The sequence below is a fragment of the Schistocerca piceifrons genome, chromosome 8 (genome assembly GCF_021461385.2).
Source record: "Schistocerca piceifrons isolate TAMUIC-IGC-003096 chromosome 8, iqSchPice1.1, whole genome shotgun sequence".
In the NCBI taxonomy this organism is placed as follows: Eukaryota; Metazoa; Arthropoda; class Insecta; order Orthoptera; family Acrididae; genus Schistocerca; species Schistocerca piceifrons.
In genome coordinates, this window is record NC_060145.1 from 403,656,201 (window position 1) to 403,725,820 (window position 69,620).

The following is a 69,620-nucleotide window of genomic DNA, read 5'->3' on the forward strand; positions in this document are numbered from 1 at the left end:
ACAAATACTGCATGAAGAGTTTGACAGAGCACTGAAAGACCTGAGTTGAAACAAAGCCCCGGGAGTAGACAACATTCCATTAGAACTACTGATGGCCTTGGGAGAGCCAGTCCTGACAAAACTCTACCATCTGGTGAGCAAGATGTATGAGACAGGCGAAATACCCTCAGACTTCAAGAAGAATATAATAATTCCAATCCCAAAGAGAGCAGGTGTTGACAGATGTGAAAATTACCGAACTATCAGTTTAATAAGTCACAGCTGCGGAATACTAACGCATATTCTTTACAGACGAATGGAAAAACTGGTAGAAGCCGACCCTGAGGAAGATCAGTTTGCACTTCGTAGAAATATTGGAACATGTGAGGCAATACTGACCTTACGACTTATCTTAGAAGAAAGATTAAGGAAAGGCAAACCTATGTTTCTAGCATTTGTAGACTTAGAGAAAGCTTTTGACAAAGTTGACTGGAATACTCTCTTTCAAATTCTGAAGGTGGCAGGGGTAAAATACAGGGAGCGAAAGGCTATTTACAATTTGTACAGAAACCAGATGGCAGTTATAAGAGTCCAGGGACACGAAAGGGAAGCAGTGGTAGGGAAGGGAGTGAGACAGGGTTGTAGCCTCTCCCTGATGTTATTCAATCTGTATATTGAGCAAGCAAAAGAGGAAACAAAAGAAAAATTCGGAGTTGGTATTAAAATCCATGGAGAAGAATTAAAAACTTTGAGGTTCGCCGATGACATTGTAATTCTGTCAGAGACAACAAAGGACTTGGAAGAGCAGTTGAACGGAATGGACAGTGTCTTGAAAGGAGGATATAAAATGAACATCAACAAAAGCAAAACGAGGATAACGGAATGTAGTCGATTTAAGTCGGGTGATACTGAGGAAATTAGATTAGGAAATGAGACACTTAAAGAAGTAAAGGAGTTTTGCTATGTGAGGAGCAAAATAACTGACGATGGTCAAAGTAGAGAGGATATAAAATGTAGACTGGCAATGGCAAGGAAAGCGTTTCTGAAGAAGAGAAATTTGTTAATATCGAGTATAGATTTAAGTGTCAGGAAGTCGTTTCTGAAAGTATTTGTATGGAGTGTGACCTTGTATGGAAGTGAAACATGGACGATAAATAGTTTGGACAGGAAGAGAATAGAAGCTTTCGAAATGTGGTGCTACAGAAGAATGCTGAAGATTAGATGGGTAGATCACATAACTAACGAGGAGGCATTGCATATAATTGGAGAGAGGAGGAGTTTATGGCACAACTTGACAAGAAGAAGGGACCGATTGGTAGGACATGTTCTGAGGCATCAAGGGATCACAAATTTAGCATTGGAGGGCAGCGTGGAGGGTAAAATCGTAGAGGGAGACCAAGAGATGAATACACTAAGCAGATTCAGAGGGATATAGGTTGCAGTAAGTACTGAGAGATGAAGAAGCTTGCACAGGATAGAGTAGCATGGAGAGCTGCATCAAACCAGTCTCAGGACTGAAGACCACAACAACAACAACGTTATGTTCATTCTGTGTCTCCATTGTTTTCTCTTGTACTGCCTGTGGCTGAAGAGCGGCGTACTGTTTTGCTGCCAGCCCACCTTGTATAAGGTGTAAAATTTCAATAAAGAAAAAAAAAAAAAAAGTAAGCTCAGCCTGCCAGTCTAACAATGCATACGTCTCAGGATATATCGCCTCGCATTAGACAGCGTATTTACTTTCGTGTTTTCTATACGAGTGGACGTGGTTGTCTTTTTGGTTTTCTTGACTCTGTTGTCCATTCTTGTTGTTGTCGTGAGGTCCTTCATTGGTCGTGTCTGTTCTCTCCCGTTGTGTTGTTATTCGCGGGCTGCTCCGCGGGTCCCACTGTGTTTCCGTCACTTCAACCCTGTGACTGTTCCAGTTGCCGTTACAACAAAGTCACTGAAAAAAGTTCTTAGTTCTGCCCAAGAGTCGATACCATGACGTCTGCACCTGTAGTGTGCTATTTAGCTACTGAAACTACAAATATAACAGTCCTGCATATTACTTTTGAACATATGTGGGATGCTACACTAATATGAAAGAAAAGTGTACAACACTTAAGCATGATAGCTGTAAACACACCGCTACTACAGGAAGAAATATTGGTGTTTAATGTCCCTTTGATGAGAGATGAAGAACCAGTTCCAGCTGAGGAAAGCTGAGGTTGGAAACTAGCAGAGGTCTTACTAGAGCAACAACACCAGAAAGTGTCTTAAAAGTTTAAATGTGGTTATGTGACGGGAAATTTAGCCACCTCCCCCCCCCCCCCCCCAATTGCAATAATAGTTTGCTACCACTTCACCAGTAGTGGAACAAGGGCGGCGTCACCCCCCTCTGCATTGTTGCCAAATTTATTCAAAATGGCGGCGATAGATATGGCAACATTGTAATGACATCATGGTGGGAAGTTCAAATTTTTGTGGGAAAAGTACGTCAATTGAGCTACCTCCGTTAACCTAACCTTTTTCCCCTTCTCCCCCATAAAATGCTGTACCTAAGAAAATTGCTGGAAAAGTTTGGCAGGAAAATAGGCCACTTGGGCTACCTCCACTAACCTAAGTCATTGGACCACCACGTCTTCCTTGGAATTGCTGGGAAAAGGACTCATCCTGCACTGGGCTGCTGGAGAGGAAAGACTGTACTTTATTTATTTTCGGTGGGAAGTTGGAACAATTTATTTAGGGATGGATTTCACGGAGTTTATTTATTACACTGATGTGTTTGGGGTCACAATACACAGCATACAGAGCTGCAAAATACATATAAATCATGGAAATAATGCAGTATATTGATGTACAGACACACAACTCATAGATTGTCAAAGTAATGCATGTAAAACGCTCTGCAGACATGCTCACTAATTATGAACAGTTGAAATAATGCATTGCCCAGCCTACAGACCTGTTCACAAAATAGTACAACAGACACATTCACTACACATAAAATTGTCAATGCGTATATAGAACTCAGCCCACATGCTCACAACACTTAAACAGCTGAAAATAATGCAGTGTGCAACCACTCACTGTATGTGAAATCACTTTCAAACTATTGTTAAGAAATTCGACTGCAGTATATCAGTGAATTGTTCCCTACAGAGGTCCAATGCACTTGTGCACCAGTATGGCCTGACCTGCAAAGTGACGATGTAACTATCAGCTGATGGGCCAATTGGTGTCCATTCGGGTCCTGCAAGCATTAGGTTCTGGCATCCCTTTCATAAATGACACTTGCAAAATTCCTGTCAAAACACATATTTACCTGGCCACTGTGGCTGATGCATAGCTGCAGGTCCAGTGCCGAGCAAGAGATGTTTGCATAGCAGTTCACGTTCGCAGGTGCAGCTAGAAGATTGTCAGGGTTACACTGACAGTCTATGTAAATAACAGCCAAATCTCCCTCTGGATGCACTATAGAAATCTGTTGCAGTGCTTTCAGTAACTGTTTATGAAAATATCCCACAATAGCACAGGGTGCATTCTTCCTAGTGATCCTAACGGGACATCTGTCCCACATACAAGACACCTCCGGCTACATACGTGTTTACCCAGCCACCGTGACTGAGGCATCACTGTGAGATGTTTCTCTAGCAGTTCACCCGTGCAGGTGCAGCTAAAAGATTGTCTGTGACATACTGACATCTAATGTCTATGTAAATAACAACCAACTCTCCCTCTTGACGTGCTATAGAAACCTTTTGAAGTGCTTCCCAGAATAACACAGGATACATTCTTCCTAGCAATTCTAACAGGGCAGCTGATCCGTTACATATCAGTCCCTGCACATAAATCGTAAAGTGTCACAGAAACAGTTAACAGTCGCTATTGTTGTAAGAGCTTTCGTGATGTCTGAGCTTGCCTGCATGGAAATTCTTGTTCTAACAGGACCTGGTTACAAAAATAGCTCGGAATAATACCAACTGCATTCTCACTGATGGTCCTAATGGCACATCACGTGTTCCCTTCCTGGAAATCGTGACGTCCTGATTTCAACATGTCTCAGAGACAGTAAACATTCTCACTGTTAAAAGCATTCATCATGCCCGTGCATGCTTTTGAAAACACTGTTAATCATAAAAGCATTCTTGTTATTTGGAAAGAGAGACAATGGTCGCATCAATCCCTTCCAGGAAATAGTGATGTTCCATAAAAGCTTCTCATTATCTACCCATCCAAATGAGGCTCTCTCACTGGTCACCTCAGTCTATATATAAATCCACAACCAACCACACACCTCTGTGTGTGCGTGTGTTTTATTCTCCAAGATGAAGAGTGTAGCGGCAAGAGGCATAGAGTTCTAGAGACAGGATTACCAACTGAATAAATAAGTGGTATTTTGAGTGTAAATTTTTGTGTGTATGTTAAATTTGCTTTATTAATTCCGTCTCCTTGTTATAGTACAGCTTCAGGAATTTATCTTGGAGTGTGAGGAGAGACAGGAGGGGGCTGGACCTTGGCAGACTCTCAACGTCCAGCCATCCATGGTGGGTTCACAGCTAGCATTGCCATATGAGTATAATTTTCCTTGTAATTTGTTCTTGTATAGTAGTGATTCAAAATCTTCTTATTTCATACTTTTTTTTCAATTTATGCATCTTGCTTTTTGTTGTTGTGAGCAAGACAAACCAATTGCCTGATGCCGATTCTGACAAGGACAGTGATATGCCTGAATGGGACAGACAAAGGGTCATTGAACCAGAGGAGGATGTAATCTGGCCCTGCTAAATGATGATGATGATGACTTCTTTGAGGGTGTGGTGGAGATTTCTGATGAGGTGTTAATGCCTTGCAGCCAGAGCGAAAAATGTAATCACTCACTCTGCTTATAACCTTGAGATCGTCAGTATTCTTTCTTTCACTGTGTCAGCAGCGGTAAGCAATGTACTTAACTATTATTTTTTTATTTCTTCTTTTACAGCAGTCCCGTCTTCGCAGCCACAACACAGTGTGGCGCACATACCAATGGTGGCTAAATCTTCTTCATCCCCAAAGCGGCGCCCCGTAAGGCACGCATCACCTATAAGGATGCCGCTAGTTGCTGCGAGGGAACTGCAGCCACCGCTGCCCAAAACACCACCGCTCTGGCGTCCATGAGCCAAGCAACGAGCCACCACCTCTCAAGTTATTGGGTCAGTTCTGCAGCAGCAGCAGTAACAACAGCATTGAGAACCATCACCGCAGCCTGGCTGTTCCCATCAGTCTGACCTGGTAACACTGCAGCATCCTCCTGCATCATCATCATCATCATCATCATCATCATCATATGAGCCTTGTCAGAATCGGCGCAAAAGCCAATGGATTGGTGAATACCGACTGGCCCCTCCCTAACACCATCATCAACAGGGTGGACTCAGAATGAAAATGCGGGGCATGTCAATTGCCGGGTGGTTTCGTAAATCCACCTTGAGTGCTATACTGGCCCGGTTTTCCGAGATGGAGGTCGGAGGGTCAGCTAAAGCACTCAGCTGAATACTACACCTGGACATCCATATAGATGTCTATGATCTGGTAAATGGAGAATCAAGCTATATCAAGCTCCCTAAAGATATAGCTAACAAGAGAGCATGCAATAATGTTGAAAATAAAATCAAGCAGGTTTGTTTCGCATGATCAGTCCTGGCTTGTGAGAGAAATTACAATTACATAGATCATCCTCAGTATCCCAGTACACACCATGTAGGTGACAATATTCGTGGGTGTTATAACTTTGATGGTATCGATTTCCCCATCAAGATGCAGGACATACATAAATTTGAGGCACAAAATACTGGAATATTGGTTCATGTTTATGGCCTGGAGAAGAAATGCAAGTCAGATGAGCGAGACAAGCACATTGTTGCCAGGCTCTTCCATTTCTCAAAATTTGCAGGTGAGCTTGAGCTGCATGTGAACATGCTGATCTTCTCTGAAGGTGATAATTATCACTACGTTTGGATCAAAGACATGTCTCAACCCCTTTACAGCCAGTTGTCGAAAAAGTAACATAAAAAGCGTATTTTCTTAAGGTGTCTGAATTATTTCTCCTCAGACAAGTTATTAGTGGCGTACCTAGCAGACTGCATTTCCAATGGACCGGTAGGTGCTATCACACCTACTGAGGAAAACAAATTCAAAAAGTTTAAGAATGCTCACCGCCAGGAGTAATGCCTTTTTGTAGTGTATGTCAACTTTGAATGCCTCCTCGCTCCTGTGACGCACTGTGGAGGTAACCCTACAGCCTCACACGTCACATTTACAGAAAAACACGTACCATATTTGGCAGTGTATCAAACTGTATCGTCATATGATTCCAGTCTTAACTGCTACAAATGTTATGTCAGGGATAATCCTGAAGTTTGGCTGCTCACTGAGCTCAAAAAACTTTCAAGGGAAGTTGATAACCTTTACAGCGACAACATACCCATGACCAAATCGAAGGAGAATGAAAATTTGTATAATAATGAGGAGGGAAATGTCTACTTTGAAAAAAGAAAAAGAAGAAAAGGGAACTGCTTCTTCCATACATTAATTAGCTAGTGTTTTAATTTAACTCTTCAAACAGAGTGTTTCAGCAACTTTATACAGACCACAACCAGCTGCCTACATACTTGCAAACATAAACACAATATTTATTCTTGAGTACCCTTGAGTACACTGCACATAGAATGGCTACTACAATCTTTTATTTCAACTTTAAATATGTGGATATTTTCAGTTTCTTGTCATAAGCCAATATATAACCAATTATAACGTTTTGCACCAGAATAAATAAGCTCCATTCTGAAAACTAGAGATTTATATTTAATCTATATCAAAATTATATTTAATTCTAATATTGTGTTAGTGAATTTATGAATTCACCCTAAATTCACTTTTATCATCAACCAGAAATACCAGAATGGAGCATATGACTGACATGTAAGTATATGAAATCTTAGCTCCCTGAAGAGGCTTCTTCAAGATATTTACTTGTCAACTTGACAAAATGTTCTTATTTCAACTTCTGTAGCAATCATATTTTTTTTTTTCATTTAAACTTCAACAAGTTGCAGATTATACCATAGGACAGAACTGAGTCAGACAAGTGTGTGCAATGTAGTTGTAGTTGCAAATATGGAAAAACATTAGCTGTATAATGGAGTGACAACAAAATTTTTTTTGTGCTGGACTTAGAATTGTGACAGATTTCTGACTTATTGATAGCTGTCAGTTTACCATTAGCTACCTGTGTATTCTCCATGTATGTCGCCAACCTGCACTTGTACATCTGTTATGTATATTCCCATACAGGAGAGATATTTTAATTGAAAGTCACTAGCCCAGTATTGGTGGATAAATAAAATACTGCAGTGGCTTTGTTGTTCTGAAGTACAATGCAATGTTCCTTTAGATGTGCATCCATGTGGAAAGGAACAGGCACACATTGGACAACCGTCAACTGTATAACTGAATGACAATAATGAAAATTTGTGCTGGACCAGGACTCAAATGCGGATTTCCCACTTATCGCGAGTGGTCACCTTACCATTAGGCTATCTGAGCCAGACCCAAATTTCCATATGTTGTCAATCATGTGTCTGTAACCAGCATTCATATGTTAATTATGTATATTGCCATACAAGAGTGACATTTTTAATTGAAAGACACTTGCTAATTGTTGGTGGATAGTTATAGTATTGCAGTGCCTGTGTTGTTCATAATTATGATGCAATGTTCCTGAAATTGGAATGATCACATAGATAATATTTTGAGGGAGGCAAACCAAAGACTTCATTTTACTGGCAGAGAACTTAGAAGATGCAACAGGTCTACTAAGGAGATTGCCTACATTATAATTGTCCATCCTGTGCTAGGGTATGACTGTGCAGTATGGTACCCTTACCAGATGGGATTGACAGAGGACATTGAAAAAGCTGAGAGAGGGGCAGCTCATTTGGTATTATCAAAAAATAGGGGAGAGAGAGATGGACATGTTACGTGACTAATGATGCCAGCCATTAAAACAATACTGTTTTCCAGAGCAGTGATATCTTTTAAGCAAAGTCTGTTTTTCCCATTCACTGTTACAGAGTGAAACGGTAGAGGAATAGTAAAAGTGTTTTGATGAACCCTCTGCCAGGCACTTAAAGGTGACTTACAGAGTATTCGTGCAGGTGTAGCTCAAGGTGACACTACCTCAGAGGTGCAATGAGATTTATTGTTACTTCAACTGATGTTGCTAAATAAAATGATGTACTATCGTGTAGGAGATGTGATGAGATGAACAAAAATTTTGTCATACTCCTGTGTCATCTCTCACTACAGGACCGATACGTAGAGCTATCATCACTATCTGACTGCGTATGGGCTATTCTGATGTTGTGGTAGATAATTGCAGGTGGCCTTGTGATTGCGATTGACTATGGAAACATAATAGCAGTGTAGAGTCTTACTGTGAATGGTGTTTTGCACTATCGTCAATATCTTGGCTATTTGTGTGTCAAGTCATGGCAATACAACTGTTGTGCAAATCTTATGGACAAAAAGTTCATAATTTTCACAAGATGTGTCTCTGCCAAGTAACATGGTTCAATGAAATGTGGGCCATTCATAGAAAGAATTGCTACAGTGTATTAGAGAAGGTTACTGAAAGAAGTGCGCAATGAGAACAGAAATAACTTCATTCAAAGTCGAATTACACTAAAGTGTCCGCATTTCATGATGGTCCCCTGGTATTACAAATGGCGGGACATGGGTCTTAACGGAATGTGTGATCACCACTGATGACAGTGCATGCTCTATTGCGTCCTCCTATGCTGACCATACGTTTGGTAAAAAGTTCTTGTGGCAGTGCGTTTGATTCATCTACCAGCAGGACTGACAACTGTTGGATGGTCATTGGTGAATGTGGATATGCTGAAACACGTTTTCCTACTGGATCTCACACGTGCTCAATGAAATTTACGTCACGGGACAGGCCAGCCCATTTGCCAAATATCCTCCTACTCCAAGAGCACCTCCAACAGAGCTGTTCAATGCGGCTAGACATTATTACTCATCAGGAGCCCTGTACGAAACTTAAGTGCTTTCATAGTTTTAAATAACGACAGTATTTGGGATAAGAATGTAGTTGGGATACAGATGGTTTGTGAACTGATAAAAATTCTTTAAAAATAAACCAAAAAAGTGAAATAATAATCATAAATTTATGACGCACACTTTTCTATATATTTCCACACAGAAAATTTGAACGAAATTGTTTCCAGAGCTTTAGTATATCTAATTGTAAATGATATATTGCATACGAATTTGAGCTTCATGAACTTTTTATTTTTCATTTTCCTTAAGGGATAAGAAAATGTTGGTTGATTTATTTTGTCCTGAAATGGCTACATGCGACTGCCTGTAAGTAAAGAATGGATATGGTAAATACGATTTGAAACTTTGTCCCCATAACTTGCTTATAGTGACAGCAAATGCAATTTTAATTCGCTTCTTACCTGGTATTCACTAAGACCTCAAATAAATTCTAACTGTATTTCAGGATTCTGATTGCATTTCGTACTTCATGTAAGCACGTTAGGTCATAGCAGCAATACGTAAATCATAATTTATGTTGGCAGTGACTAATATTTTTGTCATTTCGAAAGGCATATTCGTATAGGAATGCCAACCTGTACAACGGGCAGAGATAATGGACTACTGCAGTGGTCACCGTTATAGTCTATGACACTGATGTATACAAATTATCCAGTTAATAAGACGTAAGTTGTAATAAGATAGGGCATGGGTGTGTGTGATGTCCTTAGATTAGTTAGGTTTAAGTAGTTCTAAGTTCTAGGGGACTTATGACCTAAGATGTTGAGTCCCATAGTGCTCAGTGCCATTTGAACCATTTTTTTTTTTTTTTTTGTAATAAGATAAAATGAAAAGTGAGTCTCTTGTTCGTGAGTAAGAGGTTAGCTTCACAAACTACAGGTATGATGCCGGACATCTATGATGCCCTTTTGCCTACGATAGTTCAAAATTTTCGACAAATAGTAAGTCTCAGCACAAAACCGGTATGCAGTATGAGAAACGATTAAAAATTTTCTAATGATGCCTCATTCATCTCTGTACGATTAGCATGTCTTGAAGAAAAGGGATGTTGACTTGAGAAGTAATATATATGAATAAAACTGAAGCCAGTGCCGAATGCACCTCTGGAAAGACAAACGTGGGGAACAAGTATAATGTCGCAATAACATTATGCCTTTGCCCACCATTAACACCTGCATCATGAAAACAGTCATGTTAGACAATGTTCTAGGATGCATTAGCTATTACCACCTCTCACCACTTGGGGGAAGATTCAACTTCCCAGAAATAGTGTTTTGGTACGGCAGTGGATATCTACTATGTGATGTGCAATACCTGACATGTATTTACATTTCCCTAAAAGCTAAAGGTATCATTTTGCTACAATGGAAGAGTAAAAATAATGTGTTTCACTTTCTGACTTTCAGTAATAGAAAAAGATCAAAAAATGTTGTGTGAAAGAGCTGTTGGCTGTGGTCCAGCTCAAAACACTGTGATCTAGAGTTTGCCTATGTCACACCAGGCTCTGGCCACCAATTGTGGAAGTCGGCTGATAGGGACCGATGGCCAGTCATGTGACTGTGACACGTCATTTACTGAACCAATGATGTATGCTGGTGCACTCGCTCTGCCAAGCATGAAATTATTTCCTTTTTATTTTGACTTTTCATGTGAAATATCTGTGATGAAGCGAATGAATACAGTGTGGTAACTTAACTGGTGTGGCCTTTCTCAGGCAGAATATGTCAAGAGGGATGTTTAAGTGTCAAGATTTCCATGGGGAAAAAGTCAGGATTATTAGTTTGTAGCTGTGTCTGTGATGACCACAGATAAATTCTTCTCTATTATAAGTTTCTTTTCTCAGGCATTATCTCTCAATCTAGGACTGTTATACTCTGAAGATGGCTTCGAAAACATGAAGCTCTGGAAACTTTGTCTGTATTGAGAGTTCTGCCATGAAGAAATTGTGAGGCTGATGACGCATAACATACATTGCTACAGATAGGCTAAGTGGTTGGCAGTGAACGCCTTCAAGAATGCTGTTAAATTTCTGATGGAACAAGATGCTGAATGAAAGTGAATAAGCCAATGCATGTATCGTCGTGTAACTAATGCTCCAGTACAAAGCTAAAACAGATGCCCTACACTGATCTCAGTGAAGGTTGTTACGCGAACTATTAAACAATGATAAGTTACTCTCAATGAGTATTCTCATGTTGCTCAAATAATTTGTTTATTGTAAACAAAAATCAGTTTTAAATGCCAGGTAAACATTTCTGACTGTACTGATGTTAGCCTCACAATGATGTAATGTTTCTGTTGTGGTAACAGCAGAGCCACAGCGTCTCCAGCCAATAGGTGATGTCTTCTCTGTGCCCGTGACGTCAGCACGTGGTGCTCATAGTGTGTTGGCTGCGCTTATAGTATGCGGATGCCCACCACAATAGAAAAAGAAAACATCGTCGATGATGAGCTGCTGGTCTCGTTGCCTGGAAGGTGGGTGTGCACCCTGATACTAATGACTTTGTCGCTGCAGGCTGACCTGTCACAGGGGACATTAGGAGTGTCCAAGACAACCGAGCACACCTGTGGACAACAAAGACACTGATTTAAGTGCTGGTGCCTATGCCACATAAGCGAAATGTCAAATTTCAAGTTTTATGCCAAAACACATAGACCTTACACATAAAGAGTAGAGGGAGGTGCATATCACAAGGAACAGTTCATCAAAAGGAGTCAGTTTCCAAGTATGAAACAAATTTTATACCGGAAACAATTATAACATTTTAGAAGTTTCGCCTCTTTAGCTGTTACCACAGATTTCAAACGTATAAGCTACAGTTTCTACATTTTATAGTTATATTAGGGGCATCCCCACATTTTAATCTTGTCATGTGGCTTTATGGTTAATGATACTTTGACATAGGTAATGATATAAATTAATTTTTGCCTAGTGAAGTTACTAGTGCCTATATTTTGTTAATTTTTGTTTGTTTCATTGTGCTCATAATGTTTGTTACTGTTTATACCATTAAGTTGCACCATAATATCCAAGAGTGTGACACTAGCTATGGATGAAACTGGCTAATCGCCTAACATCTTTCAGTACAATCTTCTCGTACTTCCAGCCATGTCAAGAAGTCATACTTCCATGTGTTTCTGGACAAGTTGCTATTAGCCCACTGTGAAGCAGTAACTGACTGTTGCCTGGTTGCTGTCCTCATCTTTACTTAGCCATGGAACCAGCTGCGGCTAAGGCCATCCACATAAGACTTTGAGGATATAGCCTTGGATACAACTCGCAGAAAGTCAAGTTGCTCTTACTACCTTTTCTACAACTCATTTGCTGTCTGTTTCTTTTACAGCAGAGCAATTCAAAGATGATGTCTTTAGACAGATGAATGATGTAACTAAGTACTGTAATAATTTACAAATTATCAAGGTCCAATTTTTGAAAGAATATTGGTCTACAGCAATTCAGTGATAACTGCTCATACACTTCTGGATCGAAGACTAGTTCAACCTGGTCAGGGCACAATGAAGTCATTCTGTAAGACAATCTGTAATGAAGGCAATCTGTAAGTACTGATGTGGGGTGGCTGTACAGTTGTTGTTGTGGGTATAAAACTTTTGTTACCATTCTGTGTTTGGTGAAAACTTGTAGCACCACTCCATGATAATTACGAGAATTATGAACGTTTTCTTGAAAGAGTCTAATATTTTCATGGCCCTTACAGTACAGTGCAAAATATAACACAGGAGCTGTGGGAAGGTGGAAGACTCGTGCCACTTATGATGATGTGCACGGCAGGCAACAGAATTTCAATCATTCTGATGACCAATTTTAGGTAGAAAACTGGCAAATAATAGTGAGGAACATAAATAAAGTGTATATAGCAGCTGCCACAGGTGACCTTGGTGGAGAGGAGGTGCACTCAGTGGGGGAACAAGATTGCTGAATAGCTTGGTTGGGCAGCTGATGGGAAGTTCTATTGAACTTTGTAAGAATGGAGACACTAATGAGTGGGGGAGACATTCCTGCACCACTGAGTGTATGTGAAGAGTCACCTGACTTGCACCCCAGTTATTATTATGACATAACTGACGGATTAAATGCTACTGGTACTATTGGGATAGTGTGACAGTTTGACAAAAAGCAACTGACTGGAACAGGAACAATAAGAAGTAAAAATTCGTTGATATGGCAAGTGTGAGGACTTCAGGCTCCAGAACAGTATATGAAAGACTGCAAGGAAGCAAGCACTTCTGAACTGCAAGGGAGAGAATTCAAACAAGAATGTTCATTACAAAACACAATAGTGCCTCTGGACAGCACTAATATGATTTACAAATTCGTATTTGATGGAGATGCCAAATATGACTGCCATCTAGGTTGGACAGCACTCATGCAGTGTGCTTTTAGACTCCCACACTCAATGGTGAATAGGAAGAGCAAAGATAGAAATTCGATGCCTGTGACTGAGTTGGGTAAAAAAAAGGCAAAATAAAAGAGTTGTTTTGTGGGGGAGAGCTGGTGCCCATTTCAGTTGATGTCAATCCGATTGTAAAAGTAGCAGTAGGTGGCTTAGAAAGTGAGGTACTGGTTGACAGCTGTTCACAGATTTCAGTGACTTCACCTAGCAAAATGAACACAGTACTACTGCTGACCTGTAACGTTAAAATTTTTGGTGCTACAGAGATGGTGTCCAAAACAATCCAACATGAAGTCAAACTAGTTCAAAGTTGTGGTCACAGAATTGCACACGTTAGAGAATTCAGAAACTGTGTTAACATGATCATAGGTATCAATTCTTTAATATAAATTGTTGTGATGTAAATGTCGAGCGGTGTTGTATAATAATGTACATGCAGTGCTAATGTTGGTAATATGCACCTGTGTGTGGTTTTTCTGTATATTGTTGTTCTTGTTGTACGTACTTTGTGTTGAACCAGTACCTAATAAACCATGTGTATTTCCAAATATGGAAAAATTTATTTTTCTAAGAAAATCTCAGCAGGTTATGGGCCCAGGTGTGTGTTAAAAGGACACTTGTACAAAAATAATAACGTAGCTCTGTGCAAAAGGTTTTTAAAGTTATCTCCAAGAAGACGTTTTTGAAGTTGTTAATTCCATGCAACCACAATGGATTCAAGGAGAATTATCACCATCGGAGTTGTGGAAGACAAAACAAATTGGAACATTTGGAAATACAAAATAAGTATTTGTCTATGAGGAATTCCTGGTGCACTTGATGTTGTGGAAGGGAGGACAGTGAAACCTAGTATTATTTCTGAAAGTGCTACCGTTGAACAAAGGGCGATCTATAAAAGTGCTTTAGAAGCTTTTAACAAAGCAGACAGCAACGCTCTACTTGTTTTGACTACAAATGTGTTGGAAAAAACTTAGCAGAAAATAATGCATCTAAATACAGTGTATGAAGTGTGGACAGAATCACACAAAATATTTGATGGTGTCTCTGAAGACAAAGTTTACAACCTTTGTTTGGAGTTCTTTAGTTACAAAAAGGCTCCTGAAGATGATATTGTGACACATATTTCCTAACAGAAATATTTGTGGAGAGAATTGAAACCAGAAATGACCAAAGACATCGTAAATAATTCAGAAATGCCTGATTTGTTTTTGATTTGTAAAATATAAGGTACACTACCAGAAGACTATTTTTTGTTTAAATCTAGTTGGATGCTAACATCTAGAGATGACAGAACAATTGATAATTTAACAAATAAATTGTGTGCATATGAAAAAGCTCTTAGTACAAAGGAGGGTGATTTTAGTAAACAAGAAGCCCTCACTACAGACTCATCAAGGCTGTCATTTCAGCAAGTAAATCCAACAGAGAAAAAGAAGAAAAAGAAATTAATATGTAATTACTGCAAGAAACTTAACCATACAATTAAAGTGTGCAGAAAGTGGGTAGCGGATGGCAAACCTCCAAAACCAGCTACCACAGATACAAATATGCTACTTCTTGCTATGACATCTTCTGTGATGAACTCTGAATGTAGAAATGATGACTGGTATATAGACAATGGTGCAACAAGTCATATTACAAATGACAGGAATTGTTTCAAAACATTTCAGCGTTTTCTAACAAAACAGTCAGTTACTACAGCTAATGGTGACATAATTGAAGCAATTGGAAAAAGGTTCAATAGACATTGAAGCAGCAGTCGGAGGAAAATGGAACAGAATTACCTTGACAGATGTATGGTATGTACCTCAGATTCACAACAATCTATTCTCTGTTCTTGCAGTAAAGGATAAACATCCAGAAAGTAAATTCACATCAACTGCAGAAATTTGTCATCTTAAGATTGATAATGTTACTAGATTGGCAGTTGTCTGTGATTGCTTTGTAGGCCTTTTTAAACTTGCTGTAAGAAATGTGAAACCTAGCTCCCTCAGCGCTGTTAATACCACTAGCAGAGACAATACGTTGCAGCTTTATCATGAAACATTTGGAAACCAGAACATGCTGCCATGTGAAGTCTGTACTTTGTAGCGAGTTAAATAATGAGGTGGAAATGGATAGTGAACTTTGTGAAGGCTGTATTTATGTCAAGGCTCTTCGTTTACCATTTGGTAACAGAAAGAGGACAGCAGAACCAGGTGAACTTATTCACGCTGATGTGATAATGGGAAAGAATTTGACAACAAACAAGCAAAAGAGATTCTTCACAAAGAGGGTGTAATTCAACGCCTCACAATGCCTTACACTCCAGAACAAAATGGGTGCAGTGAAAGAGAGAACTGCACAGTTGAGGAAACTGCCAGGGCCGTAATGCATGCACATGCAAACATTCCACAGAAACTTTGGGCAGAGACGGTGAACACCACAACCTACATTCTAAACTGAAAAGGGCCTTCCAGTATTCCAGGAACATATTCATATGAATTGTGGTATGGAAGGAAGCCTAGCCTGAAACATCCGCAGGTGATAGGCTCCACTTGCTATGCTCATATTCCAAAACAACAGAGGAGGAACATGGACCGAAAAGCACTGAAATGTGTCCTTATTGAATATGATCATAATGAGGGTTACAGAATTTATTGTGGAGAGGTGTGCAAACTCATTAGGTCACGAGATGTCATCTTCGAGGAGAGGCCACTGAAGAGTGAGAAAAGTTCAACTCTTCCAGTGAATGTTTTCAGTCATCAGGATCCAGTACCTCAGACTGAAGACCAATGGTATTGATAGTGAGAGTGAAGAGGATGGCAGTTCCTTGGATGTAGATGAAGACCCTCAGGAGGAAGATCAGGAAGACACAAGTGCAGAAGCTTTACCATGTCTGTGTGATCGGTTAACCCTCAGACCTCCACAAAAGTTTAATGATTATGTAATGAACCTCTCAATATCTTTCCAAGAACCAGAAACATACAGCGATGCCATGAAGTCTGTTCAAAACGATTTCTGGAAGGAAGTTATGGATTCTGAAATAAAAGCTCTTCAAGAAAATGGAACGAGGGATGTGGTTGACCTACCATATGCAAAGATGTCCATTCCTAATAGATCGGTGTATAAAGTCAAACAAATGCTGATGGCTCAGTCAATAAATTCAAGAAAGATTGGTGATTAAGGGTTATTCGCAACAGAGAGGAGTTGGCTATGAGCAGACATTCAGAGCACATTCAGAGCACTGCTAAGTGTTGCTGCAAGGGAGAGCATTTATATTGATTTAAAAGAAACCATTTATATGCAACAACCTCAAGGATGTGATGATGGGTCTGGGAGAGTATGTTGCTTGAAGAAAAGTCCATACAGACTGAAACAGGCTCTGCATTGCTGGAATTAGAAGTACAGTAATCATCTCACTAAACTGGGCTTTCTGAGGAGTGAAGCTGATCCATGTCTTTATGTGAGACAGTAAGGCTGTAAGAAAATATTCCTTGTGCTTTATGTTGATGATGGTCTGATTGCAGCTCACAGTGAACAGGAATTTGAAGACATTGTCAGTGATTTAAGAGAAGAGTTTAAAATTACTTCAGTGCCTGCATCATTTTCTTAGGTCTGGAAATTGACCAACAAGAACGTGGAACTGTATGTGCAAGTCAGACTCATCACACAGGAAAACACCAGAGCGTTTCAACATGAAGAACTGCAAGGCTGTACCTACACCCATTATAAATGACAATGATACAGAAGAAAGTCCTTGCAACTATGAATTTCCATACAGCCAAGCTGTTGGAGTACTGATGTTTCTGATGTGTGGGAGACGTCCTGACATTGCATATGCTGTCAGTGTTGTATCATGAAGTCAACAGATTGTGATGTAGTGAAAGTTAAAAGAATCTTACAATACCTGAGAGGCACAACAAATTATGGACTTTTATATAAAAACAATTCTAGGAAGCAGGTTTTAGAGTGTTCTAGTGATGCTGACCACATTGGTGGTGATCTTGGCTCTGGGCTCTCAACATCTGGTGTCCTTTGTCTGTACTCTGGGGTACCCATCACCTGGATTAGTCAAAGGCAATCTTCTGCTGCCATATCCGCAACTGAAGCTGAGGTTGTCGCTGCCAGTGAAGCTGCTCAGGAAATTGTCTGGATCAAGAAGCTTCTGACAGAATTGGACCAATTGGAGGCAACACCAGTTCTGGAGGTTGACAATGAAGCTGCTATCTGGCTTGCCCAGAATCCCAAGTTTCACTGAAGAACGAAGCATATTCATATAAGGCATTTCTTTGTTTGTGAACTATTTAGTGCTTATGAAATCATAGTTGCAAAAGTAGATACTGTAGAACAACTTGCTGATATACTAAAAAAGCCTCTGTTTTCGATTAGATATCAGTATTTATGTAATAAGATTAGACTTTGCAAGTTATTAAATAAGGGAGAGTGTTAATGTATTTTACATCTTTGGTGTTCTTTAATAACTAAAGTCAGTATTTCATGTTCAGTGGTTAGTAATATGCACCTGTGTGTGGTTTCTCTGTATGTTGTTGTTGTTGTTGTTGTTGTACGTGCTTTGTGTTGAACCAGAACCTAATAAACCATGTGTATTTCCAAGTATGCAAATATTCGTTTTCTAACAAAATATCAGCATGCAGGAAAAGGCAGTCATCAGATCAGCGTAGTTAAACACTGTCAGAGTGAGCTAGAACTTGGACGGTCTGTTGAGTTCTGTTGGTAAGTGAGGTGTACTCAGCCCTTGTGAGGCAAACTGAGGAGCTTCTTGTTGGAGAAGTAGCAGCTCCGGTCATGTAAACTGACTAACAGTCAGGAGTGCGATGTGCTGACCACATGCTCCTCCACATCCATATTCATTGATGCCTGTGGGCTGAGGATGACAAGGTGCCCATTTTGGTACCACTAGAACTTCATAGCACCTGTTCATGCTGAGTTTACTTAGGAAAAGGCAGTAGTAACACAATTTTTTTAGTAAAAGGAGCCATTTCTGGGAAATTTTGAACTTCCAAGTAGGACCAAAGGTTGTACCGAAAAAGAAGTATGAAATATAAGTTATATAAGTTTATATTGTTTTGGAGTTCAAAGGGAAGCAGAAAAAGGATGTAAGAGTTATCCTCTGGAAGGAGGACCAGAAACAGATCCGTGGAAAGTTGATGAAGGGATGGTGGATGAGGCACATTAAAAAGGGTATGAGGTTTCCTACTCTGTGGGAAACTTCACAGTGAGGCGACTGTCCGTACTTGAGCTGGGTAGAACAATGCATTCTTTCCTTCTTCTATTCTCTTCCTCTTTTGTTTAATATATTGTTGATAATCTTCAGTATGTGCTTATAGACAATTGAAGTGGGGAAGTCATTAAAATGGCAAGAGAATATGTGAAGTAAGTCAATGGTTGGATACAGGATGTCATGAAGATATCATGATAAATGTAAAATCCCAAAAGTAGAACAGTGTGAATAGAGTTTTGAAATACAGAGAAAATAACAAGGGGGACATGAAGTGAAAACAAGACAAAATTCTGGGTAAATCACAACATTGGAAGTAACACTCTGATATACAAGTATGAACAGTGTTTTTATGGTTTAAGTAAAATAGGTTACAAGAGGAATAAATATAATACAAATGTTACTTGGAACTAAAGTAACAGTGCGGAATGTATAATATATACGATTGCAAGGATCTGATGTTAAGAAGATGAGTGATTTGTGTCACAGACAGGTGTGTGACCTGTATATTTTATGTGATTGGCTAAGGAAATAAGAGACTGAGCAGTGTGGAGCACCAGAATAGGTGGACTCAGGAGTGTAAATATAAAAAGATCTAGTGATTGAGTAAATGTAGCAAAAGCAATCAAGAAAGTATCATTTTCAGTCTATGAAAAACAAAAAAGTACATTAATGGACAGGGAAAAAAGTCTATGGAGTCATGAGTGGTATTCCTTGGACAGAGTAAATCATAATGAGCAATAATGGTAAGCTTCCATCACTAAAGTCATGACTAAAATTATTCTGAAAGTATTTGGAAAAAGCAGCATAACAAATTAATCTGTGTGTAGTTAGAAAACAACCTTTGTTACATGGTGTGGAAAATGGTACCATTCAGGTGTCATTGTGAGGCTTATATTCTGAGATATATGAACCTAGCTCACATCTTGAGAAAGAGGGCTCTGGAGTAGCAATTGAAGTGGACCATGGTGTTGATGAGAAAGAAGGTGTCATGGCAGACATGGCGGACAGCAATACTCTCTTTTGTCCCATGCCTAGGGTTACATCTCAAGGTGGAGAATCATAATCACTTACCTCATATCCTATAGGTTAACACACCAGCACTAGCATGTGAAACTGTGTGGTGAAGTTAGATGCGAAGTGTTAAGTGGTACGACAAAGTAACTGTGATAACACTACATACATAGCATAAAGAGATACTCTTACTGAAATATGTTGTATTGGAATTAACTGGTGTTACTATCAGTGCATGTTTTCTTAAAATATATAGTGTTAAATGTTGGGGGGTGTTCTAGAAACTGGTAAGACTTGGTAAAGGAAATGAAAATGCCAGAATTGAAGGCTGTGAACAGTTGGGGCTAGGAGAAAATGTGAGAAAGTAAAATATACCTACATGATGTAGAAATAAAGGAAAGAGAAGTTTATCATGTACCGATATTCAGAGCTCATGGAAGTTTCAAAAACAATGTGAGAAGATTGAGACATGGCAGTGGTAGATTCTTCCACTTTGTATGCTCAGCAAACTCACAGCTAATCTCTCGATAAATTAAAATAATGAAGGAAAGTGATAAGTATATGCAGTCACAGGATGATGGGCATACAATTTGATTACAGTAAGTTTTGTGAAAACATGCTTTGTGATTTGAGAGTTAGATCTCAAGATATATCAGTTTCAACTAAGCACTGACATTAGAATTTGTAGGACCACCTGAAGGCAAGAAGCTACCATTGTTGCATAGGGTGGAAAGGGAGGGGGAAGGGGGGACAAGGGCACCACGTCATTAGGGCTGGCAGGAGAGCATAGTTGCTGAAAGTTTCTGGAGAGCTGACATAAGGTTTCGCTAAGGCACAAACAATTAGTAAGACTGAATTTCTGAGGACAGATATCCCTTGGAAATTAGTGAACAGATGAGTCCAGGGAAAGGACAACCAAGGAAAGAAAAATAGTACATCCGAAAAATGCATTTTAAGACAGTAAAAATGAAACGAAAATTTTTCAGAGAGTTTTGCTAAAGAGTACACTGGAGAAAACAATATAAGACACTGCAGTTTTGATAGACAAATAATTGATAAATTAGCTTGTCTGCTGTCACAGCAGCCTCATATGTTCTAAGTAAGACAGACAGGCCATTGAATGGAAGAAAATGTCTTGGAGCTTGGCTGATGTCGGACCTACTTCAGACTGTAATCTGCCTTGGTTACATCATCCACATAGGCAGTCTTTTTAGTTGCCGTTTCAATATTTATTTTTCCTGGTGGCAATATCTACAGTTTTAGATGGAGGTAGTTTAAGTGAACAAAGCATATGGGAGGTCATACATCATGACTCAACCAACTGTCGGTCAGTGGGTAGAGACCTTCATTGGTATACTGGCGCATTGTTGTAACAGGATGTTGATGATGGCCGTGTGGTTGAGTCCAGGTTGTTAGTGTGATTTTTGTTCTGAAGAAATCATGTGATTTATTAAAGGCAGAGTCCAAAATGTTCCTAAGAGCCACATGGCACAACATCAAAGGGATTATCTATGAGTAACTAAATACGACACAATGGGATTGTTTTGTATCCACATTAGTTTGTCTCCCAAACTCCCTGAATTCAGATAAGTACTGTTCTCAATTTTGCATAAATGTTGTGCATTCTTAATGTCAACGTCATTGGCAAGTAAGGGGCCTCAACAAAATAGTTGATTTTATCAGATAGTCTGTTCTTTCTGTGTTGGTACACTGACCCTTTTCCGAGTGTTATTGTAGTCATGCAAGATTCAGTGATGTGTGCAGACTGGAGTGCAGCATAAAAAGAACTGCCTCATAGGTACGGATTGTGTTGCTGGACTTAAGGCATGCAGTCTCTTAACGTAGGTCTATGATAAAATGAAATTCTGCACTCCTGTTAGATTGTCAATTACCGTCACATGCAAGTTGTTCCATATTATGTTACCGTACTGTGTATTGTCTTGGTTGTTTCTCTCTGTGCAGTCCAGTGTACTTATTTGTATTAACATCAAATTGATGAAATATGTTCACAAAATAACCAAGAGGAGGTCAGTTTTTAGTTCTTAACAAGCATGAAACAAAAATTTGTTTAATTCACATACTGTGTAAATTCTCTTATGTCTGTAAATAAGTAAAAATCTGTTCTTATTTTTAAACACACCCAGTGTTACATTAAACTTGTTGAAACTGGTGAATTTTTCCTGTTTGTAAAAGTTAACTTCTTGAAAACTAGCAGTCATAAAGCTTTGGGCAGCGGAAATGATAACAGTGGGATATGACAATGCCAAGCTCCAAATGGTGCGCTGGAGGCGATACCAGTGCAGCATGCTAGTTGTCAGCAGCCAACTGCTTTAAACTTGACCATATATGTCTTCTTGCCTCTATACACCCAAGATCCATATAGCATGTAGGAAGGTAGGAGATGAGGTACTGTTGGAAATGGACCTATGAGGGGCCATCATGAGTTGTGCTTGCATAGCTGAGTCAGTAGAGCACTTGCCCACAAATGGCAAAAGTTCCAGGTTCACGTACTGGTCTGGCACACAGCCTTACTCCACAGGAACTCTCAGATCAGTTCTTGCTCTCCTGCACAGTGAGAATTCATTATGTCCTCTCCAAGGCAGGCCATTCTCACATGTGTCATAAGGCCTATAACATCTATCCCTCAAATGATAGTTACCAACAGGTGCTGACATAAAGAAGAAATTGGTGCAGGAACAGCTCTTCATTGTGCCATTGTGCCCCTCATCAATAGTACTCCATGTCCCAATATATGAGGTATATATTATACAACTGTATGTTTTAAATGTAATCTCACTGTGTCACTACATTTACACAATTAAGGTTGCTGGGAACAAAACATGAGACAAACCTGAGCAGTATACAATAAAAGCATATGGGTGATACAGCAAGAATGTATTTATGCATGTTGGCATCAGCAAATACTACAGGACAACTTTGGCAGTTTCTTTACAAGCCTTTAAGATTTTCCACAGTAGATGCATTAGCTTTGCTGTGAATGTATTTATTGTAGAACATTTGACAAAGGCAACTGGAACAGCATGCAAAAGAAAATACTCTGTAATGAGTCACTAGATACCAATGATTGCTTATATCAAAACACTCACTGGATAAAACTCACTGATCTTTGGAAACTTGTCAGCATAGACAGGATTCAAACCACCTAATTGTGTTTCATTGGAGAGCTGGTCACAGAGGCCATGATAATAATTAAGAATCTATTCTCTGCAAAATGGGTTTTTATTATTTCAGAGCCTCATTGCTCACTATTTTTTTAATGAGACAGAAATTAGCATCATCAACAATTTTACGAACATTGATTGTTTGATTCTTATTAATGCACACCACTGCTGCATCTCTGAGGCTTTGCAGAAATGCAGTGTCTGCCATAGACAGAGGTCATATTGGACGTGGTATACAATGAAATTAGTTAAGGCTTTCACTTCTCTGAGAGACAGATGTGCTTGTCTTGCACTGAATGACTTTTGAAATTTCTTACATGGTTATGCATTCAGAGTTAATGCCCTACACCGATGCTAACAGCATGCATCCAAGTAACAGCAATGCATTCATGTGTGTAGTCACATACAGTTGATAACCTATTAGTGTCATTTTGATCAGGGGCATGGAATTTGGGATTCTGGTCTGCTACTCATTTTGTTTACTTAGTAGCATTTCACTTGCAAGTGCTGGAATTTCCAACACTTAATGCAACATACAGAGCTGAGAGAGATCACGGAAAAACAATGTAGGATACACTAGATGCTGAAGAAAGATACCTTGATACAAAGGCAAATGCTTTTACTTGAGGTTGACAGATGAAGTGAATGTGTCATTGCTTACTAGGCCATTCATTCTTTTCATTGTGTTTATACATGCTGTACTGAAATAAAACTTTCACAGTTGTGAAACAACTTGAGGTGCTCATAAACAACAAAAGTAGATGAGAAATTGACACTGCACACTTATTGAAAATTACCTATCAAACTATTAAGTTCTATTTGTGCTTGCACAGGTTAAGATGAACATTAAAGATTAGCTGGAAAGCTTCTACTTTATGGGAAGAAACCATTGTTAATACCACAGTTCTCTTATTACTGCTTCTTGCTTTGAATTTACAGAATTCTAGTTATAATTATCACAGGACAAGTCTGCTTTCAAGTAACACTTTTAATCACTTTTTCGCAGAAGAAGCTGACTTGCACTGTGGTGTAGTGGTTATTATACTAAACTATTGAATGATGGTGCTGAGTTCAAAACTCACCTGCAGTGTACCATTTTAATTTCTATATTCAGTTTGAGTACATTCTAGAAGTATCCACAAATGTCAAGAATCATCGTACTGGAATGTTCTATATATGTGTGTGTGTGTGCGAGTGTATACCTGTCCCTTTTTCCCCCTAAGGTAAGTCTTTCCGCTCCTGGGATTGGAATGACTCCTTACCCTCTTCCTTAAAACCCACATCCTTTTGTCTTTCCCTCTCCTTCCCTCTTTCCTGATGAAGCAACCGTGGGTTGCGAAAGCTTGAATTTTGTGTGTGTGTTTGTGTTTGTTAGTGTCTCTATCAACATACCAATGCTTTCATTTGGTAAGTTACATCGTATGTGTTTTGGCCAAAGGCTCTGAGCTCTTGTACGTGCAAGTGCTGAATAAATCTTCTTTAAGTGAAGTAAGTGTCCATCATTCATCTAAGTACACCTTCTTCTACATGACATTATTCTGGTGGAGATGCTGGGTATTGGAACTTGTGACGACACAGTTGCTCCCATCAGGCCACAACAGAGCCACCGTTAATGTGGCGAGAAACCTGAGTTTGGGCCATATTCAACAGATTGCAATCTGCCGGAGACAGAAGAAGAAGAGGATATTACAATGACAGTGACTGTGTGCCACCACATGAGACATCCTTCTGGGTTCTCTGGTGATGATGGCCAAGATCCAAACAAGTGGCTGAAGGTATATGAGCGTTTGGCCAAATTTAACAAATGGGATAACATTGTGTGTTTGGCTAACGTATTTTTCTACTTGGAGGGTACTGCCAAGCAGTGGTATGAGAACAACGAGGAGAAGTTAACAAGCTGCGAAGTATTCCGGGTGGAACTGCGCAAGTATTTCAGTGACACACAGTGACAGAAAGGCAAGGCTGATGATAAATTAAAGTGCAGGGCACAGCATCCACAAGAAACTACTGCATCCTACATTCAAGACAGCTTCGAGCTGTGTAAAATAGTGGATCCTAGAATGAAGGAGGAAGATAAGGTTGCACATATCATGAAAGGTGTTGCTGAGGACATGTATCAAGCCCTACTCCTGAAGGAGGTTTCGACAGCAGACGACTTTATAAAATGGTGCCAGTATATTGAGACAATGCATCAAAAAAGAATTACATGCAAGAAGTTTGAACGGCCAGATTAGCACTGTAGACTATCAACCAATAAGCCAGAGAGCATACCATGTGTCAGCAACTGAACGTCAAATAATTTGCGATGAGATAGAGAAAATGATGAAAAACAACTTCATTCAACCTTCGCAGAGCCCATGGTCATCACCAGTGGCCCTTGTCAGGAAGAAGGATGGCAGTTGGTGCTTTTGTGTTGATTACAGGAAGCTTAATAAGATAACTAAAAAGAACATTTACCCTCTTCCACAAATTGATGATACACTAGATGGTCTGAAGGAGGCTAAGTTTTTCTCAACCATGGACATGTACCCGGGGTACTGGCATATTGAAGTAGATGCGGCTGATCATCAGAAAACTGCATTCATCACCCCTGAGGGCCTGTATGGGTTTAAGGTAATGCCATTTGGTTTGTGTAATGCACCAGCAACTTTTGAATGGATGATGGATAACCTTCTACGTTACCTGAAGTGGACGATTTGTCTTTGTTATTTAGATGACATTATAGTGTACTCAGAGACATGTGATGAACACATCAAAAGACTGAGGGCTGTTCGTAAGTGTCTGCAACAAGGCAGACTGAAAGTCTGTCTTTGGAGCAAAATAAATCAAAATACTTGGACACCTAGTGTCAAACTACGGTGTGTGGCCAGACCCAGAAAAGGTGAAATCTATAATGGAATTTCCTATTCCTAAAAGTATTAGAAATGTGGGAAGCTTCCTCATATTATATTCTTATTACCATTGTTTTATCAAAGACTTTTGTATCAAAGCCAGGCCACTCCATGAGATGCTAAATTTATCTGGAGTGGTGCTCAACAAGATTCTTTCAATGTGCTGTGAAAAGCTCTGAAGACTGACCCTGTAATTGGTCTGTATGATGAGAGAGCACCTACAGAACTACACACAGATGCCAGCGGTTATGGGCTTGGTGTTGTTCTGGTGCAAATTTCGGATGGAAAAGAAAAGGTTATAGCCTATACTTCTAGGGCACTTACAAAAACTGAGAGAAACTACTCAACTACAGAAAGAGAATGACTTGCTGTGATCTGGGCCATGTGCAAATTTTGACAGTATCCCTATGGAAGGCCATTCACAGTTGTTACACACCATCATTCATTTTGTCGGTTGACAGAATCGAACAGGACGACTCGCCAGGTGGGCACCATGTTTTCAAGAGTATGACATTACCGTAGTGTACAAAAGTGGAAGAAAACACCAAGATGCAGACTGCCTCTCAAGAAACCCTGTGCAAGACCATCAAGGCTTGGTGAAGATAGTGACTGTCTCACTACACTTCAGGATCTCTCTGCTTAGCAGAAGGAGGACGCCAATATATCTCAAATTATGCTTGCCCTAAATCAGTCAGAGGATGTGAAAGGACAATTTAAGGTAGTTAATGGATTACTTTGCAAGAAAAACTTTGATCCGTTTGGAAAGAGGTGGCTACCAGTGATTCCTGAACACATGTGCTCAGATGTTCTACAGAAATTCCATGACACACCTGAGGCTGGACATTTAGGATTTGTTAAGACATACGATAGAATCCGCAAGAGATTTTTCTGGCCAGGTTTATTTAGGAGTGTCCGTCACTATGTATCGTATTGCAGAGAGTGCCAGAGGAGAAAGGAAGTTCCTCAGAAACCATCTGGCCAACTCATACCAATTCCACCAGCCGAAACACCTTACCAGCATGTTGGGATTGACCTCCTTGGATGATTTCCAACGTCTGCTAGTGGAAATAGATGGATTATTGTTTGCACTGATTATCTGACACACTATAACATTACAAAAGCTGTGAAAACAGCTGAAGCATCCGAGGTAGCCAAATTCATTGTGGAAGACACTGTATTAAAACATGGTGACCCAAGGTCGTTAATTACAGATCGAGGGAAAGTTTTTGAATCGAATCTTGTGACAGAGATAAGCCGTCAGTAACATTAATCATCACATGATGACTGCCTACCATCCGCAAACTAATGGGCTTACTGAATGCCTTAATAAGACCTTGGATAACATGCTATCAATGTTCGTTAATGTTGAGCAGAGCAGCTGGGAGGGGTTGCTACCTTTCGTGATGTTTGCCTACAACACCGCAAAACAAGACACCACAGGATTTACGCCATTTTTCCTGGTGCATGGGCGTGAGGCGACTATGACAATGGACATTGTGTTTCCATTACATCTTATGGTGTGGACGATGACCACATCAGCCAGGTGTTAACCAGAGCTGAGGAAGCTTGGCAGTTAGCTCAACTCTGCATGTTGCAGGCTCAAGAAAATGATCGCTGAAGGTATGATGTGAGCTACCGCCCTGTTGTCTACCAGCCTGGTGACCTCGTTTGGATCTTCACTCCAGTTCAGAAGATTGGTCTCTCTGAGAAGCTCCTCAGGCCCTAATTTGGACCTTATAATGTTGTAAGACAGTTGTCTGATGTTACTTATGAAGTTGAAGATTTTGACCCCGACGCAAGATTAAGAAAGATCAGAGATACGGTCCAGGCCCTTCAAATTCCTACAAGGATCATGCTACCCAGGGTAAATTCAAAGTTCTGGTGACAGGCAACAAGCAGAAACATGATGAACAGCAGAGTGGCAAAAGAAGTTCTAAGAAGATCACCGCCAGGGTAAGCATCAGTCATCGAGGGTCAGGGTGTGCAGTATCGATGACTCGTTCCCAGACTAGGACAATGTAACACAGAGATGCAGTTCTCTTAAGGAGGGAGCAATATCACAGAACAAGCTGAGTAGATACTAAACTGTTGAAAGGAGGGTGCTGAGTTCATAACTCATCTGGATTGTACCATTTTAATTTCTATATTTGGTTAGAGTACATTCTAGAAGTATCCACAAATGTCAAGTATCACTGTACTGGAATGTTCTGTAGTTGTACATATACTGTATGTGTTCTAGCTGGAGGCAGTCCTCTCCCCACTCTTATATGTAGAAGTGCTGAATAAACCTTCATTAAGTGAAGTTAGAGTTCATCATTCATCTAAGTATACCTTATTCTATATGACAGTATTGTTCTGAACAGAAGTTTTTAATCTACACAGTGGCAATGACTCACTCAGTGATTTGCACCCCATAAAATTACCAAATGTTAATTATGTGATATGTGAAGATAACCAGAAAGTCAAAACTGATAGTAAATAATGAATTATTTATCAGCAGCTCTCAGCAGTTTTGTGAGTATAATTTTTTTCAAAGGCAGTGCAAAAGTTACAGTACAGCTGGTGTATGACTGCCACACTAGTGGCTCTGCCTCAGGTAGGATAAGGTATGCCTGGGAAGATAATGGGAAGTTATGTGCTAGGTAAGACCTTAGAACTGATCTTGCACCTGGGTTTTTTGAAGGAACAGAATCCATTTGGAGATGGGTTGTATTTAAAGTAGAATAATGATGGAGCAAGATATGTTTTAGCTGTGGTGGATGGTGGAATACCACTTTGGGAGGAGTGGGAAAGAATACAGGTAGAATGTATATCAATCCCGAAACCAAAGATGCACTTTTAATAATGTTAATCAACAACATATTTATATTTCAACAGTGCCAATGTCAGTTCCATGTTAAAATTAGGACGCAAAATAGAAATCTCACATTCAGTCTGTGTTGGGAAAAACCAAGTTACATCAACTGAATATTACAGCACCACACATTAGCATACGACCTGATACCAAATGTCTCACATCACTGTATACTTTACGTAAGTGTATTACAACAAATTATATCCATCATTGCAACAATAATGACACCTGTAAAGCTTTGATTAGCTAATTAAGTAACAGAGTGGTACTTCGAAAGTAATTTCTTGAACAAATTTTAAACAAACAACATAGTTCCATATTTTGATACTACCTATTTATTTAATAAAGAAACAACTTAACGATAATACCAAGTAATGTATTTGAATCTTAAGGAAATGTTAACTACAACATCTGAACTTTAATTAAAAAGGAAATCATCATTATATATTTTCAGTTATCGTATCCAACATAAAACACTATTTTGTACAGAAAATCACAAAATCCAAGACAATCATTACTATTTATAGACATCAAGCAACACATTGGAGTTCATGAAAACATTATCAACAAAAGCCAATTTGTAATTAAGAATAAGATCAATATTTTATATTTTGCATTATTGGGTCAGAAATAAAAGATTAAAATAATTCACAATTTCAGCCACAGAATATCTATCTGGCAATTTGTTTGATGTATAACTGTTGCAGCAAGAACTATTGTAATTAATTATTTTAGCTTTAAGTATTGTATTTGACTGTTTCAATAATTACTATTTTGTTTACTTGATTATTAAGAATATGTTTATATCTGTCAGCTGCAGAGGCAGGAGGAGAGAGATATTAGTTGTTGAGAGTTTTGTTATTTACTGTTGTGGAGTGGAGGAAATTCACAATAAATACCAAGGAGATGTAAAATGGTGTTAATTTTTAGAAAGCCTGGATTACAAAAATTATGATTATTCAGGCTGCAAAGAGAGATTTACACCCTGCATTCTACATGGAGGGTTGCCAAACATGGGATGAGTATTCCATTCTACTAAATTACTCATAGCAACAAATACCTGTTTGAAAGTTCATTGCTGGCCATATTTAGAGTGTAAAGATTCATGCTTGATTAGTAGATGGTATGCTATAAGTCCTACATAAAGTCCTTGCAGTGGTGGTTCAATCTTGTCTCCCATTGACTTGAAAAGGAGGCTCAAAGTTAGCATCTGCATCATATGAGTTACTATCACAAATCCTAAAACATTACAGAATTGGGTTTTTGTTGTTATGAAGGAGTATGTTTGAGTTTAGAAGCCTGATTGCCTCCTGGCTTGGTGTGGAAGACCAACACAGGAACAAGGTGGAGTTCCATACACTTGATCACTATAGGATGCTGAGTACGAAGCTAGGCTACTACAAGAAGTGGACTGAAATTCCTGAAAGGATTGTGGTGTTTGAGCCAGCTATAGATATGTGGCTGACTGGTGAAATGTCACTTTCCAGTGACAATATATTATTTATGAAAATTACATACAGAAGTGGTAAAAGTAAAGTACATGATGAAATCAAACTGTGCATCTTGATGACTTGAGTTCAGTGGAGTACTGCATGATATGGTGAAAACTTTAATTTTTAATGGACTTAGATCTTTATAGGTAATGATTACAAAACTTTTTAAATTATACTACTGGTAAACCAAAAATACTACTATCATAAACAATATGTCATATAAGGGCTGAACTGCAAATTGAACATGTATTGATATTGTTTGTCTGAAACTTATCTGGGTCTAGAGTATCAATGATTTGATTAAAACCACTTAAATTGAACAGAATCTTATAATGTCAACATGTGTTACTCTGTGCCCTAACCCTTCATGTAAGTGTATTTGCAATCAGATATGCAACATATTTCTGTGCCAAATTAAGTTTATATTGTTTGATTAGGTTAGGCCTCTAATTAAATCAGCTATGATTCACATGCGGTGTGCTGTTAGAAAACCAAGAGCACCATATAAATGAGCAAGAAACTGTGCTAAGTTTTCATACGCAGTGCTTATGTATGTAGAAACATTTTCTTGTGTTTGCTTGTTTTAAAAGTTTTTCATGATAGCACCATATCATTTTTTTTTTTTTTTCATTTCCAGTCTCGAGTCCATATGGATGAGCCTTATTTATCTTCTCCAGAGCTAAGTTATTTTTAATGAATTTTTGTCAAGAACCTCTGAGGAAATAGTTTGAGGAAAGGTTTGATGTGGCAGACAGATTCTTTAAAAAAGTAACAATGCTAGTCACAGCAGTCAACCTGCTGTAAATCTAAATGTATTTAATTATTCAGTTTCAGAGTCTGATACTTGCCCACAGGTAAAATGAATGCCATTCAATATCTCCTTTTGAGCTGAATAGAAACTGATGGGGAGGCTGAGATTTGGAATACAATGCTCCTACTGTTTCAGTGATGCAAAATATCAACCATCATTCCACTATTGCATCAAAAAAGACTTTCAGTCTTCAATGAACAGAAAAAAGGAAGTAACTGACCAGGGTGTCTGCTAAAAACCCAACCCTCCATTCACCCCAAATGATATTCTGCATATGCATGACTACTCTGGAATTCACACTTCAGTACTGGCTCAAAGCGTTCAGTTTACAACTTTCACATGCCATCTCTAAGGTTTCACTATATAACAGTGCACGGGAAAATCGAACACTTAAATCTTTTCATGCGAGCTCTATTTTTATTATTTTGGTACAATGACCATTTCTCCCTCTGTTGGTGGGTGTCATCTAAATATTTTCACACATTGGAGAGAATGTTGTAGATTGAAATTTTGTCAAAAGATCTCAAATCAGTGAAAAATGCCTTTGTTTTAATGATTGCCAAGCCAACTCGCATATTATATCCATGACACTCTTTCCCTATTTTGCAATAATACAAAAGGAGCCACTCTTCTTTGAACTTCCTTGATGTCCTCCGTCAATACCATCTGGTAAGGATCCTATACTGCACAGCAGTACTCTTAGCGGAGGATGAACAAGCGTAGTTAGGCAGTCTCCTTAGCAGAGCTGTTGCATCCTCTAAGTGCTCTGCAGAAAAAAATGCAGTCTTTGGTTTGTTCCTCACAACATTATCTATGTGATTATTACAATTTAAGTCATTTGTAAGTACTTAGTTAAATTGACAGCCTTCAATTTTGTCTCTTTTATAGTGTAACCGAAATTTAACTGATTCCTTTTAGTAATCATGTCAATACTTTTTATTACTTAGGGCCAATTGCTAGTTTTTGCACTGTAGAGATATTTTGTCTCAACCATTCTGCACTTGATTTTGGTCTTCTGATGACTTTACTAGACACTAAATGACTCTATCATCTGCAAACAGCCCAAGAGGGCTACTCGGATTGTCTCCTAAACTGCTTGTAAAAATTGGGAACAGCAGAGGGCCTATGAGACTTCCTTGGAGAACACCAGAAATCACCACTGTTTCACACTATGACCTGCCATCAGTTAATCTGAACTACAATCTTTCTGAAAGGAATTCACAAATCCAGTCACACAACAGAGACGATACTCCATAGGGACACAATTTGTTTAGACGCCACCTGTGAGAAACAGTATCAAAAGTCTATTGGAAATCTAGATATATGGAAACAACATTTGAGATTCCTTGTTGGTAGCATTCATTACTTTGTGAGAATAAAGACATAGTTGTGTTTATCAAGAACGGTATTTTCTGAATCTGTGCTCACTGTGTGTCAGCAGATTGTTTTCCTCACAGTAACCTTCAAATGCAGTATATGTTACAGAGTCCTACTGTAAATCTATGTCTGTGATATGGACCTGTAAGCCATTGGATTACTCCTTCCTTTCTTCAGTAATAGTGTGACCAACACAACTTTCCAATTTTTAGGAATGTATCTTTCGCGTTGTGAGCTATTTTACATGGTTGTTAAGTAAGGCGCTATTATATAAGCATACTCTGGAAGGAATCTTATTGCGATACAGTCTGGACCAGAAAACTTACTAAATGATTTAAGTTGTTTCGTTACACCGAGGATATCTACTACTAAGACACTCATGTTGGCAGCAGTTCTTAATTCGAATTCTAGAATATTAACCTCATCTTCTTTGGCAAAGAAATTTTGGAAAACTGTATTTAGTAACTTAGCTTTAGTGGTGCTTTCATCGGTAACATTACCATTGTTATCACAAAGTGAAAATATTGATTGTATATTGTCATTGGTGAACTTAAAATGCGACTAGAATCTCTGTGGATTTTCTACCAGATTTTAAAACTGAGTTTTGTTGTGGGAACTATTAAAAGCATCTGCTGCTGAAGTCTGGATGAAATTCAAAGAGTTTGTAAAAGTTGGCCTAACTTGTGGGTTTTATGATTAAGGAAACTGATGTCTACATAGCAAGACATGGGTTCCAACAGCCCGTGCCCCTAATATGAATGACATGAAGTTACATTGGTTGACCTCTGTCTTTGTGTAAAACTGAGACTTTAGACATGAATCAGCATCATTAGTTGCTTATCTGATTCAGGAGACTATATGATTACAATTAATTAAAGGTCTCATGACATACGAGCAGAAAATTAACCGGCAAATGAAGGAAATGAAAAAATACAACCATGTAGAAATATTTGACAACTTCTAAAATGAGAATGTGTATTTTGGAGAAAACAGCTGTATATTGAAGTTAAATGACCCTACTCAACACTGGAAATAAGTCAAATCGATGAACAAAATGGTTAAGGGGTTGACACAACCAGCGTGCTCAGTTAATAAAAAGGGCATACCCAAAGCTGAGTTATGTACATCCCTGTCATTATCAAATCGGATTTTCTCTTCCAAAGTGTGGCCTACTGAGGGCCATAAACCACAAGCACCTCATACTGATGGGCCTTCTTGCCCAAAAATGGTCCCATGCCCAAACACAGTTGAGTGCCCATACATGGTTTACCAGTGCGTGGGAGCAGCCACACTGATGGCTGATTGCAGTCCCCCACTGGAATCCCCTCCTGTTGCCAGAGAGGCAGGACTCTGTGTCTCTGCAGGGAGATCAGTGCATACATGGCAAATTCACATTGCGCCACAATAGTTAAACAGTAATGAAATCCTAAACTCAGATTGGAATGTATACCGCAGAGACAGGCTGGACAGTGAAGGGAGAGGTGTGTTTACAGTGATTAGAAGTGCAATAGTATCGAAGGAAATTGATGGAGATCCGAAACGTGAAATGATTTGGGTGAAGGTCACGGTTAGAGCAGGCTCAGACATGGTAATTGGATGCCTCTATAGGCCCCCTGGCTCAGCAGTTGTTGTGGCTGAGCACCTGAAGGATAATTTGGAAAATATTTTGAGTAGATTTCCCCACCATATTATAGTTCTGGGTGGAGATTTTAATTTGCGGGATATAGACTGGGAGGCTCAAACGTTCATAACGGGTGGCAGGGACAAAGAATCCAGTGAAATTTCTTTAAGTGCTATATCTGAAAACTACCTTGAGCAGTTAAACAGAGAACTGACTTGTGGTGATAACATATTAGACCTTCTGGTGACAAACAGACCCGAACTATTTGAAACAATTAACGCAGAACAGGGAATCAGCGATCATAAAGCGGTTATGGCATCAATGATTTCAGCCGTAAATAGAAATATTAAAAAAGGTAGGAAGATTTTTCTGTTTAGCAAAAGTGACAAAAAGCAGATTAAATTGTACCTGATGGCTCAACACAAAAGTTTTGTCTCAAGTACAGATAGTGTTGAGGATCAGCGGACAAAGTTCAAAACCATCGTACAATATGCATTAGATGAGTATGTGCCAAGCAAGATCGTAAGAGATGGAAAAGAGTCACCGTGGTACAACAACCGAGTTAGAAAACTGCTGCGGAAGCAAAGGGAACTTCACAGCAAACATAAACATAGCCAAAGCCTTGCAGACAAACAAAAATTACGCGAAGCGAATTGTAGTGTGAGGTGGGCTATGGCGAGAGGCGTTCAATGAATTCGAAAGTAAAGTTCTATGTACTGACATGGCACAAAATCCTAAGAAATTTTGGTCTTATGTCAAAGCAGTAGGTGGATCAAAACAAAATGTCCAGACACTCTGTGACCAAAATGGTACTGAAACAGAGGATGACAGACTAAAGGCCGAAATACTAAATGTCTTTTTCCAAAGCTGTTTCACAGAGGAAGACTGCACTGTAGTTCCTTCTCTAGATTGTCGTACAGATGACAAAATGGTAGATATAGAAATAGACGACAGAGGGATAGAGAAACAATTAGAATTGCTCAAAAGAGGAAAGGCCGCTGGACCTGATGGGATACCAGTTCGATTTTACACAGAGGACGTGAAGGAACTTGCCCCCCTTCTTGCAGCGGTGTACCGTAGGTCTCTAGAAGAGCGTAGCGTTCCAAAGGATTGGAAAAGGGTGCAGGTCATCCCCGTTTTCAAGAAGGGACGTCGAACAGATGTGCAGAACTATAGACCTATATCTCTAACGTCGATCAGTTGTGGAATTTTGGAACACATATTATGTTCGAGTATAATGACTTTTCTGGAGACTAGAAATCTACTCTGTAGGAATCAGCATGGGTTTCAAAAAAGACGGTTGTGTGAAGCCCAGCTCACGCTATTCGTCCACGAGACTCAGAGGGCCATAGGCATGGGTTCACAGGTAGATGCCGTGTTTCTTGACTTCCACAAGGCATTCGATACAGTTCCCCCCAGTCGTTTAATGAACAAAGTAAGAGCATATGGACTATCAGACCAATTGTGTGATTGGATTGAAGAGTTCCTAGATAACAGAACGCAGCATGTCATTCTCAATGGAGAGAAGTCTTCCGAAGTGAGAGTGATTTCAGGTGTGCCGCAGGGGAGTGTCATAGGACCGTTGCTATTCACAATATACAAAAATGACCTTATGGATGGCATCGGAAGTTCACTGAGGTTTTTTGCCGATGATGCTGTGGTGTATCGAGAGGTTGTAACAAAGGAAAATTGTACTGAAATACAGGAGGATCTGCAGCGAATTGACGCATGGTGCAGGGAATGGCAATTGAATCTCTCAATGTAGACAAGTGTAATGTCCTGCGAATACATAGAAAGATAGATCCCTTATCATTTAGCTATAAAATAACAGGTCAGCAACTGGAAGCAGTTAATTCCATAAATTATCTGGGAGTACCCATTAGGAGTGATTTAAAATGGAATGATCATATAAAATTGATTGTCGGTAAAGCAGATGCCAGACTGAGATTCATTGGAAGAATCCTAAGGAAATGCAATCCGAAAACAAAGGAAGTAGGTTACAGTACACTTGTTCACCCACTGCTTGAATACTGCTCAGCAGTGTGGGATCCATACCAGATAGGGTTGATAGAAGAGATAGAGAAGATCCAAGCTATTTCAAAGACTTATTAACACAGTAATGGCAAAAAGGTGCAACAATCAAATGATCTTACAAAACATAGAGGAGCAGGTATTAACTGTCAAAGTTTTACGTGTAGTCCATAGAGTTTCTACAACACTAGCATACTAGATTACACTCAAGACAAGTCTGTGAAATTTAGCAGCATTTACAGTTTTCTATGTGCGAAAATATTTGTAAGGTTCTTGTAAGAAGTCTGTATGTTGTTTCTTGAAACCAGCTGCCACATGCATGGACAGATGACGGATTTTAATTTAGGATGCATGAGAGTGTATCATTCCCATCCCAATGTTTTTGTTGTAATCCAATGGAAAGGAAGGCAGATCAGAGTTTAACGGCCTGTCAACAGTGAGGTCATTGGAGAAGGAGCACAAGCTTGGACCACGAAATGATGGGAAGGAAATTAGCCATGGCCATCTCAAAGGAACCATCTTGGCATTTTCTGGAGTGATTTAGGGAAATGACAGAGAGCCTATACCTGGATGGCCGAAGGGAATTTGGACTGTCATTCTCCAGAATGCAAGTCCAGTATGCTAATCATGGAATCACCTCGTTTGGTGCTGCCAACATTTATAGTTTAATATATGATATGATACAAGATACATGTATACAGTATGACCTGCAGATGCTAAATTGTGTATGAAGTATTTTTATTAAAGGATTTACAAAAGAAACGTAAAACAAGAATAGGGATTTTAAAAAAAGCTAAGACATGTAGTTCGCTCACAAAGGCGTCAGGCCCTCTCATGAAAAAAGGATCCCATGTGCATTGGCAAGTGAGTGCACTATACAGAGGTGACAGGCAAGACTGTGGTTTAGCCAGCACCTGGGAGCAGCCGTACTGGGAAGATGATGTCACTAATGGCTCGATGTAGTCCCCAGTGCCAACTACTCCTCTTGCCAGACAGAGAGGACTGTACGTTTCTGTAAAGAGATCAGTGCACGTAGTGGGACTTCACTCTGTGCCTAGTAGCTATCCTGGGAAAGCCAGTGTCTAAGCTGTGTTAACCAGAAGTTTCAATAATCACCTACTCCATAAAACATTGCAGCTATCTCGTTGTATTTAACAGTTTACGTGGAACACTAGATAAGATGCAAAACTTGAAAGAGTTTTTGGACACTCAGTTCATTGCTTCCCAAACAGATGGTAGGATAGCATTGAGACAAATTTGTGTTCTTGTTCTGAATACAGAATGGAATCTGTCAAAATGTTGCTCACAGCAACAGGTATCTCCCAGACACCACAAACCAGCATATCTCATTCATGCTGGAAAGGGTCATGTGTTATGGGACATTGCATAATGTTAGTTCCATTCCATTCTCTTAGACAGATTGGAAAGATGTCCACTATTGCCTAGTAATAAGTCTTCCCCTGGCGCATCTCGCTGGTTTGTATGCCCAATCATTCGTTCTCATGCTAGCATAAAAGTGTTCTTCTGAGGTGCAAAGTGGTAGCACGTAATCTGTCTGGTTGCTGAAAAATAACTAAAATACATAATGTGGAACATCATATTTGTTGTACTCTGTCAAATTCAAAGCTGTGAGAGAATAGCCATGGGGGATACTAATGCCATCTATGGATTTGGACATTGATCTCAGTCATGGCTAAGTTTGTGTGGTGTTTGTTTGTCTGAATTCGAAAGGGTCTAGTTCCTGCTCCATAATCTATGAAGACATGTCCAGTTGATATTCGAGGAACTAGATTAAATACAAATAACTTTTGGATCATCTTCATATTATAAGCGTGTTGGAACTTTCATAGAGGGAAGAGTGATGGCTCGCCAGCTCTGGCACTTAATGCTAAATGTATGGCTCGTTCTACAAGTGCATGTATCTTGCCTAATCCCCCGTCACAGACTCTGTGTAACATTGTTAGATAAGGTCTTTGTTGATCCAGAGTCACACAGTGGTGGTGCACCTGGGGTTGAAGAAAGGCTTTACAAAGCAATAAGAGGGAAAACATGACTGTACCTCTTGTCTTGCCACAGAGGAATTCAAAACACTCAGAACCTTAAATTTTTTTAAATGAGAATTTTACGTTTATTAACTAGCTTTGTTTCTCATAAAATGTGGGTCTCAGGAATAGCACCAATACTTTGAAACTGAGAATGGTGTCTCCCAGACTCATATTCTGTACATTAAAAAGACGACGCATATGGTTAAAATTCATACACACCTATTCTTAGTGGAGAACTAAAGCCCTGTGGCTTCCATCACCAAAGTCTTTCATCTCCTCAGCTTGAATTATATTTGATAGGCAGTGCCTGAAAGATAGGAGCCAGGTGAGAGGATTGTTCAGTTTTCTACAACTATATGGCAATATCTGCAAAACAGAAACCAGAGTTTTGTACTACATATTGTTTTATAAAACCCGGGAAAATTCATGGTGTTAAAGCCATCACCATCTAATGGTTTCTGCGGCAGTCTTTTATTGAATTTCAAAACACTGATGAACACAATTGTTCTTACTGATGAAATTTCCGACGCTATGTCATTTTAATCTCAAGTGTACTCTCACAATGACGACTTTGTGATGGTACATCAGTAGCAAATTCTAAGTGTTCAGTTAGCATGATATTTTAAACTATAGATCAATTTCATATGACCAGCAAAAAAGTTTATTTTTGTTATAGTTAGAAGTGACTACGTTTGTTTGAGTCTAGTCTCAAACTTGAGAGCCAATTGTCTAGAAAATATCATGAAAAATCCAGAATAAAGATTTAATATGATATTCTCTCACATACATTTTATGTTCTGTTATTACTTTTGCATGAATATCAGAAACACAGATGGAAACCCAGTTCTAAGCAAAGAAGGGAAAGCAGAAAGGTGAAAGGAGTATACAGAGGGTCTATGCAAGGGCAATGTTCATGAGGACAAAATTATGGAAATGGAAGAGGATGTAGATGAAGATGAAATGGGAGATATGATACTGTGTGAACAGTTTGACAGAGCACTGAAAGACCTAAGTCAAAACAAGGCCCCGGGAGTAGACAGCATTCCATTAGAACTACTGATAACCTTGGGAGACCCACCCCTGACAAAACTCTACCATCTGGTGAGCAACATGTATGAGACAGGTGAAATACCCTCAGACTTCAAGAAGAATATAATAATTCCAATCCCAAAGAAAGCAGGTGTTGACAGATGTCAAAATTACCAAACTATCAGTTTGATAAGCCACGGCTACAAAATACTAACACAAATTCTTTACAGGTGAATGGAAAAACTGGTAGAAGCCGACCTCGGGGAAGATCAGTTCGGATTCCATAGAAATGTTGGAACACATGAGGCAATACTGACCCTACGACTTATCTTAGAAAATAGATTAAGGAGAGGCAAACCTATGTTTCTGACATTTGTTGACTTAGAGAAATCTTTTGACAATTTGATGAAATACTCCCTTCCAAATTCTGAAGGTGGCAGAGGTAAAATACAGGGATCAGATGGCTATTTACAATTTGTTCAGAAACCAGATGGCAGTTATAACAGTCGAGGGGCATGAAAGGGAAGCAGTGGTTGGGAAGGGAGTGAGACAGAGTTGTAGACTATCCCCAAAGTTATTCAATCTATATATTGAGCAAGCAGTAAAGGAAACAAAAGAAAAATTTGGAGTAGGAATTAAAATCTATGGAGAAGAAATAAAAACTCTGAGTTTCACCGATGACATTGTAATTCTGTCAGAGACAGGAAAGGACCTGGAAGAGCAGCTGAACAAAATGGTCTTGAAAGGGGGATATAAAATGAGCATCAACAAGAGCAAAATGAGGATATTGGAATGTAGTCAAATTAAATCGGGTGCTGCTGAGGGAAATACATTAGGTAATGAGACCCTTAAAGTAGTAAATGAGTTTTGCTATTTGGGGAGCAAAATAACTGATGAGGTCGAAGTGGAGAGGATATAAAATGTAGACTGGCAATGGAAAGGAAAGCGTTTCTGAAGAAGAGAAATTTGTTAAGATCGAGTATAGATTTAAGTGTCAGGAAGTCTTATCTGAAAGTATTTGTATGGACTGTAGCCATGTATGGAAGTGAAATGTTGACGATAAATAGTTTAGACAAGAAGAGAATAGAAACTTTCGAAATGTGGTGCTACAGAAGAATGCTGAAGATTAGATGGGTAGATCACATAACTAATGAGGAGTTATTCGATAGAATTGGAGAGAAGAGAAATTTGTGGCAGAACTAGACTAGAAGAAGAGATCGGTTGGTAGAAAATATTCTGAGGCATCTAGGGATCACCAGTTTAGTTTTGGAGGACAGCCTGGAAGGTAAAAATCATAGAGCTAGACCAAGAGATGAATACACTAAACAGATTCAGAAGGATGTAGGTTGCAGTACATACTGGGAGATGAAGAAGCTTGCATAGGATAGAGTAGCATGGAGAGCTGCATCTAGCCAGTCTCTGGACTGAAGACCACAACAACAACATTACTCTTGTTCCCCATGTAATTAAAATGAACTGATGGCTGGTTTTCCCGCAGAAGATCTGAATCATGTGGGCAGTGTGAGCAGACAATGAGGAACATGTGTTGCCGTCATTCAGCACTGCCACAGATCCGGATGTGCATGTCGTCTGACTGGTTCAGTCACGTTAGGAAAATGTTCGGCAGTATGATGCAGATAGTATAATAGAATGCTTCTTCAGTGTACAAAATTCATTGTGCCTATACCTATGTTTCATCTCAGCTACGATGTGAAGACAATTCTCTCTCTTGTGTTTATTATGTAATTTGCACCATATCTTCATGAATGAAGGGTCGAAAACTTCATTAAGTGAGAGTTTTTTTGTACCTAGCAGACAATAGCTATGAATACTAAGTTGATACACCATACAGAAACTTTTTTGTTTACTGCTGTGCTTTCTCCACTCCCAGTTTAATCCCACAGGATGCTACATTTCTGAGTAACCAGGATTTACTGTGAAGGCAATGAAAATTATCTGGATTAGAGTCTGGATTAAAATATATTTTGTAACTTCTTTGCTTCTGCATCTTTTTGAAATTATCTTTCATGTGTGTGACTTCTGTTAAAGTGTTTAGTTTCACTGATGTAACACATTAGAAAATTGGAGGCATCCACATCATGTCTTATGGTACATGTCCGCAAGCGCTTAGCATGTTGGTATCAGTGGGAAAAACTGCAAACACACACATCATTCTTTCACCTATTTGAAAGTCTGTGAAAATTATCCCACTTGTGTGAGAAACAGTGTCAGATGAATCAAGTCCTCGGTAAGATTTCAATATGGCTTAAGTGAAATAGTTCAACAGTTTGACAGATGGTTATGTGATGGTCTTACGTTGGTATTCACTCTCATGCCCAGCATGTATTATGTCTGATCACTGGGACTGTCATAAGTCTTCTAATCATCCACGTCTCCTATTGATGTATGTCATACAACTGTGACAGACCTTTGATGCTATGTGAAGTGTAGAATGTACAGAGCTTAATATGGAAACACTCCGAGGTATGCATATTTGAACACAAATGCAGATTGTAGTAAAGCCTGCAGATTACAATACTGTATTTGATCACGAACTGCACCTGTGCAATATCCTCAATTCATTACAAGATTCACAGCCTGGTGCATTATGTCAGAGCTAAATGAATTCAAATAGTGGAACATTGTTGGTGCTATTATTGTGGGTACTTGCACCTGTGCAATATCCTCAATTCATTACAAGATTCACAGCCTGGTGCATTATGTCAGTGCTAAATGAATTCAAATGGTGGAACATTGTTGGTGCTATTATGTTGGGTACTTCCGTAAACCAAAAGAGGTGATGTGTTTGGTGTTTCAAGAGGCACCATATCGAAGATATTTTGCACCGAATACAGGGAAAGTGGAAAAACGCCTTCTGCTAAGTCACAACGTGCACAAAAGTGTGTGTTGAGTGATCGTGATGTATGGTGTTTGAAGAGGATTTTGAAGAAATATAAGAGCATACGAATTAGTGGGCAAGCTAGAATTTCAAAACCACTCATCAGTGATGCAAATGCCCGTAGCAGGAACACGTGGTGCCAAAGACATAATACCTGGATTATGGAGGAACGGATAAATGTAATTTTGTCTGGTGGCTCTCATTTCACGTTCTTTCCAACTTACCTGAGGAGCAAACATGATTGGCATTTGGTGATGATATGAGCAGCCGTATCATGGTATTTTAAGAGCCCTATGATTATTTTGCAAGGCCTCATTAATGCCACGGATTATGTGACCAGTATAGCTGATCAAGTACATCACACGGCTAATGCCCTCAATAAAGCTACTTGTACTTTCCCGTCTATTCAGCTCAATCTCGCCTGTATAGCCTCTATATCCCCATTCAACACTTTCCTGGTATTTGCTGCATACCGTTCCAGGTCTGATGTCAACTCCCGCACTGTTCTAGTGACATTCAATATCCCCTGCTACACGTTATCTATACGTGTCGTGTGCCAATCCAGTTTCGATTTTGTCTCCTCCGCCAACTCCTGCACCTCCCTCACCGTACTATTTACGCTCCTTATATCTTCCTCGTCCACGGTTCCAAACACTGTTTTCAGCAATTTTCCCCCTGCATCGTTCGCAGGAAACGAGGGTTTGCAGGACCACTCCCATTACTTGTTGCAGCTGCCTTCTCAGCTTTTTGTATGAGAGCCTCAATTCCTGATACTCGTTCCATATGTCTTGAAACAACCCCTCCTTCTCCGTAGCCGCCTGTAGCACCGTAAACCTATCCTGTAGTGTCCGTACATCATTCCTCACTCCCCATATATTATACGTGAACACAATTGTCCACCTGCGGCTTGACAATACCACATCTAATTGTCTTGCAAACAAAATTCTCTTATCTAGTAGTGCTGTGTTGCAAGACACCAGGTCCCCTGTTCTCACTATTCGTGTAGTCCAGGACTGGTTTTATGAGCATGAGAATGAAACTTCCCTTGTCACCAAAGTCACTATATCTCAGTATTGTAGGTGCCCCGGTGGTCCCGGTCACCTACGGTGGACTGGAGGCCAAGTGGTGACCTCCCCAGTTGTCAGGATTCTAGGAAATGACTGTGGACGCGTCAGAAACGCCAAAGAAACATTATTAATTCATGACACCTTTATTGCTGCCGAGTACAATGTGGCCCATGTAACACAGGCTGTCTGAGCTTGGTGATATCAACGACCTTCCCCGAGCCCTCGGAGCGATGACACCAGCTCCGGGCCACACCAGCCTGGCTAGGACAGCGCCGCGTGCTGTGACGTAGCTATGGAATGCCCTTACTTTGTCCGTGCGTGGCTGGCAGCGCCTGGCTGGCCGGCCGGCTCGGCTGCAGACAGCAGGTCGCTGCACGTAGTAGGATCCGGGTTGGAGTCCCAGTGCTGTCGGCACAAGAGGCATTCTCGTAGTGCAGAGTGCACTCTATCCCACCCCGTCTTCTTCCCTGCTCCTCCTGGTGGCTCGTCTGCAGTGGACGGGTGGAATGGGCTGCAATCCCCCAGTGTCATCGGCTCACCCGGTTGTGACGGCCTAGGCCCCGCACAATCTCGACGACGGCTCACTGATGTGCTCAGCATTGGCAGCGAGAGAGTCTGCCGCGATGTCTGCTAATCCTGGGTTGATGATTGACAGTGGCTACCTGTCGCCTCATGTCTGCTGCTGGATGGGCCACCCTTACTGCAACATCTCCTTAATAAAGATTAACATGTTGATCACCGAGCTGAGCGCTATGCAGCAACACAGTGCACATCTAATGGCAAGTCTAACTGCTATCAAAGCTGGCGTATTTAAAGGAAGCACGAGCGACGTACTGACGTCATGCTCGTTTGTAGTGAACGCATTCATTCCACTTATACTGCTGACTCATCTGTTGTACTGGCCCCTTAGGTGTTCTTGCGACAGAGTTACGTGTTTTCATGGCAGACTTACGCAAAGTTATGAAATGCAGTACAGCTGACGCTATACCTCTGTCTTACACTCTACGAAAATCTCTGTCTAACACAAACCCGTGTGCTAAGCAATTCTCTCTCGCCTGTTGTGTGTAACCCGGCCACTGCCCCTGCGTGACGACACATTCCGATACATGTGCAATCCTCTTACCTCTTGGCTAACCTACTGCCTCTGGCTCTCGGCATAGGCAACGAAACTTTGACAATGTTCCACGCTTCCAACTCTTTACTATTCCGCAACACTACACATCCCCCTCCTTTAAGAAAATTGGTCCCGAATTTTACAATTCTGGACTTACTGGTTGTGGACACCATACTTCCTTATTCTCAACAGGTAACTTACAACTACTCCTTCCACACTGTCAAACTTTTCCTATTCGCTAATAATTTATTTACACTTATACTGATTCCAATCTTATCATTGGTTATCTATTTACATTATGTTCCACTATTCCCAATCCATCCCATAGGTATTTGATGTACGGTTGTTATTTCAGAATGAGACATCTTTTTCCATATATAAAAGTAAGTTGCACAAATAAACACTAAAACTAAGATTATGCTTGTCGTTGACACACTAAATATAATTGTGTTTTGCTTACGTTTCTCCCGATATTGCTGCACGTGTGCAGTAGTTGATTAACTGAGATCTGCTCTTTTTCTGAGATAATCAGGCTATCTAAAGGTTGTAGCATTGTGGGATTCAAGGACTCATTAATAAATGTTAGGTTCTGGCAAGGCAATATGTGTGGTGGTTCCTCTGGATAATACAAGGTAGGCTGTGTCATGTTAATCATTGTTGTACCCATGAAAGTAGCTGGTAGGTGAAAATGCTTCCCCACTATTTCACATCCAGTGCCATTAATCAATAACCCACTGCCCTGAAATTCAAGCTTTGATATATCAGTCACTCTACCATTTCTGTAACAAGTGGCAACTACGGTCTCTAGTTCGAACACAGAGTAAATCCAATGTTCCCCAACTTTCTGAAATTTCGATCTCGGAAGTAACATCATCTTTTCGCATTCTAAGGTTCCCATATTCCCCAAGAACAACTGCATCTCACATGAATGATTGTGGGATGCCACCTCCTTTGCTAGACAAATAAAAACACTTCCCCTGAAACAGTCTGTCAAATCTTCCGTAGACATTACCACATGAGCACTCCTCCGTCTTGACACTAGCAACACTTCCCGAGTTTGCACTTGCACCCACTTTCCAAGTGCACCCCATCTAATTGGATACAGGTGTACAGTATAACACTGGTACTGAGAATTGATACCCATCACTGGTATTTGCACTTCTACATGTATTCTCGCCTGATCTGTAATTACTCTCACTTTAGACATGAAATACAATAACAGTAAATTCCGCTTCGCCGGAGGCACAACATGATGCACTCCTTCTGAGAATTCTTTCTGTGCTTTCAGCAACGCCATCAGCAGCTGATCTGGACCTAACAAAGGGGCACTCAATTGCCCATGCACTGCGTGATGCATAGCTTCATATAACGCTTCCAATTCGACACGCACATCATCCACCCTGTCTGCTAATGCCCTCAGTAAAGCTACTTATACTTTCCCATCTATTCAGCTCAATCTCGCCTGTATATCCTCTATATCCCCATTCAACACTTTCCTGGTATTTGCTGCATACCGTTCCAGGTCTGACGTCAACTCCTGCACTGTTCTAGTGACATTCAATATCCCCTGCTCCATGTTACCTATATGTGTCGTGTGCCAATCCACTTTCGACTTTGTCTCCTCCGCCAACTCCTGCACCTCCCTCACCGTACTATTTAAGCTCCTTATATCTTCCTCGTCCATGGTTCCAAACACTGTTTTCAGCAATTTTCCCCCTGCAACCAACCACCCTCGTTTCCTGCGAACAAGGGTTTGCGGGACCACTTCCATTACTTGTTGCAGCTGCCTTCTCAGCTTTTTGTATGAGAGCCTCAATTCCTGATACTCGTTCCATATGTCTTGAAACAACCCCTCCTTCTTAGTGGCCGCCTGTAGCACCGTAAACCTATCCTGTAGTGTCCGTACATCATTCCTCACTCCCCATATATTATACATGAACACAATTGTCCACCTGCGGCTTGACAATACCACATCTAATTGTCTTGCAAACAAAATTCCCTTATCTAGTGGTTGCACCTGTACCACCTCTCGTCTGCAACAGTGTAGCAATACCAGACTGACGAAAAGTTTTCCAGGCCACATCCTGGCATGGCACCTAAAGGAAAAGGAAGCCATGTCAATTGCTCCCTTCCTTACTACGTCTAAAACACACAAATGACAAGTAAAAACAACACATACCCTATTACCTAATAACAATAAATAAGACATGTCCCTCCCCAAGGACACTTAATCTACGTATCTCTAGACCTAAGTGTGTAAGGAACATTCCTCTGCTGTTCTTTTAGCTTTGGTAACCTCACACTCTTTGTTACTACTAGAGAAATCTGCGATAACGCATCCACTGTGCCCTTAAACGGCTTAATCCTACTCACATGAACTACTGACGACTTGGTTGGTAACTGCATCTTTACGTTCACTGGAGACACTATTTCATTTACCTGATACGGTCCAGAATTTTCGTCAAAAACTTCTTTGTTTTACCCTTCGGAACATAAGGATTAGCCAACAGTACCCACTGACCAATTCTGTATTGCAGCAGTTTACCTGTTCTTTGCCCAATACTCTCTTGTTTCTCCAAAGCTTTAGTATTAGCACGCCGTACCCTTTGCCAAATCTCTCTCAATTTCTTGGCGAAATTCTTCACTGACTCATCCTGTAAACCCACCCGCAGGTTGAGCACATCAAATGGTGATGGCATTTTCTGACCATAAATTACCTCATACGGAGAGAGCCCCATTCCTGTATGAACTTTCACATTATATGCGCTTGTCAAAAGATTTAAATATACATCCCAATCCATGTGTTCTGAATTTACGTAATGACTAATCATCTTAACTAACATCCTATGAACCCGTTCTGTTCGTCCATTCGACCGAGGATGAAATGGGCTTGTCCGCAATTCCTTAACTTTCAATAAACAGAATAACTGCTTCATCAGCTCCGACATAAAGTTACTACCCTGATCTGTAACTATAGTATCAGGCACACAATACTTTGGCAACCAGTTATTTACTAAGGCTTGCACAACAGCTCTTGCCTTCTGATCTGGAATAGCTACCATTACCAGGTATCGGGAAAAATGATACGTATCAATTACCCGCTTGGGTCTTGTTAAATCCTCCGATTATGTCTAATCCGATGAATGCGAACGGATGATCCGCTTCAGGTAGTCTCTGTAACTGAATTTTCTGGACTTAAATGTGCTCTCTGCCCACACAGTATACAATTTTGCACATACTGCTCTACATCATTGCGACGTGTCTTCCACCAAAACCTTTCAGCTACCAGTCTATCAGTCATTCTTTTAACACCATGACCCAACAATACATGGTTGTGCACTTGTTTCAACACTTCTTTCCTCAGTCACTCCGGTACTACGACACGTAGTCCGCACTTCGTCTTCCTGCAAAGCAACCCATCCTGCATTTCAAACTGCGGTCTTGTTAATGGATGTGCAATTTCCGCAAACCCCTTTACGTATCATCTGTAGTAATTACATAAACCGACATATTGCTGAACTTGTTTAGTGGTATGTGGTACTGTAAAACCACGCACAGCCAACATTAGATGAGGATCTGTTCTTATCCCATCCTGACTGATAATATGCCCAAGATAAGTCACTTGTGTCTGAGCAAACTGACATTTCTCAACATTAAGCGTAAAATGTGCCGCTCTTAGCCTACTAAATACTTCGTCCAGTCATTCCACATGCTCTTCTATATTACGTGAAAAAGTAACAATATCATCGAGGTATACCATAGCAATCTTCGGTTTCAGTCCCCGAAGCACACCATCTAACAGACGCTGGAAAGTAGGCAGGAGCGTTTTTCAACCCAAATGGCATTCTACGATACTGAAAGTGACCAAGGCTTGTTGTAAAGGCCATCTTCGGTCTATCCTTGGGACTTACTTCTATCTGATGGTACCCACTCTTTAGATCTAGTGTCGAAAAATATTTACACCGACCTAGGTTATCCAATGTTTCCGTGATGTTCGGTATTGGATACGCATCTGTTACAGTTCGTGCGTTCAAAAAACGATAGTCACAACAAAACCTATACTTTTTAGTACCATCCAATGACTTCTTAGGAACTACCACTATGTTGGCAGACCACGGGCTTTCACTGTTCTTTATAATACCATCCCTTAGCTGTTGATTAATAAATTCTTCCACTAGTGGTTGTAGGTGTTTTGCTATCCTGTACGGTTTTCTATAGACCGGCAGACTATCACCAGTCAGTATATGGTGCTGTGTAACAGGAGTTGCTAGTAATGGGCCTTCTGAATTAAACAAATCTAATTACTCTAATAACAAAGCTTCCATAGCTTTCCGATCACCATTCTCCAAATGACGAATTTTATCACGTAGTACAGATGTCTTGATGGTATGCTTAACGTTATAATCACCTTGGGATTCACCTATATCCTCATTGTTGAGTATTTCCATACTTGCTACCACTAAACCCTTTGGGAGATCCATTTCATCTGCCCCAAAATTATCTACACTGACCGGGATCATCAGTTCCCCATTTATATCCGTTGTGTGCGCAACGCTCCTCCTAATAAAACAATGCATTTCATCCAATGCTTCATCGCTCTGCAGTGGCTCCACCACACATAGTCTCTGCTGTGGTACATTGGTACCTACTGGCAACCAAACTAACTTACCTGTATCTGAAGGCTCTTTGACTTGCATAATCATCTTTAATGCCCTTGTACGCGGTTCAATTGGTGACATCTTAGCAACGGATGCACCTCGCGATGTAGAAACAATTACAGCTGTTGTACCCATTGAAAACAAGTTCCCACTAAGTTCAACTGTACACTGTGAAAGACTAATTTTGGCATGGTGTTTATCAAGGAAGTCCAGTCCAAGAATCACTGAATAACCTTGTCCCACAGTTGGCAACACCTCCATTTGCTCTCCGAACTCTACAGTTCCAATCTTAAAAACGAGCAGTGTTGTACCCAATGATTGCAACTCATTATTCGCTACACTCCACGTAATTTATACCTAGGAGTACCTAGACTTCTCCTACACATGAGGTCTAGAATAGTAACAGATACATGTGCCCCTGTATCAATCAAACACTTACATCTGTTATTCCTTACAACACCCATCAAGCAACAATCCATCTCTGTACTAGTTTTCACCATACTTCAGCTTACCAGGAATGTCTTTCGACGGACAAAATACTCCCGTTCTCGTTTAACGCTTTTTCCTGTTTATTCCCGTTACCATTCTGCTTACTATGACACTCATTCGCCTTGTGACCGTAGCGTTTACAAGCATAGCACTGCGGCTGTCTGCATTGAGCCTTCACGTGACCTTTCCTGCCACAACAGTAACAATTCCTCTCCGACGCAAAGATGTGTTTATCATTTTGAACCCTTGTTGCAATGTCTATCTCCTGCAAATGCATTGCAATATGCAGTGCTGCAGCTAAATACCCAGAATTCTCCGTCCTAACCCTATGAGAAAATTCTGCGGGAATTCCCCTGAGGAATACATTGAGGGCTCTGTTTTCCGCCTCTTGTAGTAATACACGATCCACATCAGGATTACCCAATAATTCATAGGTCTGCAAATTAATTTTCTGTATCCTACCTGAAAAAGACTCCACTGTCTCATTGACCTTCTGTGTCAAATTAGCTAACTTCTCCCAAAAAAATCATGCACTATTCTGCTTATGATATCTTAGTCGTAACCCATCAGCCAACTCTTCAAACATGCTCACCTTACTAAGCGTCTCACGGTACATCACGAATGTATTGGCTTCCCCTGCAAGTCGCAAATTTGCCATACATAACGTAATTACGTCCGACCAATTGCTCATTGCAGTTGTTGCCAAAACATTGTTAATGAATGCTGTGACATTCTCTGTTGTTTTACCCGAGAAAGGTGTGATCAGGCTAGCTACTGAAGGATATATTGCAAGGTTGGACATTGCTACTGACTTGCAATCACTTGAACCCGTTTGCGACTCTTATGCCGAATGCAAGGTCTCCATTTGCGTCATTAATTCTACATGACGTAGCTTATGCTGCGCATTCTCTTCTAACAATTTTGAGACTTGCTCCGTAAGCTATACTCACTTCAGTACTAACAGATCTTGTTTCCGGCATGATCTGTGCAAATTACCAACAACTTACTCTATACTGAATTTACTGCTCAAAACAACAACTACACTAGCTACTCAACTCCTTGTCACAGTTGAGCACTACACACAAGAAGACAAACAAGACTCACAATACAAAACTAAATAAAATTAATCCTTCCACCTTGTTATTGCCCAGCGACACTCTCTACAGTTGTGTGCTGCATGACCAAACCCTCTAGAAATTGAACATTCTACTGGTACAAACTTTGTGCATGGCACCCCATGCCCCATTCAACTACACACAGTACATCTAACTGGTACCAAGTACGTTTCCCAACCGTTTCCCTTAAACTCAGATAAATTTGCTGTTTCTGCAGATCTCACAAAGTGCACTCCCAACAAAGAACGTGCATCCACAGTTATTAACAAAAATCGCCTCATGCACTTACCACAGCTGCAAAGTACTAACGCGCATTCTTTACAGACGAATCGAAAAAGTGGTAGAAGCCGACCTCGGGGAAGATCAGTTTGGATTCCGTAGAAATGTTGGAACACGTGAGGCAATTCTAACCTTACGACTTACCTTAGAAGAAAGGTTAAGAAAAGGCAAACCTACGTTTCTAGCATTTGTAGACTTAGAGAAAGCTTTTGACAATGTTAACTGGAATACTCTCTTTCAAATTCTGAAGGTGGCAGGGGTAAAATACAGGGAGCGAAAGGCTATTTACAATTTGTACAGAAACCAGATGGCAGTTATAAGAGTCGAAGGGCATGAAAGGGAAGCAGTGGTTGTGAAAGGAGTGAGACAGGGTTGTAGCCTCTCCCCGATGTCATTCAATCTGTATATTGAGCAAGCAGTAAAGGAAACAAAAGAAAAATTTGGAGTAGGTATTAAAATTCATGAAGAAGAAGTAAAAACTTTGAGGTTCGCCGATGACATTGTAATTCTGTCAGAGACAGCAAAGGACTTGGAAGAGCAGTTGAACGGAATGGACAGTGTCTTGAAAGGAGGATATAAGATGAACATCAACAAAAGCAAAATGAGGATAATGGAATGTAGTCAAATTAAATCGGGTGATGCTGAGGGAATTAGATTAGGAAATGAGATACTTAAAGTAGTAAAGGAGTTTTGCTATTTGGGGAGCAAAATAACTGATGGTGGTCGAAGTAGAGAGGATATAAAATGTAGACTAGCAATGGGAAGGAAATCGTTTCTGAAAAAGAGAAATTTGTTAACATCGAGTATAGATTTAAGTGTCAGGAAGTCGTTTCTGAAAGTATTTGTATGGAGTGTAGCCATATATGGAAGTGAAACATGGACGATAACTAGTTTGGACAAGAAGAGAATAGAAGCTTTCGAAATGTGGTGCTACAGAAGAATGCTGAAGATAAGGTGGGTAGATCACGTAACTAATGAGGAGGTATTGAATAGGATTGGGGAGAAGAGAAGTTTGTGGCACAACTTGACTAGAAGAAGAGATCGGTTGGTAGGACATGTTTTGAGGCATCAAGGGATCACAAATTTAGCATTGGAGGGCAGCGTGGAGAGTAAAAATCGTAGAGGGAGACCAAGAGATGAATACACTAAGCAGATTCAGAAGGATGTAGGTTGCAGTAGGTACTGGGAGCTGAAGGAGCTTGCACAGGATAGAGTAGCATGGAGAGCTGCATTAAACCAGTCCCAGGACTGAAGAACACAACAACAACAACAGGACTTACCACAAGTCTGCATAGAGTCGACAGTTCTGACCGCAACTCTGTGGTGTCAGTCCTGCAGCGGCGGTGTTGACGACTCCAGATACCTGATCTGTAGGCCAGTGCTGTAATGGATGGTTCGAACACTTCTGATACCAAATCTGTAGGCGGTGGGCGCAAGGACTTCTGACACCAAATCTGTAGGTGCCCATGTGGTCCCGGTCGCCTACGGTGGACTGGAGGCCGAGCGGTGACCTCTCCACTTGTCAGGATGCTAGGAAATGACTGTGGACACGTCAGAAATGTGAAACAAACATGATTAATTCATGACACCTTTATTCCTGCCAAGTACAATGTGGCCCATGTAACACAGGCTGGCTGAGCTTGGTGATATCAATGACCTTCCCCGAGTCCTCGGAGCGATGACACCAGCTCCGGGCTGCACCAGTCTTGCTAGCACAGCGCCGCGTGCTGTGACGTAGCGATGGAATGCCCTTACTTTGGCCGTGCGTGGCTGGCGGCGCCCGGCTGGCACAAGAGGCATTCTCGCAGTGCGGAGTGCACTCTGTCCCACCCCATCTTCTTCCCTGCTCCTCCTGGTGGCTCGTCCACGGTGGATGGGTGGAATGGGCTGCATTCGCCCAGCGTCATCGGCTCACCCAGTTGTACCAGATGGCGGATGCGCAGGGCCTAGGCCCTGCACAATCTTGATGACGGCTCACTGATGTGGTCAGCATTGGCAGCGAGAGAGTCTGCCGCGATGTCTGCTAATTCTGGGTTGATGATTGACAGCAGCAGTAGCGAGGAGCAGAGCTGGTACTGTCCCCTCACGTCTGCTGCTGGATGGGCTGCCCTTACTGCAACATCTCCTTAATAAAGATCAACGAAATAAATGTTAATTACCATGATTTTTTGTTACAATGTATTCATACGTTGACTTGAAAATGGTACTTCCTGCCGAAAGTAGTCGACAAAAAAGCATTGTTCAATGATAGCAACTTCTGGTGGTAACAGATTAGTACAGTGAGAACGCTTTATGAAAATAAATAAAAGGTTTTGTATTAAAAGATGATGACTGATCCTGTCCACTACTGATATTCAAAGATATCGGGACCGCGTCTCTTGGTAATGCTTACCCCAGCGGCCTTCCAGGCGGTGGCGGCATTATGCAATGAGGCTTTAAAGCCCTGTATGTGCATTGGTTCATGGTCTTGGCACTTCCACCGTATGCAAGAGTGAGTGAGTCTTGTGGGACAGCGGGGGAACTGTTCACATGTGAAGATGCCACACGGTGATACCTCTAACGAAAGCTCTGCAGCAGAATTGATGGTAGATGTTCACAAGGTCATCTGCATGTGATGTGGAGTTCAAGCAGTACTTTGGAGTTTAAACTGAGCATTGTCTGGAAGGTGTTATGCTTGCCGGCTCAACTAATTCACCATCGAGATAATGAGCAGGTGTGTGTGCACACACTCAAATGAGCTGCCTGTTTCAGTTACAGGACAATGGGCGCAACGAGTGTGGCTAGTATCATCTGATAAATTGACACAATGTCATCATATTACCTGTGGGATTATCCAGTGGGAAGACAGAAGGATCATGCAGATGAATGATCAGTGAGTGTTACTGTTTGATACACAAATATTTGTAAGCCTTGTTATGAAAGTAAGCAACTGATTCATTTCACTTAAGGGGGTACACAAGAGTAGAAATTTTCTTTTTAGCCTAATTTCAATTTGCTTAAAATGTTCCCCAGAGAGTCTGTTTTTAAGATTCATTCGTATAAAATGTATCATAAATGTTAACATACGTTAAAACAGTGATTTATTGCATGGCCGTCTCGCACATCTGAGTGCTCATGTGCAACTGATGTAACACAGCAACAGTTACTGACGGAACAGGGGTCATGGTATTTGTAGATAGTGCCACATATGGCATTACTATCGACTAAAATACTGTTCTCAATGTGATTTCTCTTTGTAACATGGTTCATTTTGGTAAACAGTCTGAGAGCACGTAATTGTCCGTTGTCTGCTTAACTTGTCATTTTGCTCGTTTTTCTATACAAAGTAAAATGCGAGTGCCTGGAAATGACAAACAAAGTTAATTATACAGATAACAAAGGTTCTAAAAGTAATACCAATGATGCAAAAAAAAGGATATGATTTTTGTAAGTGGATGCCAGTTAATTGATATAATGTGACAAAATGAGATTGTTTCTACATCAGTGGAAAAAAAACAACTTGTACAATGCTAGCATTGTCAATTAAAGTTTTGTTCAGTTTCATTATTAAAAAAGGTATGTTGAAACTTTAAACACTTGTTTTTTTTAAAACAACATTTTCCACATTGGTTGGAGCTATAACTAGTGGAATATACATGCAATTACACCATACCTTTCCAGAGTGCCGTCAGTTAGTTTAAAACAATTTTCAAAAAGATATCCCTATGTATTGTGTACTATGTCAGTTTCAAAGTAGCTTTTGAAATTTTGTTCTAGGTTGGAATTTGTGGCATTCAGAGATCCTTTCATCGATGTTGTGCAGTGTCCTCTGGGCGCAAGTTTTTTCTTTAAAAATTCATTATACAATTTTAAGTCTGTACAAGAAAGGTCCAAAGAAAGTTTTATAATCTGTTTCTTATTTTATTTAAAAAAAAAAACATGAATATAGGTTCCAAAATAGAGTGTCACCCTGCTCTAGCCCCTTAGGAGTCTCAAGGTGTTTGTGAGCATTCATTTTTGTTGTATATTGTGAGTGGTATATTCTATATCCAAGCAATTCCCTGATTTCTGCATTTTGGTTTTGGCTGAGTGGCGTTACGTTTTGGGTACTAATGTTGATGTTTATTGGTCTACTCTTTGTAACAAAATATTTCTCCTTTAAATTGTTTTGAAAGTTGATATAGATTGACAGTTATGCTCTTCATTAGGATTAGTGATTTGTTCCCTTTAGAGAGAGAGACAGAAAGAAAGAGATTATGGCTAACCTGTGATTCATGTCAAGCAAGGTGCTTCTGAAATGATGTTGTGACAAAGTTGTTTTAATCTTTTAATGCCTGGTAAAATCTTGTTGTTTAAGTCATAGTTAAGATTACCATTTTAATCAATGGGGCATCTGATTTAAGAGATATTTTGGTTCTGATACTTGGTTTTCAGATCACATTACTAAGAAAGTGTTCTCCTTTCCTTAGAGTGTAAAGCATTTACTGACTTCTTTCATTTTAAGACGTATCTTGTAACTGTTTTTTACATGTGTTTTAGATTACTGAAGAATGAGATTCTGTGTGTATCATAATTAACCTGTTTGAGACAGCCCACTGTGATTTTGGGAGGCTGGAATCTGAGGTTATTTGGAAGCTGTTATGAGCAGTTAGATTTTACTAAGGAATTTTTTTTATTTTAATGTTTATGTTGTGCACATATTAAAGGGCAATTATTGTTATAAATTTTATTTTTGGGACATCCACAAGTGTTCTGAAACCTGTTCATGACAAATAAATCTGTCAAAGTTGTAAAATATTTTTATTGATCGAAGTCTTGCACGACAGAAGTCACAATACACTACCATGGTTTTGGGCACTTAGCTTCATCAGCAGCCATATCTGAAATACAGCAGTAGTAGGACACATCCACATCCATACAAAAAGTAGACAAATATCTACCATAGGTGAACTATCAAATAACATCCCAAACTGTGGCTGCAAAGAACCCCAAATTTTCATCATGGCCTTGGAAAATGCCTCTTGCAGGAAGATTGGGACCAGGAATGCAGGAAGTCAGAAGCAGGTACAGTACGCTTGTTTGACCCATGCGCCTACGGGAAGCAGACTACATTGACATAAGGTTTCTTCTTGTATAATTAATTGATTTCATTACATAAACATCACAACTTCAGACTCTTAGCATATACGGGTTGTTGTTTCTTCGAATGTCTGAACATCGCATCTACATACTTTGGGATGACCTTAAATTCCAAACATTTGTTTTTAATCTTTGTTTCCATACATTTGACTAATTTATGACATAGATTGAGATACTCTTCCATAGCCCCATGGGTCGCACAGGTGCGCTGTTGTCAGCATTTGGCTGCATGCATTCCTGGTGACAATTTTGTGATAAGAGGAATTTTCTCAGGCCACAGTTGAAAGTTGGGGTTCTTCGAAGACACAATTTGGGATGTTATTTGATGGTCCACCTATGGTAGTTGTTTGTATACTAGTTCTTTGAGCATGGTCATGATGTTGCTCTACTGATAGATTTTCAGATACATCTGATGGTACGGCTAAGATCCTGAATCCATGGCAGTGTATAGTGTCTTCTGTCATGCAAGACGTTGATCAATAAAAATATTTTACAGGTACAGATGAATTGCTTATCATGAACATGAAATAATTGTTATCCTTCATTATTTTTTAAAGATGGCCATTTTAATTAGAGCTATCTGATGAAATAAAATTTTGTAAAATATTGTACATGTTATTTCTTGGTGAGTGCATCTGGCTCCTTCCATAACCAAGTTAAATGTTCTGTCTTGGAATAATTTGGAGGTAGCTAAAAGTAAGAAACCTTATATAAGAAAGAGGTGACCTGCAGTTGTAGGTAATAAATTAAATACAGTTTCAATCAGAACCACAAAAAATTCAGCCACTCTTAATACAAACGGTAGTTGCAAAGTGAAAATTATCAGCTAAAACAAATAAAATTAAGCAAGTTTTTGATTGTTTGCAAGGACTTGTCAGCATCTCCTTGATACAGTATCATGGCAATACTCTAGTGCAACCAAAAGAAAATAGCAACCATCTCCACTTTTATCACTGGGCTGCACCATGTTGGCTTGGCTCACCTAGCTGAATGACAAGACAGCGTGGCGCGTGGCTATCAGTATGGACCAGATCTGCAGACATCCAGGGGACAGTGTTGTACCTTGGCACTCTTTATAGATTTTCCCATCTATACAGCAATGTAATAGAAGTTCAATGTATTTACTTATTCCATTTTGGTATGTTGGCATTCACCCTGTGCCTGTTGCAGTCTTTTTCCTGAAATTACAAAAATCACTCCAGAGAATAAGGTGACTCCAGTTGTGAAAATCTGTTCCCAGGTACTACATGGTCATGTACCTAGGAATAAATAATCTACTCAAATTTAATAGTCTTGCAGTCAAGAAAATCTTGTCTGTACTAATTTAATACATCGCAACCTGGCACCGGTTCCGTACCTTTCTTAGTGCAATCAGAATGTTAATATCATTGTGGGTTTGTTTGCTATACTATGAGTCTTTATAGCATAGATGAGAGGGAGAAAATCTACTTGGTTGGAGGGGGCTAGGTTACAGAAGACTGATAATTCTCTTGGATTTGGTAGGAATTTTTGCTGATGAGGCAAGATATTACGCTTTTTTTAACAAATTTATTGATATAATGAACACCTTTGCTCAGTGAGGTGTTGGACCAAAACCACTTATCAGAATGTCAGATGCTTTCAATAAGTATTAGAAAGGATCTCTCTCAGAGACAAGTGTTTGGCTGTCAGTCAGTCTGCTATCTGCTGGCCACTCGGTCTAACTAATCAATCAACACTGGGAACTGCATCACTGGTACTCACAGGCCATTTCACCCACTGTACAAGTGACAGGTACCAAGCAATAACTAGGTCCTGGTATTTGATGAAATTCCACTAGTCTAACTTTTTGAGAAAGCGAGAGACAGTCTCTGTTCAGCATTATTCCAATGAATGTTGTAAAGTGCTACTTAGCTTACATTTGCTGTGTGTCCACCATAGTCTGTCACCATCTTCTCTACACTAGATGAAGTGTTTACAGCTCCATCGGGTGCTGGTGCAGAGCATCCCTGCCCCCTGGATGCTCTGTACTGACACTGAGAACCTCCCCACTCACAGCTACATGACTCTTGTATAACATTATTAATAGACTCTGATTGCACAAAGCCCTCTTTAATTTCTTTCTGGATCATTCCTTTGAAACCTTCCCATCACATGTGATCACCTTAGTGCTTGACTATCTCTCTACATCGTACTTGAGGTTCTTACATTATGTGTTGTGGAAAGTTCTGTATGATTCCATTAAGAATGACCCTCCACACCATTGGTAACATGTCAAGTGTTCTGCTTGCTCATGTGTTTGACCAGCCTCGAAAATGGAAATAGTGTGCAGCTCCTTTGAGGAGTATTATTTGCTCTCGATACACCATTCAGCTCTCCTCTATGATGCACACACGCTGTCTTGCATACGGTATCCAGCTCACTTCTGTTGTCATGATCTGACATGTAATAAAATTTATTAAACTTTTCTGAGGACACCACAAATAGCTTGTATTACATTATTATTACAGTGTACACTAATAACCACTAAGTGATACCAAATTAAGAAGTATTACCAGAAACCATTTTTGAGTCAAAAACTGTTTTAAATAGTCTATTGGCAATTAAAACAAATTTCCATTTTCAAGACAGGGAAAATTGTTATGAAATCAGAGGGACTCAGCTAGTTTACAGATATTTTGTGTTTCATTGTTGAAGACCTTCTGTTTCAGTTTACTATATAGTGTACGACTGACCAAGTATGGCTTCACTGCCCACACGTTATGTAAATAGTTTCAAAATTACACTGAATTTTACGAGCAACGAAAGTACGTAACTGAATAATTAAAATATGCTCCAAATAGCTTCAATGTATTTCACAGCCCTTAATTAACAGGTCTTGTAATACTGGCAAACGCTGCCCAACACATAGCCTCATGTCTCACTCCAACAGAAACTGTAGAAAATGATGGAAACTGCTGATAGTGCTTTCTACTGCGTATACCTTCACATGATTCTAAAATCAGTCACAGTCGCCAACCAGTCAGGTGCACTATCCTCCAACTACAACTCTCTTCCCTCCTTGTATTGTCTATAATGTTGATACAGTAAGTGTTAAAAGGTGAAGATATTTGTGATACAAATTGCACCATGGCATCAGGATTGCCAGAACAAAAATTGCTAGGCACATTGCTTCCTACATAGCTGTGTAGTGCCACAGGCCTTTCATGATATAAGAGAGATAGCACACACTTATGCGGAGTGCAGCTCGTCTGAACTTCAGAGCACCAGACAGATAACTAGTTGCAGGAGACATTATGTTAACACTGTGTGATACTTCCTCTAGACTTGATAATGTCCTCAATTCAGCACAGAAGAGAGTCAACAAGTTTTCTCAGTTATGCCGTGTCCATGTGAAACCCCTGATGGATTAGGTTCCGTAGAGCCAAGGGAATGGAGGAATATTGATCCCTACATTTCACCTTTTGATCCAGGCAGCCCCAGGCATTTTCAGTGGTACTAAGATCGAGTTATTTAGCTTCCCCCTCCCCCCGCCACCGCCCCCCCCCCCCCCCACCATGTGTGATTTCATACTACATCTGCACCTGTGGTCCGGGGGTAGAGTCTTTGGTTAGTAAAAACGAATTCTCTCCCAGGTTTGAATCCCACCACTTCTTAAATTTTGATTAATAATAAGCATTGAACAATGAATCTTGTTCATATGAGCCCCTCACAAACTGACCATGATCCAAGACACCATTTACTCTGCAAATGTTGATATTGCACTCCTATTGGATCAATTGCCTGCAACTCGTTAACACCTGCACAAAAATAATGTCCTCAATTCGGCACAGAAGAGAGTCCCATTTGACAGTTCTCATTCGTAAATCAACATAGACTGCAGGCAATCAATGACAACTGAGAGAGTCGCACAAGTTGAATGCCATTGGAGTTGGTTGGCAGACCCTTGTGTTCACTTGAAGTCCCCACCAAGCATCACATCATCTTGTGAACCTGTGAAGAACAGTGTGATCTTCTCTGTGAAGCATGTTATGTCGGTCATGATGGCAACTAGAGTCAGGTGGTGCATAGATATTAATGATACACATGCCAAATAGAGTGAGGGTCATCCCCCATGTGGAGGGGAGGTATATGACGTCCTGTGCATGGAGCCCATCATGTAAGAGGATGGCGACACCGCTGCCAGTGTTGGAGGCAAGAGCAACATGGGTGGCGTACCCGGTGGGCACTTGGAAGTCGGTGACTGACACCTCCAGCAGGAGTGCAATATCAACATTCGCAGAGTAAATGGTGTCTCGAAACATGGTCAGTTTGTGAGGGGCTCATATGCAGAAGATTCATTGTTCAATGATGATTATTAATCAAAATTTAAGCAGTGGTGGGATTTGAACCTGGGAGAGAATTCATTTTTACTAACCAAAGACGCTAGCCCTGGACCACAAGAGCAGATGTAGTACACTGAAATCACACTTTGGGGTAGAGGAGGGTAGGGGGGGAGGGGGGGGGGAAGCTAAATAACTTGATCTTAGTACCACTGAAAATGTGCCTGGGGCTGGCTGGATCAAAAGATAAAATGTAGGGATCAATATCCCTGCATTCCTTTGGCTCTAAAGAACATAATCCGTCAGGGGTTCCACCTGGACACAGCGTAAGTGAGAAAACTTGTTGACTTTCTTCCGTACTGAATTGAGGACATTATCAAGTCTAGAGGCGGTATCACACAGTGCAACAGTGCAACTGTTGATTGAGGCTAGATGCTTCCTCTAATTATTTTTTATATATTATTGAACTTATTGATAAATGATTATGAACTTTATTCGTTTTGCAGTGTTGTAACATTTCTGCTGGCGTGTACCCGGTTTGATTTGGATTCATTGGTCAGTCCACATATCGCAAGCATAGGTCCTAATATTTTTCATTATTTTCTCTTTTCGTGAACCATCATACCCTTACATTCTCTGGTTTATGTAGCTGATTAATTTTGTGCTATACTCATACTTGTGATAGAGTATGTTCTTCTGGGCAGTGTCCATTATTGTGAGTTTTTCGAGTTGGCTCACTCATCATAGACTTAGACTCTGAAATTTTTTCTTCTCTTTTGATTATTTTGAGGGTGTAACTTTATAGATGTAAACTTGCAATTTTTAATTCTAGTACTTCAAGTTGCCTCTGCACTTATTTCTAGTTTGGTGTTGTAATATTGTAGTTTTGACTTTGTATCATTTGTTTTGGGACAGAATGTTCCATAGATCTGGAAATCTGAATGCTTTGTCCTCATATATGTATAGATTGTGACGTGTATAGTAGATATTTTTCTTATGTTTTGAGCAACTTCATGTGAATTTTGTCCACAATTTTGGAAATTGTTGCCATATGTTAATTTTACCACTTCACTACTCTGGTTTCACACTTATTTGGACTATAGACAAATTGTATGCAACAAGAACTCTGTTTATGGTAAGCAGAAATTTGTCAGATGCTATGCATTTCCTTATATACCTTTTGCAGTTTTTGTAAGCTAACCTATACTTACGTTCATAGGGAAATGACGATCATTCAACCTTAAATTTTCTTGTAATTTTGGAATTTAACTTTGAGAATCTGTATTCTACCTTTTGGCATCATTTTGTATACCATTTGGCAAACCTTACAGTAGGTCACAAAATATTGTAAACACATTGTTCCCATATTATATGAGGGGCATGTTGTAATGGCACCTACTGCTGTAGATATACTTTTTCTCAACAGTAGTTGTTGATATCAGTATTATTTTTTGAATTTTGGACGGGCCAATAATATCTCAGCTGCTTTTCTGAAAACTTCCATATAATTTTATACACAGTACCACACCGTATTATAGTTCAAGCTAAAATTTATGAAAAGGAATTACTTTATAAAATATTTCAGTTTTGATGATATAACTTGTAAGTACTAGTCCCGAATGTACAGTTAAAATTATTATTATTATCTTCTTTCACTTTCTCAGACGTTAAGTCCGGTTAAAGATGGAGTGACGCGGACCTTGATCAAGCATTACTTCCTTTTAACTGTACGGTATGTGTTATATTGCATTTAGGAACTTTCGGGTAATTGAACATGTATCAATAATTACGGATTTCTGTAGTTGTATATATATGTTTGGATGTAGCTGTATTGCATTGATGTACTGGTGGATATTGTGTGGTATGACTCCTGTAGTTGATAGTATAATTGGTATGATGTCAACTTTATCCTGATGCCACATGTCTTTGACTTCCTCAGCCAGTTGGATGTATTTTTCAATTTTTTCTCCTGTTTTCTTTTGTATATTTGTTGTATTGGGTATGGATATTTCGATTAGTTGTGTTAATTTCTTCTTTTTATTGGTGAGTATGATGTCAGGTTTGTTATGTGGCGTTGTTTCATCTGTTATAATGGTTCTGTTCCAGTATAATTTGTATTCATCATTCTCCAGTACATTTTGTGGTGTATACTTGTATGTAGAAACGTGTTGTTTTAAAAGTTTATGTTGTAAGGCAAGCTGTTGATGTATTATTTTTGTGACATTGTCATGTCTTCTGGGGTATTCTGTATTTGCTAGTATTGTACATCCACTTGTGATGTGATCTACTGTTTCTATTTGTTGTTTACAAAGTCTGCATTTATCCGTTGTGGTATTGGGATCTTTAATAATATGCTTGCTGTAATACCTGGTGTTTATTGTTTGATCCTGTATTGCAATCATGAATCCTTCTGTCTCACTGTATATATTGCCTTTTCTTAGCCATGTGTTGGATGCGTCTTGATCGATGTGTGGCTGTGTCAAATGATACGGGTGCTTGCCATGAAGTGTTTTCTTTTTCCAATTTACTTTCTTCGTATCTGTTGATGTTATGCGATCTAAAGGGTTGTAGAAGTGGTTATGAAATTGCAGTGGTGTAGCCGATGTATTTATATGAGTGATTGCCTTGTGTATTTTGCTAGTTTCTGCTCGTTCTAGAAAGAATTTTCTTAAATTGTCTACCTGTCCATAATGTAGGTTTTTTATGTCGATAAATCCCCTTCCTCCTTCCTTTCTGCTTAATGTGAATCTTTCTGTTGCTGAATGTATGTGATGTATTCTATATTTGTGGCATTGTGATCGTGTAAGTGTATTGAGTGCTTCTAGGTCTGTGTTACTCCATTTCACTACTCCAAATGAGTAGGTCAATATTGGTATGGCATAAGTATTTATAGCTTTTGTCTTGTTTCTTGCTGTCAATTCTGTTTTCAGTATTTTTGTTAGTCTTTGTCTATATTTTTCTTTTAGTTCTTCTTTAATATTTGTATTATCTATTCCTATTTTTTGTCTGTATCCTAGATATTTATAGGCATCCGTTTTTTCCATCGCTTCTATGCAGTCGCTGTGGTTATCCAATATGTAATCTTCTTGTTTAGTGTGTTTTCCCTTGACTATGCTATTTTTCTTACATTTGTCTGTTCCAAAAGCCATACTTATATCATTGCTGAATCCTTCTGTTATCTTTAGTAATTGGTTGAGTTGTTGATTTGTTGCTGCCAGTAGTTTTAGATCATCCATGTATAGCAAATGTGTGATTTAGTGTGGGTATGTTCCAGTAATATTGTATCCATAATTTGTATTATTTAGCATGTTGGATAGTGGTTTCAGAGCAAGGCAGAACCAGAAAGGACTTAATGAGTCTCCTTGGTATATTCCACGCTTAATCTGTATTGGCTGTGATGTGATATTATTTGAATTTGTTTGGATATTATGTGTGGTTTTCCAATTTTTCATTACTATGTTTAGGAACTGTATCAATTTAGGATTTACTTTGTATATTTCCAATATTTGTAGTAACCATGAGTGGGGTACACTATCAAAAGCTTTTTGGTAATCAATGTATGCATAGTGTAGCGACCTTTGTTTAGTTTTAGCTTGATATGTCACCTCTGCATCTATTATCAGTTGCTCTTTACATCCTCGTGCTCCTTTGCAACAGCCTTTTTGTTCTTCATTTATAATTTTGTTCTGTGTTGTATGTGTCATTAATTTCTGTTTAATGACTGAAGTTAATATTTTGTATATTGTTGGTAGGCATGTAATGGGGCGATATTTAGCTGGGTTCGCTGCGTCTGCTTGATCTTTTGATTTCAGATATGTTATTCCGTGTGTAAGTGTATCAGGGAATGTGTATGGGTCTGCAATGTAACTGTTAAATAATTTAGTTAGATGTGAATGTGTTGAGGTGAACTTCTTTAACCAGAAATTTGCTATTTTATCATTTCCAGGGGCTTTCCAATTGTGAATACAATTAATTGCTTGGGTGACTTCATGTTGCAAAATTATCACTTCAGGCATTTGTGGTATCATCTTGTATGTGTCTGTTTCTGCTTGTATCCATTGTGCATGCCTGTTATGTTGTACCGGGTTTGACCATATGTTGCTCCAGAAGTGTTCCATGTCTGTTATGTTTGGTGGATTGTTCATTTTAATGTGTGTGTTATCTATTGTCTGGTAAAATTTCTTTTGGTTTGTGTTGAATGTTTGGTTTTGTTTCCTTCTATTTTCACTTTTTTTGTATCTTCTGAGTCGTTTGGCTAATGCTTGTAATTTCTGCTTCTTTTCGTCTAATTGCTCTGTCACTTCTTGTTGTGAGATTTTACCTAACCTTTTTCGTTTTTTTTCCGAGATTTCATTTCTTATAAATTGTGTTAGCTGTCCGATGTCTTTTCTCAGTTTTTCTATTTTGATCTGTACCCTGTATTGTCATGCTGGTTTTGTGGGTTTCTTTTGTGTGTTGGTTGGTTCTGATCTCTGCCTAGTGTGTATATTTAGTGTAGTGAGTGCTCCTATGTAAACCAGTAGTTGTAACTCTGCCATAGTTGTGTTTTCATTTATTTTGTTGTGTATGATTGTGTTGATAGTTTTTATTGTTGTTTCGACTTGTGGGTTATTTGGTGGTCTATGCAAGAATGGTCTAATGTCTGTATTTGTGTCTTTGTATTCTATATATGTTAGCTGAAATTTTTCTTCTATATCTAACATCTGTGTCACTTTGTGTTCTATTTGTGCTTGTTCTGGTGGCTGTCTTAAGATTTCGTTTTCCTCTGATTGTTTAATTGGTGCATGTTATTATTATTATTATTATTATTATTATTATTTTAAACATTTGAAATTAGAAATTATTGGCACACTTAAAATTTCTATTATTAATTACACAATCCTGTACTATTTACTATGTTTATTTCTGGATTCATTTATGAAATAATAATTGAAATTAATAATGTAACAGAAACTAATAGAAACTCATTTGATAAGAAAAACTGTAAGCCCTTTCGAATATTTTTATTTCCACTCAGTGTGAGAGTCCTAAACATGTCTCTGAGGTGTGATCAGAAGTATTTTTGTATATTTGCATGAACAATGTAATTTTATCATTGTTAACATGAAATACCAAAATTATGTATGCTATACTAAAATATGAGAAAATATATTTCCATAAAAAATGCAGCAACAATAATCCTAAGATTTATTTAGTTCAAACAAACTATGAGGACCTGTTGTGAAATATTCAGGTTCAAGAATCAGACCCCCAGACAAGAAGAATGGGAGCCAACTCAATATTACACACTAAGTACTCTATAAAGTTTATTGTAAGCTTTGCTCCTTTCAAACCTTCATAAAAGACTTTGCTGGACATTGTTTAAAGTGGACAATAAATTGGAATCAGGAAGGAAGGGGGGAGATTACAGGCTCCTCATGCTACTCTATCCTGTGCAAGTATCTTGATCTCTAAGGCCGGTATTACACTATCAAATTTCTTTGTCCAATATCTTTGTCAAAGATATTTGATGGTGTAATAGGGACTTTGTCAAATGTTGTCCAATATTTGATCAAATCTAGGACCTCGCTGTAGATTTGATCAAAGAAATCGCTTGTCTTCTGTTCACTGCAATGTGACATGTTACCACATGGAGCACTAGCATCGCTGCACCGTTCTGTCGTCTGTAGTGTTTTTATAAACATTGACGGTAAATACAATTGGTGTATGCTGACAACTATAAAATTAATAGAGATGTATGAAGCTGATGAGGCGATTTACAACGTGAGGCACCCTCAATACAAAAATAGATTAAGAAGATTGGAGACCTGACCTGACCTGACCTGACCTAACCTAACCAAACATAACCCTCTCCTGTAGCAAGGAATCGGAGTGTTACAGTGAGCCTGTCTTCTGAAGATGTAGCAGTTCTTAAGTGAATATTGTGCTTTGTGATATGAGGATACACTTCACTGAGCACATACAGAAATGTATGCTCATCCATTCTTAAGTAATTGATGTATGACTTGACGTCTTCCACTGTAAGCTCACGTAGCAAGTTTTGTTGAATGCTTTTATCGTGTCGTCATAAAACCCATGGCTTCACCCAGATTAGATTAGTTTTTCGTTTCATAGATCTGTGCTGAGGAGATCCTCGTGGATGTGGAACATGTCAATTTTTTTAAAACCTGAAATAACGATACTAATAGTATGAATAAATACGTCATTTGTTTCTATTAAAAATTTCGTCAATGGAGTAGGAGTTGGCCACTAGTAAGTCTTTCAGGCTCCTTTAAAAATGATCTTTATTTGTAACTAAATTTTTTATGTTTGCCAAATTATTGAAGATGAGTGTTCCGCAGTAGTGGACCCCTTTTTGAACTAAAGTAAGTCCTTTTAAGTCCTTGTGCAGATCATTTTTGTTCCTGGTATTGTATGTATGAACTGAGTTGTTTGTTGGAAAAAGACATATATTATTTACGACAAATTTCATTGAGGAGTAAATATACTGCGAGGCAGTAGTTAGTATACCCAGTTCTTTGAAGAGGTTTCTGCAGGATGTCCGTGAATTTACTCCACAATTAATACATATTACACGCTTTTGGACTCTGAAAACTTTTGTCTGACTTGAGGATTTACCCCAAAATATTATCCCATATGACATTATGGAATGAAAGTAGGCAAAGTATGCAAGCTTTTTCATTTTTATGTTGCCTATGTCTGCTAACACTCGAATTGCAAATACAGATTTGTTAAGGCGGTTCTGCAGTTCTGTGGTGTGCTCCTCCCAACTGAATTTATTATCAAGTTGTAATCCCAGGAATTTAAGACTGTCAACCTCGTATGTATGGTTCCTTCCCCCCCCCCCCCCCCCCCCCCCGCCTCCCCCCACTTCTGTTCCGTATGTGCACACAATGCAATCGCTGTACGTGCAACTGTTGCGGTTAATAACAGGTTGTTGGCAGCCATCTTGAACTTTGACGAAAAATTTGATGACAGTGTAATACCCCTTCTAGCGCTACGTCAAAGATCTTTGTCAAATATATTTGACAGAATATTTGATCACATCTTTGATCAAATCTTTGACAAAGAAATTTGATAGTGTAATACCGGCCTAAGTAACCGCTGCAACCTACATCCTTCTGAATCTGCTTAGTATATTCATCTGTTGGTCTCCCTATGTGATTTTTACCCCCCACAATTCCCTTCCATACTAAATTGAGGAGCCCTTGATTCCTCAGAACAAGTCGTACCAACTGATCCCTTCTCCTAGTCAAGTTGTTCCACAAATTCCTCTTCTCCTCAATTCTATTAGTACCTCTTCATTAGTTACATAATCTACCCATCTAATCTTCAGAATTTTTCTGTAGCACCACATTTTGAAAGCTTCTATTCTCATCTTGTATAAACTATTTATGGTGCATGTTTTACTTCCATACATGGCTACACTCCATACAAATACTTTCAGAAAGGACTTCCTCACACTTACATCTATACCAAATTTCTCTTCTTCAGAATCGCTTTCCTTGCCATATCCAGTCTACATTTTATATCCTCTCGACTCTGATTGTCCTCAGTTATTTTGCTTCTCAAATAGCAAAACTCATCTACTACTTTAATTGTCTCATTTCCAAATCTAATTCCCTCAGCATCACCTGATTTAATTCAACTACATTCCATTATCCTCATTTTGCTATTGTTGATGTTCATCTTACATTCTCCTTTCAAGACACTGTCCATTTCATTCAACTCCTCTTGCAGGTCCATTTCTGTCTGTGACAGAATTACAATGCCATTGGTAAACATCAAAGTTTTTATTTCTTCTCTGTGGATTTTAATTCCTGCTCTGAATTTTTCTTTAGTTTCCTTCACTGCTTGCTCAATATACAGACTGAGTAACATCTGGGATAGGCTACAACTCTCTCTCACTCCCTTCTCTACCACTGCTTTGTTTTCATGCCCCTCAACTCTTATAACTGCCATCTGGTTTCTGAACAAATTGTAAATAGCCATTTGATCACTGAATTTTCCCCCTGTCACCTTCAGAATTTGAAAGGGATAATTCATCAACATTGTCAAAAGCTTTCTCTAAGTCAACAAATGCTAGAAATGTAGGTTTGCCTTTCCTTAGCTTATGTTTGAATGTAAGTCATAGGGTCAGTATTGCCCTGTGTGTTCCAACATTTCTATGGAATCCAAACTGATCGTCCCTTAGGTTGGCTTCTACCAGGTTTTTCCATTCATCTGTGAAGAATTTAAGTTAGTATTTTGCAATTGTGACTAATTAAACTCATAGTTCAGTAATTTTCACACCTGTCAATAATTGCTTTCCTTGGGATTGGAATTATTTTATTCTTCTTTAAGTATGAGTGAGGGTATTTCACCTGTCTCATACATCTTGCTTAGGACTTGTTTACCATTTGAGCTCTTGATATTCATACAGGTGGTTCCCTTTTCCCTAAAGGTCTCTCTAATTTCTCTGTAGGTAGCATCTGTGTTACCCCTAGTGGTGTATGCTTCTACATAATTACATTTAGTTTCTTCGTTCATCAATTAAATCCAGTATCTCTAGCCCTCATCCTTTCACCTACTTCATCCTCTACTGCCTTCACTATTTTATCTCTCAAAACTAGCCGTTCTTCTTCCATGGTATTCCTTTTCTCTGTTACTGTCAATTGTTCCATAACGCTCCCTCTGAAACTTTATACAACCTCTAGTTCCTACCTTTCTGCAGTTTCTTCAGTTTTAACCTTCTGTAATAGCCAATAAACAGTGGTCAGAGTTGATGTCTGCCCCTGGAAATGTCTCAAAATTTAAAACCTGGTTCCTAAATCTCTATCTTACCATTATATAATCTATCTGACACTTTCCAGTGCCTCCAGGTCTCTTCCACATATACAACCTTCTTTTATGACTCTTAAACCAAGTGTTACCAATGATTAAGTTACACTCTGTGCAAAATTCTACTAGGCAGCATCCTCTTTCATTCCTTACCCTCATTCCATATTCACCTACCACTTTTCCTGCTATCGAATTCCAGTCATCCATGACTATTAAATTTTCATCTCCCTTAACTTTTTGAACAATTTCTTTTATCTGATCATACATTTCTTCAATTTCTTCATCATCTGTGGAGGTAGTTGGCATATAAACTTGTACTACTGTGGTAGGCATGGGCTTCATGTGTATCTTGGCTACAAAAATGCATTCAACATGCTCTTCATAGTATCTTATCCATTTTCTTATTTTTTTTTTTTTATTCATTATTGAACCTACTCCTGGATTATCCACATTTGATTCATAACCATGTATTCACCTGACCAGAAGTCTTGTTTCTCCTGCCACCAAACTTCACTAATTCCTACTATACCTAAATTTAACCTGTCTATTTCCCTTTTAAAATTTTCTAACCTACCTGCTCAATTAAGGGATCTGACATTCCAATCCATAGAATGCCAGTTTTGTTTCTCCTGATAATGACATCCTCCTGAGTAGTCCCTGCACAGAGATCCAAATGGGGGACTATTTTACCTCCAGAATAT

The 69,620-nt window shown here is 39.5% G+C and overlaps 1 long non-coding RNA gene across 1 annotated transcript; it reads right to left on the reverse strand.

The window, feature by feature from the left end:
- Positions 1–11,253: 11,253 nt before the first annotated feature.
- On the reverse strand, positions 11,254–52,150 carry LOC124711783. Its single transcript, XR_007005519.1, has 3 exons — positions 51,961–52,150; positions 38,250–38,337; positions 11,254–11,643 (listed from the first exon to the last, which is right to left on the reverse strand). It is a non-coding gene; the product is annotated as an uncharacterized LOC124711783 (long non-coding RNA).
- Positions 52,151–69,620: the final 17,470 nt, after the last annotated feature.